This window comes from Dromiciops gliroides, chromosome 6, assembly GCF_019393635.1.
Source record: "Dromiciops gliroides isolate mDroGli1 chromosome 6, mDroGli1.pri, whole genome shotgun sequence".
NCBI classification, from domain to species: Eukaryota; Metazoa; Chordata; class Mammalia; order Microbiotheria; family Microbiotheriidae; genus Dromiciops; species Dromiciops gliroides.
Window position 1 is genome coordinate 118,456,103 of NC_057866.1, and position 72,089 is coordinate 118,528,191.

Consider the following 72,089-nt stretch of genomic DNA (forward strand, 5'->3'; position numbering starts at 1 on the left):
TTAAGGGAAGGGGTTCTCCAGGACAGGGAGATGACGGGAGCCTGTGCTCCGGTTATAGGTCAGAAGGGAGGAGAGCGAGGGTAACAGAGTGATCTTCAGGCAAGTTCCAAGCGGTGAGAAGACAACCTTCAGTCCGCTTTCGCCGCTCCCCCGGGCGAGTAAAGGGAACGGTAAGATTCGCAAGTCACGGGCCAATAGGCTTCTTCTGGACAGAAGACGGAGGCGGCGTGAGGACTCGGTGACGTCAGGACCCTCTCAGAGGACGGCGTGTGGCGCGATGACGTCAGGGCCCTCGCAGAGGGCGGCGTGATGATGTAGCGTGGGGTCACGTCCTCTCAAAAAGGCCGCGGGCACGGGTTCAGGATTGGGGAGATTGTACTTCGTGAATCCGGGACCTGCTGAAGTGCTGCCCAGGCCAGGAGAGTCAACGGTCCGGGCGAGGCGCTCTTCCGGTTGGAGAGCCCGACAGCGACCGCCGGAGCGGATGGACGCGGCTCCAGGACCCTGTTCCTCCTGAGAGCGGAGCACGAAGGCGGCCGGAGCGATGTTGGCTCTCGTAGGACCCGGACCGAGGTGTCGCTGGGCCTGGCTGGCGCAGGCCGCCCTGGGGGGCTCGCGAGGCCGGCTGTCGCTGGCTGGCAGAGGCTCCCCCGTCTCTCCGCGTCCGGAAAAAGACCCCGCCTTCTGGGTGACCCACTCCAGGCCCTATAGCACCGCGGACCGGACGGTGACTGCTGCGCAGACGCGAGGGCAGCTGGGCTGGGTTGGACGAGCGTGGGGCCGAGCGGGTTCAGCAGCTCTATGGGAGTCAGCCTTTCCTAGCAAAACGTTGTACTGACCGTGAAATTCAGAGCCGAAAGGGACTTTTTAGGAATCAGTTTGCCCAATCCCAACATTTTGTAGAGGAGGAAATTTAAGTCCATAGCAGTGCAGTGAATTTGTCCAGAGGCAAGATTTGAACTCAGCACTCAATTCACATTCCCTACACCGCGTAGTGATATGAGTGTAACGTGAAAAAGGATTTTCTTAAGGATTGCTGTGGTTTAGCTATAACTTGGACTCAGAATAAAATCCTCATGGAAAGTAAATCAAGGTTTTGTGGCCAAAAAAAAGGGCTACATATTAATCGTATGAGAGCAATTATTTAAAATTAAAAGTGCAATGGTAATGCATCTTTTGTATTTTTGCATCTCAATATTAAGAAGATCGACTTGGATGAAGATAAAAAGTTTATTATCTTTGATATAACTTGTATTTGTCAAAGCTTAGATTAAATGACAGCAAACATATTAAAATAAGTGGCAAGTTAAAGGTAAAAGTCATGAAAATGTGTCTTCCCCAGAACTTCCATTTCTCCTAGTAAGCAGAGGGAAATCCGGGAAAAGGAAACTTTTACCTCCATGTTTACCCTTAATTGTGACAATTGATAAATTCTGTTAGAAATCCTAGTAGCTTTATCTTTTTGTTAATGGGAAAGAAAAAAAGGATTCTATGAAAGTAAGAGTAGTTTGGATTGGTTTAATCTGGAAATACAGTAAATAAAATCATTTAAATGAAATATTAATGAATTTCCTATTTCTCTGCCTTTATAGGAAAGACTGGATATGTCTAAATTTCCTGTTGAAAATATCAGAAATTTTAGCATCATTGCTCACGTGGATCATGGGAAAAGCACTCTAGCTGACAGACTTCTGGAACTAACAGGTATGTAATCTCCTTTTACTGTTGAATGGACACGGGACAGTTAAATAATTTGGCATCAGGTAATTCATAGACTGATTTTTCATACTTGCTATTATTTTGCTTTTATTCCTTAGCCACAGTCATTACTGTGTATATTTTCAAAATGTTTAAAGGCTGAGTTTGCTATGTTTATTAACTATCTTTATAAAAGATTCACTTTGTATATTTTATTATCATGGAGAAATTGAACTTAAAATATTTGAATATGTCTTTGCATCTTCAAAGATAATTTGTAAAACTCAAGTGTTATCTTCTAATAAAAATTTTCACAAAATTATGTTCCTAGGTACAATTGCCAAAACTGATCACAATAAACAAGTACTTGATAAACTACAAGTGGAACGGGAAAGAGGAATCACTGTTAAAGCACAGACTGCATCTCTTTTTTATAATTATGAAGGAAAACTATACCTTTTAAATCTCATTGATACACCAGTACGTTAACACTATTCCTGGGTTGTTTGTTAGTAATATTGTCTAACTTAACCTTAAACTTACTGTCTGTAAATCCTGCTTTTTGTTTTACTACTGTTCTGTTTAATGTCACTATTTCATGAATAATTAACAAATAAATAAATCCAGGTTTAATTGAAATAATTAAGATCAAATCATAGTAAGAATGTAATGTTGTATCTTATGTTCAGTTTCTTTTTTTTTTATCTTAGGGTCATGTTGATTTTAATTATGAAGTGTCAAGATCACTCTCTGCTTGTCAAGGTGTCTTACTTGTAGTGGATGCAAATGAGGTATAAACTTTAGTTTAACTTTTTAATAATAAATAATGATTTTTCTATTATAAATTTCACTTGGAATATCTTTATAAACAGGCATTTCTTTTTTTGTGACTGAAGAGATTAGTTCTGTTTACATTAGACTTTATACTTTTTAGTTTTTTTTTCAGGACCATGAGGGTTAAGTGACTTGCCCAGGGTCACACAGCTAGTAAATGTCAAGTGTCTGAGGCCAGATTTGAACTCAGGTCCTCCTGAATCTAGGGCCGGTACTTTATCCACTGCACCACCTAACTGCCCCTAGACTTCATATTTTGATGTTTGTAGCTGCTATTTCAATAAGTTTTAAAAAGTAATGTGAAGGGGCAGCTAGGTGGCGCAGTGGATAGAGCACCAGCCCTGGATTCAGGAGTACCTGAGTTCAAATGTGACCTCAGACACTTAACAGTTACTAGCTGTGTGACCCTGGGCAAGTCACTTAAGCCCAATTGCCTCACTAAAAAAAAAAAAAAAAAAGAAGTTATCAAAAAAAAAAAAGTAATGTGAAGGAAGGGAATTTTTAACAGTGTAACATGCTTATTTTCAGTGATAATCTGGTTCAACCTCAGATGTGACTATAAGATCATAAGAGTTTCTAATTTGACATTTATTTCTGGCATAGTTTGGAAACAAACTTTGAGAACTTTAATGATGGACAAGGTAATTAAGAATCACAGAGTAGAAAAAAAATGTGGTAAATCATTATTTGGGAAAATATTATGTTTTGAAGAAATAACTAATTTCCCAGAAGGGTGATTGAGAAGTACTGCATGGGGGCATAGTGAAGAGATTGTTAGACTTGGAGTTAGGCAGTTTGGTTATAAATCTTTTTTCTGATATTGTGTGAGCATGGACAAGTAATCACCTTTCTGAGCTTCGTTTCCCCTTTGATAAAAAGGTAGATAATAATATGGGGAGTTTTTGGTGTTTGTGAGGCTCAAATAGTATATGTAGAACACTTGGCAAAATTTAAAGTGCTGTATAACTTTTTTTTTTAAGTTCTAGTCAACTAAATAGCATGGGCAACTAGATGGTACAGTGGCTAGAGAATCAGGGCTGGAGACAGGAAGATCTGAGTTCAAATTCAACCTCAAACACTAGCTGTGTGGCCCTGGGCAAGTCCTTTAACCCCTATTTGCCTTAGCTTATATATAAATGGAGGCACACTGGAGAAGCAAATGACAAATTACTTCAGTATCTTTGCCATGGGGACACATGGAGTCAGACAACTCAACAACACCAAAATGATTTTTTTTTAAGGACAGTTAGGTGGCATAGGGCTTAAAATCAGGAAAGATTTATCTTTTTGTAAGACACTGTGCTAAGCAAAGAGGAAGATACAAAGACACGGTCTCTGCGGGTAAGGAATATCAGATCTAGTAAATTGTCTGTGATGTTATTGTTTTTTAAATACTTGATTTTCCAGCAGATACCAGTATCATCTGGGCTTTTTAGAATTGTAAAATTTTAGAAGTGGAAGAAGACATTTAAGATGTCATCTGGTACAACTCTTAATTGGTAGAGTAGGAATCTCAGTCCCAGAGAGCTTAAAGGACAGTTCTCAAAATTAGGAAGGTTTTTGCTATATTGAAATATGATTGTTCAGATTCCCATGTTTCTACTTGAGCCATTATCTTTATGTCTAACTGGTTAACTGCCACTCATCTCCTGGGGTGGTGATTAGCACCACCTGTTAAACATTTCTTCCTTGCTGTCATCTCTGTCTTGGTTTGAGCCCCCTAAAAACAAAAATGCTTATAAGTGGGGATCGTGTTAATATTGTACAAAAACGTTAGGTTTTTATAAAGGAGCATAAATGATGTTGATTTGAGTTTTATTGTGAATAGTAAGCTTTATTTGTAAATTTGTCTGTTTTAATGTTTTCAGGGTATTCAAGCTCAAACTGTAGCCAATTTCTTTCTTGCCTTTGAAGCCCAACTCTCAGTAATTCCTATTATAAACAAGGTAATTTCAAGGAGTACTCTATAATTTTATTTGTTTTAAAAATAACTGTTTGACAGCTTTAGTAATGAATTATCCAGTATCACACCTTCTAAGTGTTTCTTTTCCTCCCTCTCCCCAAAGAGTATAGTTTAAATGAAAGTGGATTGCCTATGGTCAGTTAACAAGTTTTTATGCATTGGCTTCCAGGTGGACGTACTGTACTAGGCATTATATTGTACAAAAGAAGTGTCCTTGCTATTAAGCTTATTGTCTGATAGGAGAGGCAAGACCAAAATGCTTTCATTCAACCCCTCATATATGTAGAATACCTCGAACTAGGGGCAGCTAGGTGGCACAGTGGATAAGAGCACTGGCCCTGGAGTCAGGAGGACCTGAGTTCAAATCCGGCCTCAAACACTTGACACTGGCTGTGTGACCTTGTGCAAGTCACTTAACCCCAATTGCCTCACCAAAAAAACCAAAAACCACACAGAATTCCTTGAACTAGGCATTAGAAGAGATGTTATCCATACACATATATTAGAAAATAAAGTACTAAATAATGTAGACTTTTAAGCGCTTTGTTTTAATCTACAATCTCCTTACATTATAAATCTAAAATGTAAAATTGTTCTCATGTGAGAGAGAGAGAGAGAGAATGGGTGATTAGTTTAAAAAGGAGAATGGAGAATAGGTATAGTTCATATAATCCGGAAACACTATTTGCATTTTAGTGATGGAATATAATAGATGTTCAGATGTTTGTTTATTTATTTATTTATGATCTGGGGGGGCGAGGCAGGCTGGGCAATGAGGGTTAAGTGACTTGCCAATGGATACACAGCTAGTAAGTGTCAAGTGTCTGAGGCTGAATTTGAACTCAGGTCCTCCTGAATCTAGGGCTGGTGCTTTATCTACTGCGCCACCTAGCTGCCTTCAGATGTTTATTGAAATTTTTGCTACCCTTAAAAAAAATGTATATACCAGGAGGAGGGATAATATATGTAAAAAAAGACTACACAGTACACACAGACTAAAGCTAAGATTTAGTAAATATAGAGAAAAATGGGAAAAGAGTTTATAACAGGAAATATCAGGAAAGTTCCATTTGTGAATTAAGGAAGGTTTCCCGGAGAAGGTAGATTTTGAACAAGGCTTGAAGAAATTGTAGCTTGTTAAAATTTAGTACTTGGGGATGGAAGTGAGACAATTAGATTCTGTCTGATAATTAAAAAATAAATATAATTTAAAAAACATAGTACCTCATTTGTATTCCATTAATTTGGAATTTTGTAATTTAGACATTTTATTATCTGAAGGCTGTCCATGTCCACTAAATAATCTTTTTAGCAATAGCAACCTAAGAAGAAAGCATATAATTAGGCATAGAAGGATGCAGTCCACATTGTTGTTAAGTATGTATGTTGAATGTACATCTATAAGCATTCATTTTAGCATATTAAATAATGTTTTACAGATAGATCTAAAGAATGCTGACCCTGAGAGGGTTGAAAAACAAATTGAAAAGATGTTCGACATTCCTGGTGATGAATGTATTAAGGTAAAACATCTACTGTTGAGCCTGATTTTAACTTAATTATCATTGACTTCAGGAAAAAAATAAGCTGTATTTTCATAGATTCAGTGGCATATTCACATTTTTGAAGACAAGATTTGATCCATTGTTGATTTACCATATTATCTTGACCAAATTATTAAGCCATTATCTGATGATTTGGTACAGTAAAAAGAATACTTTGACCTGGTCAGAAAATTTGGATTCAAATCTTGACTAATAGTTAATGTTGTTTGACCTGGTAGCAATTGTATAACCTCTATTAGCATTTCTGCTTCTGTAAAAATGAGAATAATACTTTTCCTATAGATTTGTTGTGGAGAAAATGATTTGTTAGCCTTAAAGTATTAAATATGAATAGTTGTTAAAGTAGGTATTTGTCCAAATATAGGGAATCCACAATTTTATAACTCTTTGAAAAGAAAAAAAGTGTGACTATATGTATATGTATATGTATATGTAGGAAAAAATAAAAATGATGAGTTGTAGTCAAGATTTATTCAAACCAAAGTTATGTTGGAAAGTACATTTTGTGTTCATATCCATGCTATGTTTTCTAGTGATTTGGTCCGGATTATTTGGCTTGTATCTAAAAACCTTTTAAAGATTGAATTGAATACTTAATAAAAGAATCTGTGATTTTGATGTGCAGACTCATGCTTTTATTAGTGTACATCAGCAGTCCACACCTGATACTATGCAACTTTTATCTATGTCCTGTAAATTTTCTTCAGGGAATCCTGGCTTCAGGGCTTAATCTATATCATTTGGGTATTAATGCAGCCTTTGATCTATACCTCTTTTAACATTTGTTCTTGTTAGTTGACTGGCATTCTTCCTTTTCCAGTTATACATTTCTTATGTCTTTTACACCTTTTTATTTGCATAATTCATTAGTTGTAATATGGTACTTTGTCCTTTGCATTTTGAGTAACCTGCAATTTTGATTGGTCAGAGCTTCTGGAATTCATGATCTTTAGAATAATAGCATCACAAGAAAAATACTGGTATTAAAATACGGGCTTTTCTTTCTGAGAGAAACTTGTGGTCATTTAAAGTGCTAGCCAATTTCCTAAATGTAATTTGGCACAATCTTTTTTTTTTTTGGTGAGGCAATTGGGGTTAAGTGACTTGCCCAAGGTCACACAGCTAGTAAGTGTTAAGTGTCTGAGGCCGGATTTGAACTCAGGTACTCCTGACTCCAGGGCCGGTGCTCTATCCACTGCGCCACCTAGCTGCCCCCCACAATCTTACTCCTGTTCAATTCTAGGTCTACTTCAATGTCTTACTTGTTTAAAAAAAATTATATGTACAGGTGAACCAGCTCTATAAACTTCCTATCTAATTGCTTTTCACAGCATAGACCATTTGTATTCTTCATCCACTTTTTTTTTCCTGTAGATAGTTAAGTTGAACTCTGAAGTAATTTTAGATCGCAAGTGCCTAGACAATTGAGGTCTTTTGTATAGTATCATTTGTGAAAGTTGTCTACTTATATTTTGCTTCAAAACTGGCCTAAATATGTGGATAAATTATTCTTACAAAGATTTGGGTTGGTGATTGTTATCCTCTCCACAATGTATGATGTTTTTCCCCCATCTTTCCCTCTTTGAGGGATCTTTAGAACTGATTGACTTGAAGCCCTTACACTTTCATTCACTAGCATAGGCTTCTGCCATGCATATGCATACTTGGTCTGATCCAGCTTTTCTTCCAGTATTTCTTTAATACCATTTCTACCTCCATATATAGCACAATAGGGTCTTTGATGTTAGAATCCAAATATGGTAGTTGCTGCCATTGATGGGAAAATTTTGCATTGTACAAATCTTTATTACTTTGTACTTTTCTTTTGTCATACAAGTTTTATTATTGAATGTTGCTTAGGATGAACTAGATCCATTGCATTTCAGAACAAATTGTATTTAGCTTATTTTTCTCCACTGTTTCTCTCTATAAAGAGCTGATACTAATTGTAATCTTCCTTCATAAGATTTTGCAAATAAGCTGTATACTCTATCAGGTATTAAAAACTCAATCAATAACAGCCATACTGTCATAGATATTTTGTCTTATATTTAATATTCTTTTCTTTAGATTTCTGCTAAACTGGGAACAAATGTAGAAAGAGTTCTTCAAGCTGTCATTGAAAGAATAGCTCCGTGAGTATTTGTTTTATCCTCTCTAATAGTATGCTACAGATTAATTACTAACCTGTCTTGGTAGAGAGAGTTCCTTATACTGGTGAAATCTTACTTCCAATCCTTTTATCTTTTTATACATGTACATGTATGTATATACAAAGTGGAGTTTTGTTTTTATTTTTTATGTTTCACAGACCAAAAGCCAGTCGAAAAAATGCACTGAAGGCTTTAGTATTTGATTCCACCTTTGACCAATATAGAGGAGTGATAGCTAATGTAGCTCTGTTTGGTGGGGTTGTTTCAAAAGGAGATAAGATTGTATCTGCTCATACACAGAAGACTTATGAAGTTAATGAAGTTGGAATTCTGAGCCCAGATGAACAGCTAACTCAGAAACTGTAAGTAACCAGTGCTACAAATAGATTTGATAATTTATATATAAAAATAACTGGATTTTCAGTATAAAACCTTGTATTGTTTAGCCCTGTGTTGATTAATTTATTTTTGTGGTAGAGCATTTAAAATATATTTTTTTAATTAAGCTGGAATATTTGGAAAAATTCTTATTTTAAAGACAGCTTAATGGAGTACCATGGAGTTGCAATTAAGAGACTGAGGCTCTAGTAGGATTTTGTATTTTAAAAATTATTTAATCTTTTAAAAACTCCTTATTTTATGAAAAAATGTTGAGATGGGGGTGGAAGGGTGATCTCTTTCAATTCCTTTTCTTGGCTATTCTGATTCTATAGCAAATAATTTCCCCAAAATATTATTTTAACTATATATATAGAAATGCCATTCCTTATTCCAAAATTGTAAGTACACACATTTTCCATGATTGAGGATCCTTACAGTGTTCTTTCTTAAGTATAAGCCGAGGACCTATCTAGGAATTTGCCATTTTCCTTTCCTTTTTTGATCAAGTCATTGGCATTTCTGAGTTCAAATCCAGCCTCAGACACTTGACACTTACTAGCTGTGTGAAGTCGCTTAACCCTCATTGCCCTGCAGAAAAAAGTTCCTAATGCAGAGAAGCAGTATAGTATGATGGATAAAGTGCTCAAATGCTTGGGCTTAGAGTCAGGGACACCTGGGTTCAAATCATGAACTTAGAACTTGAACTTGTAAAAATTACTTAGTCCTGCTTGCCTCAGTCAGTGCCTTAGGATTTATTTAATAAGTCATAATGAGTTTTTTCTCTGCCTTGATGGGAGTTCCATTTTTATATTCTGGGGTGAGGGGGAGAGGTCAGTGTCACAAGTCATCTTTGCAATTATTCTCAATATAACTTATTCAAAGATAAGAAAGTTGGTCTTAGGGGATTTTTTTTAAATGTTAATGTTCTATTAGTGGAGGAAAATAGGATGTAAGAGAGCCTGGTTGGAGACCTCCTTCATATAAACCTTGCATACAGAACTACTTTGGACTTTGAGAATTGAGCCATTGATCATTTTTAAAAAACAAAGGTTTGGGTTTGAAATAAGATTTTTTTTTCTGTGATATATAAGCTAATGGTTATAAATGTAAAGAATTGTGCTGTAAGAGTTGGGGTATACTTGAAACATATACAGTCAATATTTTTTCCACATAATACTAATTTTATTCAGATATGCAGGACAGGTGGGCTATCTGATTGCTGGGATGAAAGATGTCACTGAAGCTCAAATAGGAGATACATTATATTTACATAAACAACCTGTGGAACCCTTGCCTGGGTTTAAGTCAGCGAAACCAATGGTTTTTGCAGGTGAGGAGTTCACAAGTTCAAAAAAGTAGAGCAGAATCTTGTTATTCCCTATATATTATGCAGCAAGAATAATTATAACCAATTCTATAAGTATAGTATCCAGTTATATGAACTATTCATTTTAAGTTAATACCATTATTTGAACAGATTTTTATTCTATCTAATGAAATAGTTTAAGATTTAAGTAGTTTTTAAAGGGATTAAATCCAGTTGTTTTTAAACTTTCATCATCAGTGTTACCTAAATTATCCCAATAAATAATATTCTCAAGTGCTAAAGCTGGTACTTATTTTAATTCAGCTCTTGTTCTAAGGAGATAAATCCCTTATAATAGTATTTTAATCTCACTCTTCCCTAGGTAATAAAAGTTTGATTTGGTCTAGAACTGTGATTTCATTGGTATAGGTAACTCTTAGTATGGAAGGCCTTCTACCAGTATAAGACTTTAACTACTCTGCATCATCAGAATATCGTGCTCTTGGGGCACTGATCAGTTAAATGATTTACCAGGTCACCCAAAAGATAGGTATCGGAGATCTTTGGTCTTAAAACCAAGTGTTCCTGGGGCAGCTAGGTGGCGCAGCGGATAGAGCACCGGCCCTGGAGTCAGGAGTACCTGAGTTCAAATCCGGCCTCAGACACTTAACACTTACTAGTTGTGTGACCCTGGGCAAGTCACTTAACCCCAATTGCCTCACTAAAAAAAAAAAAACAAAGTTAAAAAAAAAAAAAAAAAACCAAGTGTTCCTGACTTCAAGGCTACTTGGAGTCAAAATGCCTCCAAATAATTTTATTTAAATAATGCTTATAATAGAAACAAGCAGAGTATCTTGCTATCAGAATAATATGCGTTGGGGGGGAGGGGGCACCTAGGTGGTGCAATAAATAAAGCACTGGCCCTGGATTCAGGAGAACTTGAGTTCAAATCTGGCCTCAGATACTTGACACTTACTAGCTGTGTGAGCCTGGGCAAGTCACTTAACCCTCATTGCCCCGCAAAAAAAAAAAAAAAATTAAAATTAAAAAAATATATGTGCTTACTGCTTTTTTTGTTTTGTTTTGCTAATAAAGAAGCACAGGCATGATGTAGAATTTGTGTGTTTGTGCACATCTGTATTTTCAGGGAAAAAAAAACATTTTTACTTAAGACTTGAACATACGTGCTTTGTTTTGGTAATTCTCTTTAAATAAAAGATTTAATGGAAGTCACTTGTGAAGAACTTATTATTTCAAAGCTGGGCAAGTTGACATTTACTCTGTACTGTCCCCTTTTCTAAAAGTGACAAGCTGGAAAGAGGCTAATTAGTTAATCAGCAGGATGCTAGTGAGTAGAGTTAGGAAGACATTCTAGCATACCTTTATTTACAAACTTTCAGGTAATGATTGAAGAATATTTGTGTCCCATGAAATACTGGGGAAAAGGTTGTAATCATAAATTCATAGAATTAATGTATGCAGCATTTATGTCTTAGGCTAAGAGGTAGTAAAAGCCTATTAGTATGAACTGATATGGTAAATGAAATGTATTTTCAAATATTTACACAGGAATGTACCCCGTAGATCAGTCTGAATATAATAATTTGAAGAGTGCTATAGAAAAACTGACATTAAATGATTCCAGTGTGACAGTACATCGGGATAGTAGCCTTGCCTTGGGTGCTGGTTGGAGGTGAGATTCAGAATTTTTACTTTTTATGTTTATTAAGAATTTTAATCAATTCATCATTTATTAATCATTGACTATGGGCTTTGAGCTGTGCAAAAGAAGCACTAGGAATACAAAAAAACCAATACTGTGCCCTTAAGGAATTTATATTCCATAAGAGGAAACAATAGGTACACATATAATATACAAAATAATTTTGTGGGGAATTACTAATAGCTGGGGGAGGGGTTAGTATCAAAAATAGCCTTCCATAGGATGTGGCTTCTCATCTCACCTTTTGAAAAAAATTGGGATTCTTAAAGAGTGCATTTCTCTCTCACGCATGGTTGACAGACCTGTAAAGGCATGGAGTTAGGAAATGAACTCTCCTGTGTGAGAAATAACAAGAAGGCTGTTTGGCTGTGCCAAAGAATACATAAAGGAGGATGATTTGTAAAAAGCTGGAAAGTTGGGTTTGAGCCAGGTTATAAAATTGTTTTAATGAGTTTATATTTTATGCTAGGTCATAAGGAGCCATTAGAGTTTTTTGAGTCTGGGGAGTGATAGCTGATACATATTTGCTTTAGGAGTATCCCTGATAACTGTGTGGATGATGGATTAAAGAGGGAAGAGACTGGAAGTAAAGAGATTAATTAGAAGGCTATTGGAATAGTCTAGGGAGTGTGAAAAGAATCTGAAACTAAAGTGGTGTCCATGAGTGGAGATGAAGGAATAGACAAAAGAGATTTTGTAGAGAAAGAAATTGCAAGATATGGCAATTAATTGGATATGTGGGATAAGTTATATATGATTGCTTTTAAAAAATGTTTTAAAATAATATCACTCAAAACAAGCATTAAAGCATATATAATTGGAGTGACAATTTTCTTTTGATTTTTTTTCCCAGGTTGGGATTTCTTGGCCTTCTACATATGGAGGTTTTTAATCAAAGGTTGGAACAAGAATATAATACTTCTGTTATTTTGACTACACCTACTGTCCCTTATAAAGCTATTCTTTCATCAGCAAAGTTAATAAAGGTACTTAAAATTTATAATATTGAAAGTAATAGTACTTCTATGACAGGTAATTATATAGTCTTCATTGTAATAGTTGGAGATGTAAAGTCATTTTTGAATTGTAACTGATGAAGAACAAATTAGCTTTGTCGTCCTTTTCAGTAAAATAAAGAATAGGAACAATTACTTTACAGAACTCTATCACATTACTGTTAATTATGGAAGAGCAAAGTTCCAAGAATTCTTCCTTACAGTTTAATATAAGCCTTTTCCTGACTTTTAAAATAGTTCCATAAAAGTATTCTTCATTGAAATCTTTCACTGAGAAAAATTTAGATTTGCCTAGAAAAATGGTGTGTGTTCTAAGTGGAACCAGTAATTAGAAATACAAATTTAAGAATAATTTTTTTTGCCAAGATTTATTGCTTTTGTAAAAAGTGAAAAACATGGCAGGATGATAATTTAGAATCAACAATATAGGTAGTAAGTTCCTTCTGAATTGCAATCTTACGTTCTTTTGAGCAAATTTTACCTTGTAGTCCATAAATATGCTAGCAGTGGCTAGATGATTGGCCTTCAAGTAAGGAAGACCTGGATTCAGTGATATATACTAAATATATTACCATGGTTGACTCAACTAAGTTCTAAAGAGGCTAGGCCTCTTTCTCACAGATAAATTGTTTGTTTGCATTGGTGGAGAATGTTCAGTCATCATTAAGCATTTATTAAGTGTCTACTTACAGGCCAGTTATAACCCCAAACTTTAAGGAACTATATTCTAAAGAGGGGTACCTGCATATTCATGGAAAAGTAAATACAGGTAAAAATAAAAGATGCTTTTGGATATGAGATACTTAACTACGGAAATCAGGAGAGGATTCTTGCCCGTGGTATTATTCAACCTTATCACTGAAGAAAGCTAGGGTTCAAGAGATAAAATGTGGGGGAATCTTCCAGGGATAGGGACAACAAAGAAATAGAGATAAGAGATGTAATATTATGTCTGGGAGCTGCAAATAGCCCAATTTGGTGGGGAGGTAGAGTACATTATAAGGATAGTGTAATCAATCTGAAAAAAATAGACTCAAACCAGATTGTAAAAGGGCTTTGCATACCAAACAGTTAATATTTTATCTTAGAGGCAACTGAAATTTAGAGATTTTAATCTAAATAGACCACATTAATTAATGTATGTCTGGACTGAGAGGGGAAAAAAACACATTTGCCTTGCTTTTAAAGTTAAATTAGGTGGAGAATCATTTGCATGACTATTGTAAGGTGCAAATAAATTTTATATCATGATAAATATTTCGCTTTTCATTCTTTATACATAGAGGGCATGAGTAGCTTCTGGTACTTTAAAACTAACTGTCACCTGTGTTTGTATCTGGCCTCAGACACTTAACACTTACTAGCTGTGTGACCCTAGGCAAGTCACTTAACCCCAATTGCCTCACATACACAAACACAAAACATCCCAAAAAACCTAATTGTGTGTGTGTGTGTGTGTGTGTGTGTGTGTGTGTGTGTGTGTGTGTATATATATATATATATATACACACACATACACACATATATATGTGTGTGTGTGTGTGTTTGTATATATGTGTGCCTGTATGTTACATGTATATATACCTACAATACAAATTAAGTAATTATAAATTTAGGATTTGGTGTTGAGTAATAACCAAAGCAAAGCAGACAGCCAGTACTCCGGGAATCATAGGATCATGGCTTTATAAGTGGAAGAGACCTCACTGATCCTCTAGACCAACCTCTACCTTTGATAGGTGAGAAAACTGTGGCCTGCAAAAGATAAGTGAGTGATAGGCTCACGGTCACATAGGTAGTAAATAAATTGCAGATCAGGATTCAAGTCTAGCATTCATTCTGTTCCAAGTAATTTCTGATTCTAATAAAGAATGTGAAATTTTGAGAAATAAATCAAATTATGAGACTACTTTGGAAATATTTTTAACAGTCGATTTTTTTCCCCATTTTCAGGAATATAGAGAAAAGGAAATTACAATCATCAACCCTTCCCAGTTTCCTGATAAATTAAAAGTAACAGAATATTTGGAGCCTGTTGTTTTGGGTACCATTATAACACCGGATAAATACACTGGAAAAATAATGACACTTTGCCTGGTATACACATAATACAATTAAATGCTTAACTCTTTATTATGACTAATTTCTTGCTTCACTCCTGAATACTGTTTTATATTAAATATTAAGTATGCTCATATTTTAAAAAGAATGCTCATCCAAAACAAGTATGTTTTCATTTGCTGTACCAAAGAATATTTGCTCATAAATTAAATGATTGAAAACTTTGGCATCAAATGTGACATAAAATATCAGAAACTTTTTTCTAGTAGAATTACCATTCTTGTTCAGGTGGTATAATATAATGGAGAAAGCACTGGATTTGGAGTTTGGAAGACCTGGGTTTGAATTCTACCTCTTGACACTTAATAGCTGTGTGATCCTGGGCAAATCACTTAACTTTTTTGGGTGCAAGCTCCCTCATCTATAAAATGAGATCAGTAATACATGTGGTATCTAAGTCAGAGTTGTAGAGTTCAACTGATTTTATATATATAAAGTTCTTTGTAAACCTTAAAATGCTTTGTAAATGTCTGCAATTATTTGGTATGGCTGCATGTATATTTTTCTTGTATTTACTTTAGTGATAGGATTTTAGTAAAGTCACTCTTCTAGGGATGACAGTGAGTGAGAAACTGAAACCCTACAGTATTGAGCAGAACAGGTAACTTGACCATGATCATTTTGTAGGTACAAGTGATGTCTATTATCTCCATTTTGCAGATGATCTGAAGGCTGATGTTATCCCCTACACCTAAACCAGAAACTTAATGAAAGGTACATGGGTATATAAGAATTAGAAGAAAACAATGACAGTAAACTTCTGGCTTCTATAAGAAGCAGAAATGGGGAAAATAGATTTTAGAAATTACAGTGCAAGGTCTTATAGCCACATGGAATATGGTGAAACTAAACCGAGACATTAACTTTAGCATTGTGGTAAAGATGAGTTTCACTGAAGAGTAAAGACCAAACAGGGTTAAAGCAAGATTAAAATAAAAATTAAAGGGGCAGCTAGGTGGTGCAGTGGATCAGAGCACCAGTCCTGGATTCAGGAGTACCTGAGTTCAAATCCAGCCACAGATAATTGGCACTTACTAGCTGTTTGACCCTGGGCAAGTCACTTAACCCCAATTGCCTCAACCCAAAAACCATACACACACACACACACACACACACACACACACACACACACAAAATTAAAGTCCTTACCAAAGCCAAAAGAAGATTAGAAATTAATTTACAGAAAGCTGTTTATATTTCCCTACCCCCCTCTCCTCATTTGCCAAAGTTTCCTAATAAAGCTCCTCTTGAAAAATCCCAACTTTATTTTGGTTAGTGTGGTATACTGAGATAAGTGCTGAGATAGGTGACATAGTGGATAAAGCACTGGACTTGAGGTCATGAAAAATCTAAATTTGAATCCTACAAGAACCTTAAAACCTGCATAAACATGAGCAAGTAATTTAACTTCTTTGCCTCAGTTTCCTAATAATGTAAAGTGAGAGGATTGGACTCATTGGCTTATGGCCCCTTCTAGCTCTAAATATGTAATCTTAGGACCTTGGAATCAGGAACAACAAGATTTAAATCTTGCCCTCATACTTTTACTAGCTCTGTTACTAGGCAAATCACTTACCCTGTCAGCTATTTCTGAATCTAAATGAAGATAAGAATCCAGGAAGATAAAGTGACATTAAGTGTAAAACACTTTACATACTTTCCAAGCACTATGTAATTAACTATCATTATTCTTAAATATATTTTTTTGTTTGTTTTTTTGGCTGGGCAATGGGGGTTAAGTGACTGGCCCAGGGTCACACAGCTAGTATGTGTCAAGTGTCTGGGGCCGGATTTGAACTCAGGTACTCCTGAATCCAGGGCTGGTGCTTTATCCACGGCGGCACCTAGCTGCCCAATATATTTTTATTTCATTAAATATTTCCCAATTACATTTTTTTAAGTTTTTAACATTCATTTTAAAAATAATTGAGTTACAAATTCACTCCCTCCTCCACCCCTTGAGAAGGCAAGCAATATGATATCAATTATATATGTGAAGTTATGTAAAACATTTACATTCAAAAGAAAGTACACCAAAAAACCCCAAGAAAAATGAAGTGAAAAAATCTGTACTTGGAGTTTACTAGTTCTCTCTGGAGGTGGAAATGGCTTGGATCATTATATTGAACAGTAGTTAAGTCTTTCACAGTTGGATCATCATTACAAAATTGTTGTTACTGTGTACAACATTCTGGTTCTGCTCAATTTACTTTGTATCAGTTTATAAAATATTTCCCAGGTTTTTCTTAAACCAATTGTGCTTGTCATTTCTTATAGCACAGTAGTATTCCATTAGTCATGCACCACAACTTGTTTAGTCATTCCCAATCAGTGGGCATCCCTTCACTTTCCAATTCTTTGCCACCGTAAAAAGATCTGCTATAAAACTTTTTGTACAAACAGGTTTCATTTCTTTGATCTCTTTAAGATACAAACCTAGTAGTGGTATCACCGGGTAAATGGGTATGTACAATTCTATAGCTCTTTGGGTATATTTCTAACTTGTTCTCCTTTGGACCAATTCACAAGTCCACCAACAGTGCATTAGTGTCCCTATTTTTCCATGTCCCCTTTAGCATTTGTCCTTTTTCTTTTCTATCATCTTATTCAATCCATCATTCTTAACCGAATTATGAAGAAAAGGTGATTTATTCATACCTAGGCCCCTTTTAATCAGAACTATATGGCTATTTTTGAAGTTATTAAGATGCTAACAGAATTTTTCTCTTTGCACACCAGTTTTTTTTTTTAACTAGAATTTTAAAGGGAATTTAAACAAGGGATTTACCTATTTTTTCAGTAATTAATATTTAATGGCTTGTGACCATACTATATTTTATATTTTTTAGAATCGAAGGGCTGTTCAAAAAAATATGGTGTTCATTGACCAGAATCGAGTTATGCTTAAATACCTCTTCCCTTTGAATGAAATTGTGGTGGATTTTTATGATTCCTTGAAGTCCCTTTCTTCTGGATATGCTAGGTAAGTATTTTTTTTAAGTATTTTTAATTTAATTTTTTTTTATTGAGGCAATTGGGGTTTAAGTGACTTGCCCAGGGTCACACAGCTAGTAAGTGTTAAGTGTCTGAGGCCGGATTTGAACTCAGGTACTCCTGACTCCAGGGCTGGTGCTCTATCCACTGTACCACCTAGCTGCCGCAGTAAGTATTTTTTGAAAAACAAATTTAGACATTTTCTCTTAGGAGTGTAATAACATCTTATTTATCCAAGGTGTTTCTTGTTGGTCAGTCATAGATGTCTGAAATATAGATGAGAATCTAGATTTTGATTTATAAAAATTAGTGTCAGAGTTTGTGCACCAACATTTATGCACAATAATTACAGGAAGATATTAGGTCCTCAGTCAGAACCTTTGTACTCTTTCCTTCTCCACAATTCTACCAAATGGCTTAGTTTATCTGGCTTCTTAGTCAACAGCATAAAAGAAGCAGCAAAAGACAGGCACACAGATGACAAGAAGTTCTAGTATTGACAGCAGAGGAAACAGAAAAGCCAAAAGTAAGACTGCTGTCTTTTATTAAGGCAGCAGGCAGTCCCATACAGCTCATCAATTCTGTAGGTTATGGTAATAATGATCCCATATCAGAAAAAGGGTATGTTCATTGTACACTCTGAAGTGAGAGGAATGTATAATTCATTTTAGGAGAATTTCCATCTAAAAAGCAAAATTCCACTCACAAATTGATGGATAAATAGGGTTTAGTTTAGTGACAAATGAAGTTATACAGAATATCTCCTTCCCTACTAATTTCTAATAAATGATTGAGATTACTGTCTTGTAAATAATTATGGACCACTCCCTCCAATTTTTATAAAATCTCTGCTATTTCACCTTTTTTTCTTTGTTGGATTCTGTATTTACATTTCTTTATGGGTTCCTTTGTTGAGATATTCCTTGTAACAAAATACTTGAGATCTAAAACATCACATCAAATGAGTTGAATTTTGAGATTTATTAGAGATGCCTGTTACTGTTTTATACTAAAAAGAATAGCTTCAAAGACAATTGAAGGCTAGTCTGTATTAACAGAATGTGTAAATAGAACATTTAAGTTTTTTTCCTATCAATTTGTTTTTAGAAAGTTATTAAATATTTTCCAAGTAATTTTTTAAAAAGCTTGAGCTAGAAAATTTTAACTTGATTCCAGGCTTAATTAGAAAATGTATTTTTGTAGTATAGTTAGAAATAAAATAATTAAAATTGGAAAGTTAAAATTTATAAATATACTAGCAGGTTCTGACTTTAAAACATCTGAAAAGCCCCTGGAAGAATCAGCATGATATAATTTAAAAATATAGAATTTAGAAAGAATATGAGACCATCTCAGAAGAATTTAAAACCTGTGTTACCAATAGGTTTTACCTATGACCTAATGATGTAATGATTTAATGAGGAAGTGTGCAAAAAGACCATCTCTGAAGGCAGAAGTCTAGGGGTGGCTGATCTCATCTAGTCAAATCTGCATTTCTACTGATCCACCTTGTGGGCTCCTGGGCTGATCCTAAAAAGGGATTAGCTAAAATTTCTAAGAACTATGCTTTCCAAGGGGGTCCCTGGTTCCCTCCAAAAACCCATTATTATTTTCTCACACCATCTTCCTCTGTATTCACATTTGTTACAGCACAGTAATATTTCATTGCATTTGTGTAACAGTTTGTTTAGCCTCTATTGTGTTGCAGCTTGGTTACAGTAAAATGTGCCATTATAAATATTTTTATGTATATGAAGCTTTTCTCTCACTAAACAAGAGAATGTGCTACGCTTAGCAATGGAATTTTTGGATGAAGAGGTATAGACATTTTAGTCTGTTGTCATAGTTCCAAACTCTTTTCCAGAATGGTTGTGTTCTTCACATGACACTTCCAGAACTGACAGCTTTTGTCAGAAATTCCATTTTTAAGTTTATGTTGCATGTGATGTTTGTTTTGCCCTATGTATCAAACTACTTTTAGACATTTGGTTATTTAGCCCCCAATTCTTCCAACATGGAGCCTCTCCCTCTTCAATTCTGTGGACCAATGTCTGATATGGCCTTCACAGTAAGAGAACTAGAGTGAATGGAAGGAGATGACACTATTGGGGTAGCAAAGAAGGGCAAGCAGACAAAGCAAGGAAGTCAAAGGGCCTGAGTTAAATCCTACCTGTGCCCCTTACTACCTTGCCTTCAGTTCCCTCCTCTGTACAATGAAATGTTGCAGCTTATCCTGCAACAACTTTTGACTTAAGTTCAGTAGAAACACTGCAGTCTCATAAAAAAAAAAACTTATTGCCCCAGTACTTCTTAGGCACCCCTCTAGTCTGTAACTGTAGATTAAATATGTTAATATGAAACCAGATATTTGACTATTGAATTTTCCTGTTTGTTTCTTGTTTGGTGGGAAATAAAAATATTCATTAGCCATGTAATTGTTTTCAACATTAGTTTTGATTATGAAGACGCTGGATATCAGACCGCAGACCTTGTAAAAATGGATATTCTGTTAAATGGCAATCCTGTGGAAGAGTTGGTAACAATTGTACACAGGTAAGTTGCATAGGGTCCAATTATCTAATTAAAAGAAATCACTTTTTCTCTAAAGTTTTTAGTTTTACTCAAATCATAACTACAAAGGAAAATTATTTTTCAATTCTGTAGTTTAGATACATCATAGAAGTGTAATTGAAAAAAATCACAAAGGTCATCTATCTAGTTTAATGATAAATGGCAGTTTGTACAGTAGTTCCCTCTACAACACAGCTGATGATTAATCAATAGGAGGAACCTGAAACCTTCTCAATGCACCAAAATTTTCAAACTAAATTTTAAACTAAAATTTAAAACTAAATTTGCATTTTTCCAATTTCTGCCTTTTAGAACCAAGCATGACTAGTATAATTCCCCTTCTAGTTTCCTCATGTCTATTTTTTTCCTTGTATACTAAATATCTCCTGGTCCCTTCAACTAAGCTTCAATGTCATGATCTTGAGATCCTTTATCAATCACCTAATGTTCCCCTAAAATGTCTTCAGAATTGAGCATAGAATGCTCAAGGTACAAGGTGGGACAATCATTTTTACATTGCTAGACATCTTTCCTGATTGCCTGTCCCTTGTTTTCTGTCTTTTCCCAAACAACTTGGAGGAGAAACTAACGGTAGTTAAAGCAGTTTAGAAATGAATTAAAATGTGTATTTTCTTAAATTTTGAGTTCCAAATTTCCTCTCTTACCCCATCCCTGTTCATTGAGAAGGCAAGCAAAAAATTGTTCTATAATTTTGCACAAATAGATCCTTTTCCCTTTTCTTTGATCTGTCAGACATAAACCTAATAGTGATATTGCTAGGCCAAAGAATATGCAGTGTTACAGCCCTTTGGGCATCCAAATAGTTTTCCAGAATTGGACCAGTTCACAATACCAACGATGCATTAGCATCCCTATTGTTCACATCCCCTCTAGCATTTATCCTTTTCTTTTCCTGTAATGTTAGCTAATCTGATAGTAGATGGTACCTCAAAGTTGTTTTAATTTGCATTTCTTCAAATCAGTAATTTAGAGTAGGACTTGAACTTCTTTCATTCACAGCCATTTTTCATCCAAGAAATTTTTATGTGACCCCCAGGTATATAAGCATATAAAATCTGTACAAGGGGCAGCTAGGTGATACAGTGGATAGAGCACCGGCCCTACCTGAGTTCAAATCCGGCTTCAGACACTTAATACTAGCTGTGTGACCCTGGGCAAGTCATTTAACCCCAATTGCCTCACAAAAACAAAAACAAAATAAAATGTGTATATAACCTTTTACTGTTGCCAAATTTTTCACAGCCCCATATGGGGTTGCAACTCACAATTTAAGAAACTTTGATTTAGAGGATTTTTTTTCACATGACTTGATCACATAGGCTTGATTTCTTTATCTGAAAAGTATCTGTTCATTGCTAAGCCTCTATTCTGCCATCTTGGTTCCCTTTAGTTTTGTTTTACACTCATTCAGGTATAAAAAAATAAATCACAGTTGCTTTTTATATTGAGAATACTTGTGGATGTCCAGTTACTGTTCTTTTTGCCTAAAAAAAATATTTCAAAAACTTTTATTTGCGATCTGTAACTCTAAAAAAGTTATGATATGCCCTTACTTTTTCAGAGAAAAGGCACATCCTATTGGAAAAACTATATGTGAACGGCTGAAGGATACAATTCCTAGACAACTATTTGAAATAGCTATTCAGGCAGCTATTGGAAGTAAAATCGTTGCCAGAGAAACGTGAGTTGAAACTAATGGGCTTATTTGAACAAAAATAGGTTTTTATTGGTATGTGTACACACACACAATGAGAATATCGAATATAAGTTTTACATTACTTAGTTGCCTGGTTTTTTATTGTTAAGTAATCAAGGATGGGCAGCTAGGTGGCGCAGTGGATAGAGTACCCACCCTGGAGTCAGGAGTACCTGAGTTCAAATGCGGCCTCAGACATTTAACACTTACTAGCTGTGTGACCCTGGGCAAGTCACTTAACCCCAATTGCCTCACTAAAAAAAAAAAAAAAATCAAGGTGGCATGCAAATTTTTCAGGAAACATTTTTTTATGATATAGAATGTCATCATTATGTGTTGGTACTTTTTAAACATGGTTTATTCCAAAGTAGTTTGTTAAAATAAAAACTCAGGCTGCCTAAAATGGCTAATACTACTAATGTGCTTGTAGGAGGGGTGGGATTCATTCAATAAACATTGAATGAATACCTTTCAGCAAACCAAAAGGTTTTCCATTAGTTTTGATGGTTTGAGTTAAAGTGTGTCCTAATCCCTGGCTTTCACTTGAAGTTACAATCTGTGACTAATTATTTTCTGAGATTGAGAAATTGTGTCCAATAAGTCATGGTCTCATTAACATCATTATGTGATCAGGTGAACAAAAATGTTGCTTAGTTTCCATATTCTTAAGACTTTATTGCCAATTAAAATAAACAAAATGATTACATTGAATTAGAGGCAAATTTAAATAATGGAAAGAGCATTCAAACGTCAATTCAGGATTGGGTTCAAGTTTTCTATACCATCTACTTCAGTGGACTTAGCAATTATACCAGAAGTATTAAATGTTAATGTAAAATATTTCCTTTTACAGTGTGAAAGCTTACAGAAAAAATGTCTTGGCAAAATGCGTATGTATCATTTTTTGTGTTTTCTAAAAATCTCTGGAAGATGCTTAATAGCTTTAATTAAGAGTTTGAAAATAAAAAGGGATTTTCCTTTAGGGCAGACCAAATTTTTAAATGCATCCAGAATATAAGATTACAAACAAAACAAAATATTGAAATTGTTAAAACACCAGCAGATCTCTTAAGAACTCCTGCTCTTTGATAAAAGAGCAACCCCATCATTTAGCTTTTATAGCCCTATACAACCCATCTTTTCAGCCTCATTGGCTACTGCCCCTTCCCAAAATCCTCCAACAATAATAAATAATGACAAACTGGCCTCTGTTTCTCACTTACTACACTCCACTTTTAGTCTTTTTTGCCTTTGCACTGCCATTTGATATATGCCTGGCATGCATTCCTAAATTTTGCTTCAGTGTCAATTAGTAGGTGCTTAATAAATATTTTATTATGTGCAAGATGCTATGGTAAATGCTGGGGAAATGTATCACCAAAGAAACAGACTGTTCCCTACTTCAAGGATCTTAGGTTCTAGTGAGAGGAAACAAGACATAGGCACGGGTCGGGGGGGAGTGCGCGCGGGATGTAGGTAGGAAGATTGAAGGATGGGGATCAGATGAAATGAAGGTTGGGTCGTTCCCCAAAAAGGATCCTGGAAGAAACTCATGGATAGGGAAGGTGTGTAGCACAGCTACTGAGGCAAGTTGAGAAGGCAGGTAAGGTATAGTGGCAAAGCTGAGAGAAGGATGGTTGGCCTGGGCCCTTCCCCTAAAGAACTCACAAAAGAGAGGAGAGGGCTACAGGGATAGGTATTCCAAATCTCGAAAATTGCCTTTAAGATGCAAATCAAGCACCATCTTCTGCATGAAATCTTTCGATTACACCAACTGCATCTCAAATTATCTTGTGCTTGACTAATTCATATAGAGGTTTGTTGTCTCAATCATAGCAACGTAAGCTACTTCTACAAGGAGATTGTGTTTCCAGTACGTAGTCCAGTTTACAGATGCAGTACAGCTTACTGGATTCAGCTGACCTCATGTGGGGAAGACCTAGGTTCAGAGTCCCACCATAGACTTGGATGTATTACAGTGGGCTGATTATTTAAGTTGTCTTTTTGAAACTCCTGCAGAGGAAGTTTCTTCACCAACAACCAGGTCTACATACAGGTCTAGATAAGAACAACAGAATCCCTTTAATTTGCCTGAATTAGTATAGTTTTATTACATTCTACAGCACTCCTGTCACCAAAAGCTTGCCAAATTTCATTCTGTGAAAAGCACTGTTAAGTTCAGGAGATACAAATAGAAAATGACAGTTCCTGCTGTCAGGGAGCTCATATTGTAACAAAGGAGATTTTTCAGCTGCAAATGGAAAGGCCCAGTGGTTCTTAGGATAGAATATTAAAGGCATTTGGGTAATTTATCTTCAGCATCGTGATTAAAACCATTTCCATTGGTGGTCAAACTTTCTTTCCCTGATCTTCAGGATTGGTAGGGGCAGCAGCAGTTGCCAGGTACCATCTCCACAAAGTTTGCTTCCCTGGATGATAAACAGTGAATGTCAAGCACTGTTATTCCTAGGTATTTTCAGCACAAGTCTTAGATAGCAAAACTTTATTTTTTAGTAAAAGGCCAATTAATAATGCTCAGAAAGGTTGTGGATAACAATATAATGGGAATATAACAAATTGTTAGATTCCCAATTTGGTTAGATAATGTAACTTAGCTTTTGAATTTCCATTCACTGGAAAGGACTAAAGAGCAATTACTTATGATGTAGCTACTAAAACAGTGAATCTAACTACATCATCTGTATACTGTGAGAGTATAAGGAACAATTAATTAAGGCTACTGTGGCTAAGGGAGACCCAGTTTATGTTTTAAAATTTGTTAGGTTATAAACTGTTTGCCCTCCTAACTGGTGGTTTTGGTTTTACTCAGTATGGTGGAGATATCACTCGGAAGATGAAACTATTAAAACGACAAGCAGAAGGAAAGAAAAGAATGAGAAAAGTTGGCAATATTGAAGTTCCAAAGGATGCTTTTATAAGAGTTCTAAAAAGACAACCTGATAAGTGAATGTAAAGTATAATTATGTGCAGTTTATTTTGAAATGTATGATAGTAACTTTTAAAATAGGCTTTTAATAAAATTAATCTCACTTAAAGTTACTGGTTTTTCCTTCAGTGTTTTTTAACTTATTTCTAAACTGGGGTATTATTTTTTTTTGTTGGGGGGCAGGGAGGGTCTGCATTATACCATCTTCACAGCCAAAAGGGAAGAAAGAGGCCAAGTACAACCTTTTATAGATTTCTTTTTTTTTTTTTCTTTTTATGGGGCAATGAGGGTTAAGTGACTTACCCAAGGTCACACAGCTAGTAAGTGTCTGAGGCCGGATTTGAACTCAGGTCCTCCTGAATTCAGGGCCAGTGCTTTATCCACTGCACCACCTAGCTGCCCCCCTTTAATAGATTTCTAAGCCTGTCTGGGGTTTAAACAAAATACTTGGTTTTCGATTCCTATTGGTGTCTCTCCTGTGTATCAACATATATCCCTATATTTTACGATCCTAGTTATTTGTAAGTTGTAATGTATTTCTATCATATAGACAATTCATTCTAGCTGAAGCAATTTTACTTACCAGATGGGTTTCTAATAGGTTGAGTAAACAATTTAAAAATAAAAGACTGAAACAAATCATCTCAAATAGTCCTCAGTGTATTCATGTAAAAGACCTGAAAAATAAATGCAAATTCACCAGGACTATTAAGAATTATGATTTAATACTTGGAATGTATCCAGAGCATATTTATTTCTTTTCAATCATCTTCTGGAAGTAAAATTTATAAAGGGTTACACATTACAAGCTTTAAGTTCAAGTTAGAAAATGATCCTAATATTTGAGCTCACAGAGTAATAATAAATGATACAAGTTGCTATTGTAATGCAAAACAGATTCTATGTAATTCATTTTATACATGTCTGTCCTTTTAGCCATAATGATTTATTATGAATTAAACTAATCATTGATACAGTTTAACAATCTTTTTAAAAAAATGTTTCTTGGGTATAAAGATCCCAATTGCCAAAGGAAGTACTTAACTAAAAGCATGAACCTGAAGAAGTAGATGAAAGCACACTTTTTAAAGTGCTGTTGCAGAAGCTGCATAAAACACATGCATGTAAAGATGCTTTTCTAAAGGAAGGAAACTGTATAGGCACTGTCTTCTCATATCAAATTAGGTTCTTTTACCAGCAGAATGTAATGGGACTTGAAATGCCCAAATGCTACTGTAGTACAATGCTTTTAAGGCAACCATGTGCAAAAGCTTGTGTGAAATACATAGATGTAAACACAGCTTTCCCCAAATTAAGGATTGTGCAGCTACTTTTAACTGACAGGTCAGTAGAGTATTGAAAAAAAAAAATCAAATAAATTTCAATAGTCAAAGAATGAAGGATAAATGACTTACAAAATCCTTGTTTTCTTAAATTATATTCTAAATTAGGCAGACTTTAATTTTTGATTTGCAGTGTCTATGTTTTTAATGAATTGTTTTGAAAGCTCTCTTCAAAGCTTTAAATAGTGGGAAAATGGACTGAAGTTCTCTCACATGGAATGTTTAACAATGTATAGATACCAGACCTTTAAGTTACAATCCTCTAAATTCTGTGTTTTATTTTAGCACATTGCATAGCAAGAAATTTAGTTCACTACCTATAAAAATGTTGTTCAGTTCATTCAAGGAGAATTTCGCCTCAATCCTTCAGTTTTCTTCTTTCATACTGTACAGTGGGTCCACAAGTTTATTGTGCACATGCATTAAACCTTAAAGGAGAAAAAACAAACAAACCACAGTTCTAGTTGTATTTAGGTTATCAAATGAGATATTTGCAAAAGTGCTTACCGCAGTGCCTAGCTCATAGGAAGTATTATCCCTTCCTTTATCAGTAATTTTTACCTATATCTGACTTCAATTTTAATATAAAGAGGTACAGCAGGTACATCACAATGGCCAATTAATACAAACAAAACATTCAAGTGAGTGTGGTAAGGAAAAAAAATTAGCAAGATTAGTTTCTGCTTGAAATAAAAAATCCAATCCAGAGAGTTTTGTGGGGGTTTTTTTCCCTACACAGCATTTCAGGAAGCCTTATTTAGTGAATATTCAAACCTAGCACTGAGGTATGAAAGATAAAAGAAATGCAGAAGATGGGGCTTCCCTATCCTCAACATTCAGTTCATTTAGCAAAATTTATTAGATACTGCAGAGCACTAAGCTAGATGGTCATGGAAGATAAAAGTTTTGGTAAGAAATACCAAAATAGGGGCAGCTAGGTGGTGCAGTGGATAGAGCACCAGCCCTGGATTCAGGAGGACCTGAGTTCAAATCTGGCCTCAGACACTTGACACTTACTAGCTGTGTGACCTTGGGCAAGTCACTTAACCCCAATTGCCTCCCCCCCCCCAAAAAAAGTCGCTAAATGCAATAGTTTAAATAAGGCAATTCAAAGTGACTTGATTTATAGCAAATTTACATTTTAATATGACAAATTTTAGTACTTTTAAGGTAAGTGATTAATACAATAAGGCAACTGGTGATAACTGTGATTCTAGTGCATGTTACTGCCATTATAAAATACCATAAGTTCTCCCCCAAAATGTCTGACAATGTCTAGTAAGACAGACTGATAAATTACTATTTTTCTTATAACTAAATATTTGAAACTAGCAATATCTGCACATGCCTACAAAATTACATTAATTCACTAAAAAAAAATTAGGTCCTTGGAGACCTAATTCAGTAACTTTGAAGTTATAATTTAAAATAGACATTAACCTTTAATTTGCTATGAAAGGGGGCTTATGAAAATTAATGACATGGTTAGGAATAAAAGTAAATGTTTAAACTTAAGTGATATTAAATATTTTCAAATATGTTGGATGCACTTCTTTGTAATGGGAGTAGGAATAGGCACAGTGAATAGAGTGAGCCTCAGAACCACAAAGACCTGGGATTTGAATACATAATAACTTAGTGATGCTGGATATCACTTAACCTCAAAGTACTCCAGGCAACTCTCTTTAAGAGTATATATGGGGGCAGCTAGATGGCGCAGTGGATAGAGCACTGGCCCTGGAGTCAGGAGTACCTTAGTTCAAATCCAGCCTCAGACACCCCCCAAAACAAAGAAAAACAAGTTAGGACAACATTAAAAAAAAAAAAACTGGAGGTAGGTGTGGGAGACAAATAGCATTAACCCTTATTTCCTTTACACACCAAAGCAATTTTCTTAAGGCACTGATGGGTATATGATTATGTTGCTTTCTTGCTCAGGAACCTTCAACGTTTCTTCACTATCTACAGGATATAAAACTTTGGTATTAATAGCATTCACAGTGGAGGCAGCTTGGTGATGCAGTAAACAGACTGCTGGTGCAGGAAGACCTGAGTTCAAATGTAGAAATAGTCAATTTCTAGCATGTGACCCTAAGTAATGTACTTAACTTGTCTGCCTCAGTTATCTCATCTATAAAATACATATAAGAATAGCACCTACTTTACAGGTTGGGAGAATCAAATTAGATATTTGTAAAGTGCTTTGCAAACCTTAAAGCAATATAAGTACATGTATGTGTATACATATGTAGGCATCTTATCAGTGTAGATGATATCTTCAGCTGTATACTTCACAATTTAGCCATGCCTTCTCATCCTTAGCAAATTGTGTTCATGACTTCCCATAAATCATTCATAGAGGATTCAACCCAACATGCTGGGTGCATCAGTGAAGTACAAAGGAATGCCCAAATTTTATCCTTTGTTCTCATTTTATGATCAACCTATCTTTTCTACTTAAGACTTCCTTCATGGTATTGTCCCATGTGCAACTAATTCCTAGTTACTAATTTTTTGTAACCCTCTTGTGCATATCACACATTTGTAGGCCTGCTCTCTTCCTCCTGTTTAGTTCATTTTCCATTGGCACTGGCCAAAATATACTTGCTGACAGATGGCTTATCTAACTATACATCTAGACAATAGGCATTCTTCATATACTTAATCCCCTCCACCCCCACATTAATATCAAATGATTCTTGAGTGATTCTGTATCTCATATAGAAAAATTTTATAAACTGGGATAACATGAATTCTTTGATAATTCAGACAGGAGCTGAACACTGTCTCTGGGGAAAAAAGTATTTGTCAAAGTAAATTAGTCATTTATATCTGTATATGTAAGATATAGATGTGTCTACATGTACACATACATATATACACATATAAATAAACAGAAAAGAGGGAAATGCTTAAACTACTTGAATGAATTGGTTTGAAATGTTTTCAAATATATTTCTGGTTTCTGCCATGATTAGATTTCTTCTTTATTTCACTTTCTCTATTTAGAGGCTGACCCAAATGTTTGGATAGGTTTCCCTTCACACACACTTGGAAAATATTTCTCTTCTTCTCAGACTGAACTCTAAAGCTCTCACTTCCATCTTCCATGAAACTCTCCCACAGCTCAAAATGTTTAATGAACTGAACTGACTTTTCTCCTTTTGTGGAAATCTGGATCAAAGTTGGAAGATACATGCTGCAATATAGGTGCGTTCCCAGTATGCAACGGATATGGGACTCTACAAACCAATCACAAACAATTGCCTCTTTGTAAATACTTAGTTCTGAACACATATTTGCTATATCCCTGCATTTAAGCATAAAACATTTAGTTGTTCCTTGTAAACTGAGCACATTAAAAATATTTAATTTTTATTTTATTCCCCCCCCCCAAGGCAATAAAGGTTAAGTGACTTGCCCAGGGTCACACAGCTAGTAAGTGTCAAGTGTCTGAGGCTGGATTTGAACTCAGGTCCTCCTGAATCCAGGGCTGGTGCTTTATCCACTGCACCACCTAGCTGCCCCCAAACACATTTTAAGTAAAATTTTCATGAGAATATCTGAATTCATCAAGTATACTCTTACCTCATTTGTCAAATTAGGTCTGAAGTCTTAAAAATGTGTTAACAAAAACTTTAGTAACCTGTTAGTTTAGGTATTAATTATCTGAACATATGCTGAAATTTTCTCTGCTAAAAGCAGAGTGGCTAATAACCCACAGACCTATTTTCATAATTTCATGCTGTATAAGGTAGAAGAACCAATGAGGAAATCAATAAGAAGGCAGAATTACTGGGAGTAGAAATCATGGTAACCTTGAGAACTACTGACACAACTCCATCTGAGAATTTGTGTTAGGGGTAAGTGGAAAGCTTATCACAGTCTGCCATGTGCCCAAAGTGGGGAAGAAGCAAATTCCCAAAGGTTCAGTGCTTTTTCCACTGCGCCACCTAGCTGCCCCCAAACACATTTTAAATAAAATTTTCATGAGAATATCTGAATTCATCAAGTATACTCTTACCTCATTTGTCAAATTAAGTCTGAAGTCTTAGAAATGTGTTAACAAAAACTTTAGTAACCTATTAGTTTAGGTACTAATTATCTGAACATATGCTGAAATTCTCTCTGCTAAAAGCAGAGTTCAGCAAGAAGAGAGCTAGGAAGGGATACCATGGACTAAAATTCTACAGGTAAAATAAGCCCAAAGAATGATGGGAAGCTCTCAAGAATTAAATCCACAAAGAGGAACAATTGTGAGAAGCAACAGTTGTTTAATGAAACTACCGTCTACTGTCAAATTTTCAAATTTTTATCATATTGTATATAGTGACCCTCAGGTTATTCTCCTTCCCTTTGCAGCTAACCACTTTCTTTCCTTCCAAACTCCTGCCCTCATACTAGGGGACATCATCAACATTTAAATCTCAGTGTGTATACTCAGTTAGCCCTTCCTTAAATAAAACTGAGGGTGAGATCTTCATGCTGTAAGCATGTAGGTAACAACTAAAAGAAATAAGCCATATGACTTATTTATAGCTATTAGGGAAAGAAGCAATTAAATAGGTAAAAATCCCTCAGGAACATCACAATATTAAATTCTTTTTATCTGACGTTTGGGAACTATATGTGAAATAAGATCAAAACCAATTGCTTTTTCTTTAAAAGATGGGTTAAGAGGGGGCAGCTACGTGGCACAGTGGATAAAGCACCACCCCTGGACTCAGGAGGACCTGAATTCAAATCCAGTCTCAGACACTTGACATTTACTAGCTATGTGACCCTGGGCAAGTCACTTAACCCTTACTGGCCTGCCCTTCCCCCGCCCCCCCCCCCCAAAAGATGAATTAAATACCATCAAGTGGCAAAAAAAAAAAATTTTTGAAAATAACTACATCAGGGGGCAGCTAGGTGGCACAGTGGATAAAGCACCAGCCCTGGATTCAGAAGAACCTAAGTTCAAATCTGGGCTCAGACACTAGACATTAGTGACCCTGGGCAAGTCACTTAACTCTCATTGCCCCCCCCCAAAAAAACAAATCAAAATAAAATACCATTAACTTACATAAAATGAAAAATATATATAAGCTTTGAATTCTAGCATATTTGGAAGACATCATGGTGTTCCAGATAATCATTAATCTAGAAAATGTCTCATACATGAATCACAATTTTCCAAAAAATTAGAATGGAACAGAATCATTTAAGACTAAAACTATACTGAACATAATTTAAATTTTCTTAAATGACTTTAGAAGGCACTTATGGATGTTAGAGCATATCAAGGTTGCCATTAAGAATATCAATTAGTTATCATTTGTGTTGATAGAATGTTAATTCATGGAAATTTTTCGTTGACAACCAAATGTCCTTTACACAAATAGTGTGATATGGAAAACTATGACAATGTACATTTTCAATACTGCTTCTGGTTTGCACAGAAGAAAATAGAGCTTTAAGAACCTAAAACATCATTTGATTTGTCATGTCATTTGTGTACCTAGCTTATTTTGCTTAGCTAGATGTAAAATGAAAAAGTACTTCTTTAGAAGAACTCTAAAAAATTCCTAGAGCCAAGCTTATCAATACGAAGGCATTTAAAAGTAATTAGGTTTTTTGGTTTCTGGCTCTGATACAAGTGATTATAGTTTTAGCATTGTTCTTGACTCCTGTCCTTTTTATATCCTGTTCTTATTTCATGAAAAAAAATTCCCCTAGACAGTGTAGGAATTATAAATCTCTAAAGGAATGCTACTGAGATATTAGATATTTATGTTAGAACTAAAAAATTCTATGTATGAGGGTGGGGCTTTTTTTAGTGATGGAAAAGCTCTGGTATCTTTTCAAATTGAAACTCTGTAGTTTCTATAGGAATTATCACTGTATGTCCCAAAAGCCATTGTTCAAAATGGATTTAATCTTCATTTGTAGTCTTTGGTAGAAATGTCAATATTTTAATGACCTTTTTTAAAAATTAATTTATTATTTTTTTGGTGAGGCAATTGGGGTTAAGTGACTTGCCCAAGGTCACACAGCTAGTGTTAAATGTCTGAGGCCACATTTGTACTCAAGTCCTCCTGACTCCAGGGCTGGTGCTCTATTCACTGCGCCACCTAGCTGCCCTTAATGACCTAATGAAAATCCATACCCTACTGGGCCTTAGCCTAAAACTCAAACCTTAGCCTGGTTTTAATTGCTCAGGTGATGAACATTTCCAAATTTAGCTAGGTCATAACAGATTTTTAAAAGTAGTGATGATTCTACACTTTCTAGATCATTAGGATCTGTCAAACCTTGTCATCCAGGATCACTTTCATGCCACAATGAATAATCAGAAAGATTCTGGTGAAAGCTGTAGAAGATATCATCTATGTAAATACAACAAAACCCTCATTAACAAAACTAACACACATTATAATAACAATAGCTAACAAACCAGTATTCTATTTTTATTCCTTTGTTTTATTTCAAGGAAGAGATCTGTAACATTTCTATAGGTATAAAGGCAGCATAGTATAATGGAAAGTGTGCTAGGAATTTGGAAATCTGGATCCTATAGTTCCTTAAGCAAATCAACAAGCCTTTTTGGGCCTGATAAAAGAAAGGTCCCATAGACATTTCTGAATCAAAAGATCCAAAGCAGACTTGCCTTCCCCCCAAAACCCACCCCTTTTCCAACCTTCTCTTTCAAGGATACCACCATCTATCCAGGCTTCCAAGTTCAAAACCTTGAAGTTCTTGAAGCCTTTCCCTCTCTTCCCATATATCCATTCAGTTACCAAATCTTTTCATTTCTAGTCCCACATCTTTCACTTCCAATGCCTTTAGTCATAATGATGACGTTAGATCAGGTGTGTCACTAAGCAACAGCTCCCTTAAATGGCTTCATTTTCTCAAGTCTCTCCCCTCTCCACGCCATTCTAAATATAACTGGCCAAAGAGATTATCTCTAAGTGACACTGATTGTGGCACTTCTGCTCAAAATACCAGTGACCCCTTTTTGCCTCTAGAAACAAATATAAACTGCTTTAATTGACAAAGTGCTTGACAACCTGGCCATTGTTTTATTAGGTGTTAATCTCCTTTCTGCATTCTACATTCTAGTCACTATTCTTTTTAGAATTCCTCACATGACACTTCATCTCCTGTCTCCCTAACTTTTTTCCACTGTTGTTTCTCATGTCTAGAATCCACTCCCCTCTTCACTTCTGACTTTGAAATCCTTCCTTTCATTCTTCTTAAGCACCATGTTCTACATGAAGGCTTTCCTGATTCTCTGCCTCCTAGTGCCCTCCCTTTTGTGCCTTGTATTTATTTTGTATAGACATGTTACTTTGACTTACTGCATGGACTTAAATATATGTTGTCTCTACTGTTAAGAGAACTCCTGGAGTAGCAGTTTCATTTTGGAAAAGAATAAACAGAACAGAACCTGTCACATAATAGGTGCTTAATTAAGATTTATTTTTTGGGGGCAGCTAGTTGTCACAGTAGATAAAGCACCAGCCCTGGATTCAGGAGGACCTGAGTTCAAATCTGGCCTCAGACACTTGACACTTACTAGCTGTGTGACTCTGGGCAAGTCACTTAACCCCCATGGCCCCACCGAAAAAAAATAAGTATTTTCCCTCAAACATTCTGGCTCTAATGTTCTACAATATAAATTTAAAAAGCAATAAATAAAAAACCTGTACTTAACTTCCAAATAATAATGCCTATTAATAAATTAGAAGGTGCCTGTATTGACACTTTCTGTTTCTTACATATATTTGTATCCTTTACAGTGACAGGCATAGTAGCTAATACTAAAAAGGCTTCAATCACTACCTGAGGAATGATAGATAACTAAGGTACCATTAAGCTTATCACTAAAATATTTAACAATTGCAAATAAAAAATGATACTAACTTTATACAAAATAAACAAGTACTAAGGATTTAATAATAATGGCATGTTATCATAGTTAAATATTATCTATGTAAAATGAAAAAAATTCACCTTAATTAAGGACTCTCATACAATGTCCATTTGATATTCCAATTGGGTAGCGCATCTCTATGTTTTTGCTTTTTTTAAAAAAAAAATAATAAATTGAATTATGTTAGTCCCTTACATTAAACTGAATTATCTTAGTTCCTTATATCAACTACAAACAGTTAAAAGCAGTTTGATGCCAATGCAAAGTGACGACTTTGCCTTCTTGCTGCTACCTTAAGACCAGTACAATTTCAATTCTACTGAGGTGATTTGGGTAAGCTTGGGTACACTAAGAAATTCGAGGGCAACCTTCCTCTGTGCTCCTCATACTTTACTCTATAATGTCCTCTATAATGGTACTGTGAAAGAAACAAAGTATCCTCTACCTTAAAGTTATTTTTAATTACTTTTCTATAAAGATCTCCCTTCCCTCTAGGTGGTACAGTGAGTGGATAAAGTGATGAACCTGGAGTCATGAAGACCTGAGAGCTCAAATGCAGTCTCAGATACTTACTGGCTAGGTGGCACTGGGTGAGTCACTTCAACTTCTGTATGCCTGTTTCCTCAATGGGAAAATGGGGATAAAATACTTACCCAAGAGAGTTGTTGTGAGGATCAAATGAGGTAATAATTGTGAAGTATTTGGTACAAGATCTGCCATGTAGTGGATGCTTAAAAAAATGCTTGTTTCTTTCCCCCCTTCCCCTTTCCCCTTTAGGATGTAAAATCCTTGAGTCCAGGAACTGTTTTGCTTTTGTCTTTGTATGCCCAGGGCCCAGAACAATGCTTGGCACTTAGTGGGTACTAATAAATGCTTGCTAAAGTTGAAAATGTAAGTATTTTACGATCAATCAATGTAAAAAGCCACTGCCCAAGTTCCTATAAAAATGTGTCAAGAAAAAAATCTGTTGTAAAATTTTTTCCAAGTCATATGCTATTTAGGAAGAAATCTGAAGGAACAAATAGGAAAATGTCAGAAAAAAGTGTGACCAAAAACCATTTTATTTCAATACTGTAGTGTTCACTCAATCAACAAACACATTTTTTAATTACAATGATGTTTTTGATTTCTCAATGATGCATTTGTATCTTGCAAAAAGATTAATGAAATTTAACATATTCAATCTAAATGGATGTTTTCTCTTCTCTATCCTTAGGATCAAGTAAATTAGGGAATCAAAAGTAATGAAAGTTACCATAACTGTCATGTTTTATTATGAAATTTAGGAGAAATGAAGGAAGTTGTGTTTAAAATGAACTTTTCTTCTTATACTCAGAAATATCATAAGGAAATGCATTAAGAAATCCAGTATTTTTAACTGTTACAACAAATACAGTGGATAAAAAAGACTAAGTAAAATAGACATCCCATTTTTAAGCAGTTAAAAGTATAACAAAGGGGAAAAATAAAAACTTCTTACAAAAGTTTGCACTTAAAAGTTTACTCATATGACATTCAAAATTTTATTCCCCATGTTCATTGTTTGAAGATTCTTTACTTTAAAATTTTCCCTAGAAATTTTTTAATAACTGGTCCACAAAGTATTTTTTATTTTGCATGTCCTTCTTTACATGTAAAAATTTCTTGTACAAATCCAAATACTGTGTAATTTAATAATATAGATTTCTTTTTATTTTAAAGAATTCTGCTCAGACAAAAGCAAGAAAGTTCCCAGTTATATCTGAAATAGTAATTTAGCTCAATTCATTTATTTTCATCTAAGACTAGTAGAGAATGTTGAAAAAAAAACACCATTAAATTTAATTTTAGATGTATGAACTACAGCAATGGTTATGAAAGTTTCAAAGAAGGCATGACATTTGTATCATAACAGTCAATTCAAATTAAGGAAACGAGTTGACATGAGCTTTCAAAATGGATGAGAACCCTAAAATGTAAAAACAATGACAAATAGCAGAGAAAAAGGCCCGTATAGACATAAAATAACTGAAACGATATCATTTCACTTTGGGCTAAAATTGCCATACGTAAAACTGAGCCATGAACAAAAAAATCTTAATAAAAAGTACAGACTAAAAGGTCTTACTGCTGTCCTTTTTCAAAATTAGAGAACAGAAACAGTCATTCATTCAGCAGCCACTGTTATTTCAATTTGGACATTCTTACTTCTTGAAAACAGGTAATGTGCCAGCACAATACCAGTTTTCAGTAATATAGGGCAGGATTTAATTCCATAGCCATATTAGAATTTAAGTATATCATTAACAAATCATATGTAGTCAACTTAAATTCAGTGCTCACCTTTAAAGTATTTCACAGTTTTAACTCTTAATTCTAAAGTAGCATCTTCATCACATACAAAAATAGTTCGAGGATGCTGCTGGAAAGCTGAAACAGTCCACATATGATTGACTCCTTCTTCTATTGCCTTGTACAGTGCAAATGCTTTATGAGCACCTGTTATGAGAATCATTACCTGGAAAACACATAATGTGAATTAAATTCCAGAAGATCCTATACAGTTTTAAATAGGACAATGGTAATTGGCAATAGGTTACATCAGCCTCCTAAAAGTTTATACACATACACACACACACACACACACACACACACACACACACACACACACACACACAAAATTGTCTTGCAGGGAGAAGAAATTACAAGGAAGAAAACTATAGACCAAAATCTCTAATGAATACCAGTAAAATACTGAATATTAGCAAAGAGGCTATAGAAATATTTTCAAAAGTATTCACTATGACTAGGCTGAATTTATATCAGGAATAATAAGGTTGGTTCAACATCAGAAAAACTATAAACCTAAGAGAACCAATTAATAGCATAGTATCTGGCACACAGTAGGTATTTATGACTGAATATTATTGTGTTCTAACAAATGATGAATATGATGGATTCAGAGAAATTTGGGGAAACCTATGCGAACTGATACATAGTGAAATGTGCAGAACTAGTTCAACAATTTAAACCACAATAATTTAAAGCAAAATCGATTTAAAAGACTTTAAAACTCAGCAAGTGACAAATCATGACTTCAGAAGATGGATGAAGCAACCTTCCCCACCCTCCCAACTCTCAGAAAAAGTGATGATAAGCTGGGGTACAGCTGGAGTACAGAATGAGATATGCATTTCGATATAGGGCCAATGTGTTTATTCATTTTGTCTGGTTAAATTAATTTGCTATAATTTATTACCAGGAGGAGATATGTGGCACAGTCAATAAAGTGCTCAGCCTGGAGTCAGGAAGACCTGAGTTCAAATCCAGGCTCAGACAATTATTAGCTGTATGACCCTGGGCAACTCACTTAACCCCATCTGCTTCAGTTTCCTGACCTGTAAGAATTAACTAGAGAAGGAAATGAACGACATACTACTCAGTTATCTTTGCCAAGAAAACCCCAAATGGGTTTAAAGAATCAGACATGAAAGAAACAACTAAACACCACCAATTACTAGGGGAACTTTTATTTGGAGGTAAGGTGATGAATTCATAATGTTAATATTACAAGATTGAAAAAGAAATTTAATGCACAAAAGAAAACTAAAACGTTCAGAAGGGGACACAAATCGTAACTAGTTCATGGTTTCATACACAATCCTGTGTTCTTTTTATATAGAAATATTTGTTAATAAAATTCATAATATAAGATTTTTTTAAGTTTAAAGAGGAAAAATTACTTAGTGCCAGGTTTAATTAATAAGTCATTGTATTGATTCATTTTTTTTAAAAGATGATCAGGCTTAGGAATAAAGATAAACTATAGTTTGCACAAATGTGGCAAAATTTTACCTAAATTTGTTTGAGGCAGATGAATAAGCATAATATTGGAAAGCAGCAATAGGTTTAATAGGGCTAAAAAGAAGAGCACTGGAACACTGAGATATAAAACTCCTTTTTATCTTTTTATTTTGAAAACAGGAACAAAAAAGATACATAGGGGCAGCTAGGTGGCACAGTGGATAGAGCACCGGCCCTGGTGTCAGGAGGACCTGAGTTCAAATCCAGCCTCCAACACTTGACATTTACTAGCTGTGTGACCCTAAGCAAGTCACTTAACCCCAATTGCCTCATCAAAAAAAAAAAAAAAGATACATAAAAGGACATTTAGAAAGAATCTTTTAATCAGGTACACAAGGATCAAGAAATGCAAAATGTTCATAAGAAGAATGAATTGATAGAGACTCCTTGGAAGGCCTGTATTATCTAAAGATAAAAGAAAGAACTAAGGAACCTGCAGTTTAGGTGGGTACATCTGCCTTACTTTTAAACAGAAAATCTGGGACATTGGTCTCATTCACTCTTTGCCTGTGTGTTGACATGGAGAACTGTCAGAGTATCTTTTCCCTCATGTTTTAGAAAAAGAAAAATCTATTTTATTAATCACAATCTGTGAACTGAAGTCTTTTTATACAACATGAAAATCTAAACATCTGAATATATACAACACTGTCATCTCAATTTGAAAGAAATGGTGAACAAAGATATGTTTGAACTATTACCATGTGAAAAAATACAAATGAGGAAATTCTGATGCAGTACTCTATTGAAAAAAATGTATCTGTCAGAATTACTCAAACCTTGTTTAGGATAATGATGGGGTTTTGTGAAACAATGCATGGGGCTAAAAAAAAGTTCTAAAGGCAGACAATGCCATGTAAAAATAAACAAACACCCTACCCTCTCTCTAGTCTGTCAGTGATGTATAATGCCCACATTCAGATAGTGTAAAAAGTAATAGGGAATGATTAAAATAACTTATCACATAACAAACATTGGTCTCTGGTATACAATCTATGAGCACATCAATAACATATGATATATAATCAGTTCACTGCTAGTCTATCTTAATAGAAGGCATGTTAAAAATAATTGGTATCCATTTTATAATTCTTAGTTTTAAAAATATTTTTATCTGTATAGAAATCTAACATGTGGTAATTATAAAATCTGTACATGTAAAAAGATAACATAACAAAAAAAGTATAAATAAATAATCAATATTCTGTTAATGAGACTTCTGGGAACTTAATCTGAGAACCAAATCCTTGCCAAAAGAAAAAATATATAAGTGTGACTATAGCTACTTCCAGTATGGATTTCCTTTAAGATATTCTGAAGTATATACAAGAAGTTATGTTATACATTTTTGGTTATGACAAAACTAAGATTTATAAACAAAAACACACCAACATTAAGAAACAAATTTTCTAACTTTTAAGGTCAAAATGTTGTGAATTGAAAGAATGCCCAAAGAGCTCAATGTAAACAAATCTACTGCAAAAAGTTGTAGGACAACATAAATAAGTTATGTATTTTATAGCTAAAGATCCAGAATTAATGTCAAAAAGTGTATTGACAAATTCTTAATTCAGAGTCCTGTATATACTTCTATCATTAAGGACAATTATTTCTTGATTTTTAATTACATTCTCTAATCTTGATTAAAATTACTAGTGTCTATGAAGTAAATGAAAAATGTATAGGAAATCCCTCAAGTGAATTTTAAAATCACATTCATTGAGAGGTCAACAGGGCTTGTGAAATCTATAACATTTCCTGAACTAATAGTAGGAACAAAGCCTCAGTCAACACTTAATAAGCTGACAACTATAATCAAAGTATTAAAATCTCTTAAAACCAAGATTATTAATCTTCAAATATTCATCAACATTTCCTCACAGTAACCAATGTGAGGTAGTTGGCACAGTTTTATCTATGTTATAAACGGAAAACAAGATTCACAAAATTTAAATTAATGATCCACAGTTGCATAGGTAGTAAGGGGTCAGAGATGGGGGGTGTGAGCCTAAGTTTTTGGTTTATTTTTTGTTGCTATAGTTGTTTTAAATTATGTCAGGTTGAGTGTTCTTTTCCTTATACCATGCCACCTCAATAACAAAGGAAGAAACAAAAACTTGTTAAGAACCTGCAAAAGGGAAGGGATTAAAAGACCTATAATAAAACCCATATGCAAATAACTATGATTCAATTATGAAACACATAGGAATAATTGCTCAGAGAAGAATAAGACTGAAGAATACTTCTAGCTAATGGGAAAGAAAGGAAAGATTTCATCAAGAGAAGTAGGACATTAGTTAGGCATTAAAGGACAAGCATTTCAATAGGTAGTGTAGAAGGAGAATATTTTATGTTGTGGGGAATGATCCATGGCAAATGCACAAAAATGAGCACAGGATGATACTGAAGAATGTCTAGCAGTCTACTATGGCCAGAATGCACAATCAATCCACAAGTATTTATTAAGTGCCTACTATACCAAGATAAAAATTAAACAGCGTAACCTCAAGAAACATTCTATCAGGTGATATAACATGTATGTAAGTAGCATCTACAGACTATCTACAAAATAAATACAATTGCAGTTTATTCATTTGTAAAATGAGGCTTAAAATTGCATCTACCTTCTGGGGTTGTTGTAAGGATCAAAAAAGATTAAAATGCTTTGCAAATATTAAAGCAATATGTAAATGCTAGCTGCTATTACTATTGTTGCTATTTGTTATTAGATGATGGTGGAATGAAAAATACATCAAGAGAAGAGGAATAAGGTGAAATAATGGTAGAAAGGTGGGCTAAAGCTAGATTGTTAAAGCTCTTGCCCCAGTTCCAGAACATAGTACTTACTAGGCAACTTTATAAGACGTGAGAGGCAAGATGAGTCTAAAGTTTTAAGCCTAAGTAACAGAAAGGATAGTGGTGTCATGAAGAGAAACAAGGACTTTAGGAGGTGGGATAAATTTGGGAGTTTATGTGTTCACTTTTAATACATTAAATGAGTTGGTAACTATATCCTGATAAAGATATCCAACAGAAAGTTGGAAATGTGGGACTAGAGCTCAACAAGATGTCAAAGTTAAAGATAGATTCTGGGAGCTATAAGAGTGGACAAAACCACCAAAGGGAAAGAATATAAAGGGAAAAGAGATGAGGACATGGGGCAGAAACCACATTTAAGGTATAGGAAGAAGTACTAAGTAAAGTATTCTGAAAGGCAGGAGAGAAGAATGTTACTGGAAGTCAGTGGAGGGTGGCAAAAGGTTAAGGAGACAGCAGCCTAAAATGCTACAAAAGGCAAAGAAGAATGATCTCACATTTCTAAGGGTAACACATTTTTAATTGTGCATTTGTTCATAAAAGCCAGATTACAAGGGATTGAGGGTAGTGAGAAAATGGAGAAAGAGAATATATAGAATACCCTTTCAGCACATTTAGCAATGAAGGGAAGAGCAGAGCTATAATGAAAAAGGCAGGGTCAAGGAAGGTTCTAATAGTACAGGGGAAACCTGAGCATACAATAAGTAGGAGTCGAGAAGTAAAAGAATGAAGATGCAAGAGAAAATAGGGATAAATGAAGAGATATTATCCTAGAGGAGAAACAGGGCTAAGAGAAGAACCAATTTTGCAAGGTTGTTGTGAGGATCAAGTGAGATATTTGTACCTGGAACATAGCAGGCACTATATAAATGATTATTCTTTCCCTTCCCCTTAAGGAGTAAATAAGATAAATAAATGGAATGCTGAGGAACCATAAAGACTTACATGTATTTATAGTAAACCAAGTCAATATGGGACTATTTTCGCAACATCACTTGATCCTTCTGTTTGTTCTGTCAAAAGGAAGATTGTGAATATCAACAAGGCTTTGGTTAGATTTAGAAATAGGGGAAGTACAAGAGAACTATTCAAGGATGAAAGAAAGTGAATCATAGTAACGGTAATTAAGACTAAGATAGTGGGGGCAGGAGGTTGCGCAGTGGATAAAGCACCAGCCCTGGATTCAGGAGGACCTGAGGTCAAATCTGGCCTCAGACACTTGACACTTACTAGCTGTGTGACCTTGAGCAAGTCACTTAACCTCAACTGCCTCACCCAAAAATAAAACAAAACAAAATGCTATCTTACTGTAAATTTCAAAGATTCACTTCTGACTTATAGGAAATAAGAGACAGTTAAGGAAAGTGGAAATCCAAAGTTTAAAGAACTGGCCTCCTTTTCTGCTGATGATCATTCTATAACTATAAATGACCTTCAAAAAGAATGAACTAAAAGTATCTTATTATTCTAAGGAATCCAAATGCTAATTATCATCCCATTTCTGCCATCATTGGTCAGCATAACAGGCTCTAAAAACAAGACCATTTTACTGAAAACACATAACAACTTCAAAGTTAAGAGTTTAGTTCAAAATAGAAGCAGGAACAGTCAAACCTATTGACTCAAAAAACTTATTTTGGTTGAATTGAAAAGAATGGGTCTTGTGACTCTAAGAGATGTCAGTTATTAAAAGCTGAAAAACAATATACATATTACAAAGGGTTAAACAAAACTGTCACTCACTACCAGAACACCAAGGAGAGATAAAATACCAAAAAATATCTGAATGCTTACTTCTCTAGCATCCATCACCGTCCCCACACCAACTGTTAGAGCCATAGTTGGCACTTTTGATAAATCTCCATCAAAATATTTAGCATTTGCCAAAATGGTATCCATTGCTAGAGTCTTTAATCTTGTTCTTGATACTAAACTGGATCCTGGTTCATTGAAAGCGATGTGACCATCTGGACCAATGCCTTTCAAAAGAAACATACAATCACATATATACATTTCTACATAAAAATGAATAAGTTTTCCCCATTTTATTTTAAGACTAGGAAATAGTAAAAAAGCAAATTTATCATTGTTTCTTTTTTCTCAAAAGTTATGTTCCTGAAAACCTTGAAAACTGAAATTAAAGCATTAAAATATATTAAGGTAGGGGCAGCTAGGTGGCGCAGTGGATAAAGTACCAGCCCTAGATTCAGGAGGACCTGAGTTCAAATCTGACCACAGACACTTGACCCTTGCTAGCTGTGTGACCCTGGGCAAGTTATTTAACCCACATTGCCTCGCAAAAAAACAAAAAACAAAATCTATTAAGGTTCTGTGAAATGAATCATTTTAAATTCAACTACTATTCATTAAACCCTTAATTTGTGCCTTGTACTGTATTGCGAACTGTATCATAAGTAGTATATGGTGGAAAGGAATGAGCATTTCCAAGAGACCTAGGTTTTGCCAGCAGTTCTTCCACTAACTGTGTAACCTTGGACCACTGCATACTTCAGCTTCTTAATCCAGTAAATGAATACAACAGACAAGAATCATCCCTAAAATCCCTATCGGTGCTAAATGTGTATGATCCCATTGAAAGGTGTTCAATATCCGAAAGTACCTTTTGAATTTTTTTGTGTTCTTAATCTAAACCTGATTTTAGTGTAATATAATTCTTGTTATAGAAATTCTTTCCATATTTGTAAAATAAAAATAACATGAACAAGTCACATTTCTTTATTCCTAGAAGTATAAATTTTCAAATACAAATAACATTACAGTTATATGGAGGTAAGGTTTCTATTAACTTCAATTCTCCAAACAGAAGCAATAAAAAATGACCTTTATATAACCAAAATATGTATCACGAAACCTATGCTCCTTTTGGGGAGAAAAGGCCTTCAGAGAAGGTACTCAATGTCAATTAGTTTAATCAAATGATTCCTTAACCCAATGCAGACAGAAACAGGAAATAAAAGTGGAATAAGGAAGAATTACTCCCAGATAGGTATTAATAGCAGTGAAAAGTGAGGAGTAGAAAAAAAAAATCCCCACAATTAACACTGAAGAAGAAAAGACCTGCACTAAACATGACAGATGTCTTCAAGTGTTTGAAGATGTTCTACTGTAATTAGAAACACCGGGTAGATGTTGTTATGGGGCACAATTATATTTGATGTAAGGAAAAACCTCCTAACAATTGGAACTCTCCACACAGGGAATGCCCTTTCTAGGTTGTTAGTGGGTTCCCCCTCATTGAAGGTCTTTCAAGCAAAAGACAGATGACCACGTGCTAGGTACATTGTAGACTAATTCTTAGCTTATACATGGATTGGACTAGATGGCTTCTGGAGGTTTGTATACTTACAAAATATTAAAGTATACACTTTATATAGGTGGTGCTCGAGATGAACTGTGAAAGGAGTTGAAGACTACAAGGGGTGAGGAAGAAATATGTTCTAGGTATGGTAGATGTAATGTTGTAAATATACAAGGAATATCAAGGAAGCAAGTAGGCTAGAATGCAAAATGTATGATATAAACTAAACCTGGAAAGGTAGGTTGGAACCAGATGTGTGAAGGGCTTTAAAGGTTAAAGAGAGAAGTTTCTATTTCATCCTATAAATAACAGGGAGCATTGGAACTTTTTCAGCAGGGTAGTGCCATGGTCAGATATGTGCTTTAGGAATGTCATTTTGTCACCTGTGCATAGGATAGAATGAAAAAGGAAGAATCTTGTGGCAGGGAAACTATCGAAAGTCTCAGCAAGAAGTGATGATGGGCTGAACTAAGCTTCTAGCTATAAGCATTTAGAGGAGACGGATCAGAGATGTGCAAACTGATGGAAAATAGAGGCTGAGGAAGAATAAAACATCAAAAATAACTTCAAGGTGGCAAACCTGGGTTATGGGAATTACAGTGATCTTCTAAGTAGAAATAGGTCTTTTGGATGCCAAGTCCAGTGCTCTTGCAACTATATCATTCCACCTGCTCATCCAATATCTATTCTTGGATACCAGAATTTCTCTGATCATGTCAAGAAACAAATTGTTTTTCCTAATTAGGAGATTTCCTAAATTTGTACAGGTAAGTTTGGTACCCAATAAATCAGTGCTCCAAACCTTCTCCTACCATATTTCTGGATTTCTTTAACCAATCACTTTGGGATTAGTTCACTAGTTCATAGCACTGAGCAACTGGAAAATGAAAAATATAAAACTGGAGAGATTGCAATGCAATTCTCCATATCAAATTCCCTATGATAAAGACAAGCACTGAGAAAAAAGAATTTCACTTTTATATTATATTTATATATTACCTTTCAATAACTATTGTATTTCACCAAAGTTATTATTTTTATATATATATATGTATATATGTCTCAGCATGCTAATGGCTAAGGCAAAATATCCTCCTTAAGATACTTTTCATTGCGGGGGGGGGGGGGGGGGGGGAGATACTTTTCCAGGAACTACCTACCAAAAGTTTAATAGGAAGTCCTAAGACAGTAATAGATATGTAGCCTGTAGGTATCTTAGAAGAAAATTAGTCACCTCACATAGAAAGAATTTGCAAAACTAAAAACATTTCTTTAAAAAGGACTAAAAAGTGATAACTATCTTCAGATATAGCTTGTATTTCCAAGATAGCTGGCATCTTAAAACTTGAGTTGAAAATTTTTAGGTGTCTGTTTTAACTAGAAATTTCTCCCAAATAATTTTCTTAACTCACAGAAAATTTAACTATATGGTTTTCAATAAAATTGAATTATCTCTTGTAATGAAATGCAAAAGAAATTTAATAGTTTTTGTAACACTGCCTTGGTAGACTGAATATTAAATGTGGCTATGAGGTAGGCTGCTTTCTGATATGCAGACCAGGGAAGAGAATGAAGTGAGATTAAAGTCCTAGACTTCATTCTGCATATATAGAAATAGTGAGAGTAAATGGAAAAACCTAACAATATGTGGCGATTCTGTTCCTCCACTGATGTCTTCCTTCAAGAAAAGACAATAGACTCAACTGTCATCTGGGATTAGCACAAGGAAGCAAAAAAGAATGTGAAGAAAATATAAGCTATATTCATGCCCTCAGTTTACTCTGAAGATCTTAAAGGACAGGAAAGAACCAGGACATGAGGAAAAGATAAGTAATTAGCCCCTATTAGAGAGATCTCCTTAAGTCTGAGGTTCTTAAAACTTTAATATACTCCTTTGGAAAAAACTTATGAATTTTTTTGTCACTTAACCCCAATTGCTTCACAAAAAACCCCCAAAAAACCAAACGTACAAACAAACAAAAAAGGCAAGCGCATAAACCACCACAGGTTGAGAACTCCTCCCTTGGCATATGGGCTAGGAAATGGGTAGGTAGCTGTCTTCCTCTTCTCTTCTACCTTCCTCCTTTCTGTAATGTTATCACAAGACTATAGCTATGTATGATCTTTGGTGAGAGAACTGTGATACTATATAGTGGAAAGAACAGTGGATTTAGAGTTGAAGAACTTGGGTTCAAATTTCATCATGACCACAGGCTATTCATTTGGGTTTCAATTTGGAGCTGAATTAGATTCCTTCTGAGATCTTTCCACCTCTACATCTATGATACTATAAATAACAAACTGGAAAGTAGAAAGAAGGCATCTCCACCTCAAGGGTCCCAGAGACTTATGTAGAAAAGCCTCTCTTCCACTTTTCCTAAGTAGGAAATGTGAATGTTTCACCAAACTAAAGGAAGCTTGGAAAGGCATTTTCATCCCATTTCCTGTGTGAATGATGTCTCTATGTAAGGGAATTATTAGTTTTCTGTTCAAAGCATTTGTAGTAGGCCAGATTTTCCCTAAGCAAACCTTGTGAGTTTCATAAACACACGTCTATTTTCAAATAGAAACCTTGTTATAAGATACTGAATAGAATATGCCAAGATTCAGTGCTGCCAAAGTCAAAGGATTCTGAGTTCAAAATATGTATAAGCAAAAAATTGTCTACAGAAGGTGGTCTAGTAGAGAATGGGAGGGATCTGGTTAACAACAGAGTATAATCAGTGGTATGCTGGAACTAGCTCACTAAATGTTAAAATTTTCTGCGTGAGCATTTGCACCTCAAAAATCCACAAATGCTACAAATCAGAGCTTGATTTATTGTTTTGTTGATTTCCTGAACTTAAAGTGATTAAAAGAAAAAAGTTAATACTGCAGATTAAACTGAAAAGTGTGTCATGCTCTTCTCTTACAACATGACTAATGTGGAAATATAGTCAACATAATTGTACTATATAACCTATATAGGATTGCTTGTTGGCTTGGGGAGGAGGGGAAGGAGAAAAATTTGGAACCTCAGATCTTACAAAAATGAATGTTGAAAAGTATCTTTACATGTAATTGGAAAAGATAAACTATTTTTTTTAAATTGTGTCATGCGTATATATTTTCCCCACAGAACTGATTATTAAACATTTACTAGGACACCTCTGAATCTAATTTTCATTGTTATTTTGGTTATAGTAAATTTCTTGAATACATTTGTTGCACAAAGGTATGGGTGTTGACTGAACTACAGTTTTAAGTTTAAAAAAAAAATGTTCCAAGTTAGCACAACTAATGGTAAGGTGTTCTACATACCTCCAACAAAAAGATCAATTCCTCCAGCTTCTTCTATTTTCCTTTCAAATGCATCACATTCTGCCTGTAGGTCTGAAGCATTTCCATCAAGGATGTGAGCATTATTAGGATCTATGTCAATATGCTTAAAGAAGTTATTCCACATATATGAATGGTAGCTCTCAGGATGATTTCTGGGAAGTCCTAAAGTTAATAAAGTCAAATTGATTAGTCAATATAATTGGCTCAGGTATGTTTTGGTTTTAGAACAAGATCTTTCATATGCTAAGTAGTTTCTCTTCTTCCCACATAAATGTATCCTATGAACATCTTAAATCAGAAAACTTTTGATACCTTCTAACCATATGCTGAAATGTCTTTAATATTAAGCATATTAAGAAGTATATTGATTCTTATCAGTTCCCTGAACAAAGAGACAGTATTTATTCAGAACTTCCCCCTTATATTTAACTCTTTTTCATACAGCTTCTGATTCTTAGGAAGATTTTCTCTAACTATCCAACCCCAAACTAAAGCAAATCAAAAAATTCCAAAATTATACAGTTGGAAGGGACCTTAAAACTTGTATGAGGCAGTTAGGTGGTGAAATAGAATGCCATGGGTGAAGACCTGAGTTCAAATTCAGCCTAGCTGTAAGACCCTGGCAAATCACAACTTCTGTTTGCCTGCGTTTCCTCCTCTATAAAAGGGGGAATGATAATAGCATCTTCCTCCTAAGATTGTTGAGGATAAGATTAATAATTGTAAATTACTTAACAGTATCTAGCACATAGAAATGTGATATTTAAAAAGTTAGAGATAGTTTCTGAGTAATTTAGTATTTTTATTAATAAGGCCAGCAGGTTATTAATAAAAGGATGGTCATTCTACCTTTCAGACCAAAGACCATCATGGTGAGTGGACTCACAGTTTATATACCCTTCAGAACAGTAGGTGGTCCATCAAACAGCAATCAAATCTAATTGATTAACAAGATCAGAGGTGGACTAATATTAAACTGAAGTGCTGAGTATCCCTAGGATATTCAAAGAACACAATGGGCTTCCCCACCCTCATAAAATTCCTTGTAAGGTTGGGTGGGGTCTGACCAAGATGAGAGGTTAATGCAATCTCATTATCAGTGATTGAGATTCAAGAAAAACTGTAATAAGTCAGGTCTTTGGAAGAAGGGGAGAGCTCTGAATCTTCCCCCAAATTATTGGTTGTTAATAAGTATTTCTCACATTAAGCATTTACATAAATGCTAGTTTATTATTATTATTGTCAGGATACTATCAGGAGATACCTATTTTCCAGAGATAAGGGCCCATCAAGCAAGCTGTGCCCTGAGCCTGGCAATAACAACAATCATTTGCACTCACCCTCCAGATGAACACTGCTCCAACTAAATCACAGACTTGATTGTCCCTGAGCTTGGGCAAGCACCAACAGAGTCAGACATGAAGCCCTGCTATGAATGGATTTTTTGGTCACTAGACAACTTTCCTCACTTGCTGTTTTGCCTCACTCACTACATCATCTGACTTTTTGTCTAGCCACATGTATATAAATCAAGGTTCAGCCACACTAAAGTTGGTTCCTCCAGTAGCAGCAGAGGCCTGGGACACATATCCATCCCCCTTTCTTGCAAGCCATTTCCCTCACTTTGAAATTAAACTTCTGTTTAATTCCTGACTCTCCTGTCCCTAGCCTACACTGTTCTGCTCTGGCCACCCACAGTTCACTCCGGTTGACATTATCTAGTATAACTGTACCCCAAATCATGAGTCCACTTATAATACCCCTAACAACATCCTCAGCTTTTTTGGTGGTTTTTTTTTCAGTTTCCTAAGTTTTATTACAATACTGTCGGTGACCACAGGGAGAGAACCAGGTATCTCTCCCATCCTCAGCTTTTATTTGAAGACCTCCAGTACAGGATATGTTCACTATCCATTTAAGTAGCCCATTCTGACTTGGACTGCTCTAATTCTAAGTTTCTCTTATAAAGAACTGAAATATCTCTCTGTAATTTCTACCTCCATGGATCAAGAAGAACAAATCTAATCCTTACACATGACAACCTTTCAATTATTTAAAGACTGTGATGTCACCCAAGTTTCTCCAAGTTAATAATAATCCTTAGTTTCTTTAACCATCTACACCAGTTCCCTTCCTTTGTACATATTCTGGATTATCAATGGCTGTTTTAAAATGAGGCACTCAAAATTAAATACTTAAATGAGGTCTGATGGAGGCTAAAAAAAGCAGAACTATTACTTCTCTAAATTTGGACATTATGTTTCAATTAATGTAGTCCAAAATCACCTTGGTTTCTTTGGTTGCCACATTATACTGCTGACTCATACTTAATTCCATTAAAACCCTTAATCTTTAATATGAACTTTCTAGCCAAATATTTTCCATTCTGTGACTAAAGAATTGGATTTTTTAGCCTAAGCATAGGACTTTGCATTTATCTCTATAAAAGCTAGTTAGCTTCAATTCACTTTTCCAGTATGACATGATCACACTGGGTCACAATTCTGTTAGTCAATGTATTTTCCACCTCTATGTCATTCACACAATTTAAAAATACATTAGAAAAATTATTTCAGATATTTGTAATTCCTAATAGAAATCCCCAGAAGCCTAGAAGCTCATGGGTTTAAAATATATAATTGAAGGGGTAGGGCTATATATTTCTAACAAAATTCAGAAGGTTCAAGACCATAACATATAGAATATAAAATTACGTATTTTTACCTGAACTCCAAAGTGCAATCTGTTGATGACAGAAAACAAACTATTCACAAAATAGTATGTGTAATTCTAGGAATTTTTTTTGTATCACTGAAAAATGTAGCTTACCTACCTACATATTCATCCATGTTAAAGGTCTTTACATATTTGAAGGAAAGGTCTCCATTCTTGTGATATTCTATTAGTTTTTTATAGCATCCCAAAGGTGTGCTTCCTGAAGAAATAACAACAAAAAATTCTTTTTTGTTCGTTTGTTTTTTAAAGCAGAAGCATACAAAATATCAGCCCCATCCTAACCCCTGGACTTCAAGGATGAATAGAAAATCTGTCCTATCAGGGCAAACTGCTGAGGATACCCAAAGGGACAGAAGAAATTCAAAGTCATTTCAATTTGGGAAGACCTTAAGAGAGAAAAGCCAAATGACAACACAACTTGTAGTAAAGTGACCTGATTTCACATACATAACCCCCCCCTCCCCGCCCCATTTGTGCAATCTTGAGAAAATTATTTGGCTTCTTTCCATCTGTTTTCTCATCTATGAAATATGGATGTTTACACTACCTACCTCACTGCTTTGTTATGAGAAAAGCACTTTGTATACATTAAAGCACCATCTGGGAATGAGTTATTTTCATAATTAGTGAACCACCAATTTGATCCTACAAAAATATGGAACAAAGAAAAGCAGGAAGGCCAAGATAAAGAGAGGAGGGGCAGCTAGGTGGTGCAGTGGATAAAGCACGGGCCCTGGATTCAGGAGTACCTGAATTCAAATCAGGCCTCAGACATTTGACACTTACTAGTTGTGTGACCCTGGGCAAGTCACTTAACCCCCACTGCCCCGCAAAAAAAAAAAAGAAAAAAAGGGAAGGAAAATAGTAGGCTTTTTAAATATTAGATATTTTAGTGCTAAATTTTCAGCTTTAAATTACTTTTAAAAACACAATAAAATAAAATTTTAAAATGTTCAGTCATTTCAATCGTGTCAATTGTGTCACATTCTCCATGACCCCATTTGGGGTTTTCTTGGCAAAAGAGTGGTTGGCCATTTCCTTCTCCATCTAATTTTACAGATGAGGAAACTAAGGCAAACAAGGTTAAGTAACTTGCCCAGGGTCAAAACTAGTAAGTGTCTGAGGCCTGATTTAAATTTGGGAAGCTGAGTCATCCTAACTCCAGGCCCAGCATTCTACAATACAAATTGCCAAAATTGAGTCTGTCCCACCTCCTCCTTCCTCAACTGGGGCCCTTTGTAGAATCTGCTGCCTAACTTATGGATGCATTAAGTACAGAATCTGTCTTTTCCAACTCAAGGAATTCAAATGACAGTATCTTTTCATTGCCAAGTTTGAACTGTGGCTTTAAAAAATGAACTGTCAGACATATAATATTATGCAGCTTATTCCATTTCCCCTTATTCATTACAAAATAGAATCAATTTGCCTTTTTTTCCCTTTCCTTATCTTAAAATGAGTTTGCTAGGCTTAGTTAGGAAAACCTAAGTTCAAATTTTCAGTCTTATATTTACTACTTGTGTCAGCCTGGACAAATCACTTAACCTATATGTCCCTTAAATAACTCCTTGTACTTAAGTCCCAGGTGGATTTTTATTTATTATGGAGTTCCACAAGCTGAGAAATGTTTCCAGGATACTGTAGAAAGGTCATCTTTAGGAATTTTGCTGTTAATTGAAGATATAGATCTAGGGAAAGTGAAAAAAGGGAAGTGATTACAAAGGATGCAGGAAAACTCACTTTCTTGTTCACACTTCCTAATCTAGTGGCCTAACACAGAAAGATAATTAAAATGCTTTATGGTAAATTAAGAAAAAGGAAATTGAAATGCCTTTACCACTTTGCATTTTTCTACCCAAAAGTAATTTCATTGAGAATAGAGATTGATTGTATATCTATGCCTACTGGAGATCATACATAATGTGTCCAGTATTTTAGTAATAAGACTAGGCTGAAGTAGTTCTATCCTGAAAAAGTCCTTTGGTAATTGTCATCATCCTCTTGTAACACTTCAAGAAAAGGGGAAAAAAGACATATAGAAAAAGAAAATAACCAAAAGAAAACACAAGAAGTAATAACTCACTTATATAGCATTCTCAAGTTTGGGTTATCATTTTACATACATTAACATGATGATGTATCTAATGACAATTCTGTGAGGTAGGTACTATAGGTTTTATTGTGTCCAGTTTACAGAGCTATAGTTGAGAGGTTAAATATTAAAAGATAATAAAAAAGCACCTACTTCACAGGGTTGTTTGTTAATGAAGATAAAATGATATAATTTATGTAAAGTGATTTGCAAACCTCAAAGCACTATATAAATATCAGAGAAACAATGAGAGCTGAATTTGAACACAAAAGACCAGTCTCAGCTTTCCACTTAGTACTTGGGGTAAATAATCGGAGCCTCAGTTGCTTTGTCTGCAAAATGAGGAAATTGAACTAGATGACCTCTATGGCTCTTTCAAGTTCTAAATCTTACTTATTATTGTTGTTAAATGACTTTCCAGTAGTTACATAGCTTGAAAGTGTTAGAAGTAGGATTTGAAATCACTGTACTCCAAAGTCTCATACTCTATGCAGAATGAATGCTATGCTACCCTAATTCTTTCACTCTGCAGCTGTTCAGTTGTGTCCAACACTTCATGGCCACATTTGGGGTTTTCGTGGATACTGGAGTGGTTTGCCATTTCCTTCTCCAGGTCATTTTGCAGATGAGGAAACTGAGGCACAGGCTTAAGAGACTCATCCTGAGTCACATACAGCTCTTAAGTATCATAAATCTTCCTGTCTTTAGGCCGGGTACCCTATCCACTGAACCACCTAGCTGCTCAAATTCTTTCACCACTTCTTACTAAACACATCTTTTAATCTGCTGAAGCCCAAAGTGGAAAAAGTAGGAGAAATGATAGGAATAACAAACTTCCTCCTCCACCCCCCCCCAAATAAAAGAAAATACAAAAAATATTGCAAAGTAAATGAGTAGGGGGCAGCTGGGTGGCTCAGTGGATAAAGCACCAGCCCTGGATTCAGCAGGACCTGAGTTCAAATGTGACCTCAGATACTTGACACTTGCTAGCTGCGTCACCCTGGGCAAGTCACTTAACCCTCATTGGGGGGGGGGGCTCGCTCAGGCAGAAGTAAACGAGTACCCATGACAGAAATGACTAAGAGCATTTTAATGTTTTCAATGCAATCATTTCTTCATTTAGATTTTGTATCTCAGGAATGTTTTTTCATTCTATTTCAGTATAGGCAGTAATCACGCAATAAATATTAAAAAAAATAGAGCAAGGAGAACAAAATACTAATATTTTCACAAGTATTTACTTTTTAATATGGAAAATTAGCTTATTACCTGTTGGCAAGCCCAGGGTAAAATATCTGTCCTGTCCTGGTTTGAACTGGATAATTCGATTACAGATGTATTTGGCTGCCCATTCACTAGCCAAGTCATAATTATCAAGAATTACAAGTCTCATTCTGGTGATACACAGCTTCTAGGACAAGTACTTCAAACCTGGAAAAATTTCAAGATAGAGTACTTTAAAGTAGTTTACAAATACATGTTATGTTAATGATTCCAAAGAGAATGTTACTTTAAAACGTTATAGATATCATAGTTATAACACTAAATTAAAATATCTTAAATACAGAGGTTACAATAGACTTTCTCCAATTTTTAAGATTTGATCAAGGTAATAATTAAAAGGTAGTTGTTTAATTTTTTAAAAAGCTTTTCCAGATCACTCTTTATAAAAGGAATATGCAAAATTTTTCCTGATTTAGATTCAGTAATACATACTCTTCCCAGGCTTGTAATCTTGAATATAACAGATGATCTTTAAAGTGAATCACAAATGGTGGCTAAATATTTCAACTCAATCTGGTAAAAACAAGTAGAGGACATACTGCTAATACCCTTAAGTTCAACAGGAATGGGCTCTGGTGTTATAACTCAAACATTTCAGGTATACCAATGATGACACAATAAATTACAAGGTCAGTTACAAGGATCAGCATGGCCTCTCTCAAAATTCACCTCCACCTTGGTGGCAAAAGGCTGACAAGAAAATTAGAAACACTATGACTGTTGTGAACAGAAGAGTAATTTGCATCTATCAAACATCATATTAAAGGGATCCAATTGTAGTAACAGTAAAAAGGAAAATCGTATAGTATACCTGTGCAAGAAAGTCTCCTGAGCATACACTTTACTCTCTTCGTGGAATATTAAATTCAAATGCACAACTCATTTTCCCCCACCCCAATCATTATCTGCTTCCTACTTGGTTCATTTCTTCCTCCCCAACCCTGCACCCCCACCCCCATCCCCAGCTCATCCTCTTTGGCTAAGCCACAAAAGACTTTGGAGGGACTATTATCTAATTCATTTTTGTCATTTTGCAGATTAAAAAAAACAACAACAAAGAAAAAACAAAACAAAAAACTGAATCAAGCCCTCAGTGCTGACTTAAGCTAGCTCACATTTATTAGCAGCACAGCTCAGGACTACATGCCGAGAACCGTAGCTTTAGGGGCATTGTCCCTTTCCAGGTCTGGTCTTCAAAATTGTATAGAATCCCGCTAGGAGGGAAAGAATACCTGGGGAAAGTGTCCCTCCTCCTTGGGGAGCAGCAGCACTTTGGCCTGGACCAGGACAAGAGCTCGCGTGAACACAATCCTTTAACAAGGACAGAACACTTTGCTCCCTACGATCCCATTAGGTAGGTGGCCTAAGTATTTGCACAATGAAAGTCACCATTTAAAAGAATACACGCTCCCCCTTCCCTGACTCTTTCCCCACATCTCCAGGGCCTCACACTGTGCCCGACACCTAGGAGACGCTTATCGCTGATTGCCTGATTGAGTGCATCGCTGGAGGGGGGCTGGTGAGGGGGCTGCCCACAAGAGGCACGGTTAGAAGGGTCGGGGCTCGGGCTTCAACCCGGATCTCTTGACTCCGAGTCCGACGCTTGCTCGGCTTTCGCGATACAAGCCCCACGAGCCTGAGTGGGGAGAGAAGAGCGATGCTCGATGTCTTAGGCGGGGAAGGCTCGGGCTCCGGGATACATCTCCTCACCGAGAAACTGACGCCGGGTTCAGGAGGCCCCAAGTCACCCCCTCACGCCGCCCCTGGAACCCACCCCGCTTCAGACCCACAGTACTCACCGCCGCCCCTGGGGACCCGTGGCAGAGCTCGGCTGTCACTCGAGAACGCAAGAGATGGGATAGGCAAGCGATCCCTGCGAGAGCTGGGGCCGGAACCCCGGAGACCCGGATGGAAAGAGTAGCAGCAGGAAAGGACGGAGGAGCAGAGCGCCGCGGGATGTCCTGCGCATGCGCGCCGCCGCCTTAGCCTCGAGGGATGAAGATGGAAGCAGCCAATCAGATCCGGCTCCTGGCCGAGGTCTCTTTTGATTGGTTAGTTTCTATCCTCTAGCCCGTGAGTAGCTTGGAGTTTCTCCAAGACCTGGAAATCCAAAGACTGGGTCTCTAGACAACCGGGCTGTACTGTCTATATAACGTTGAGCGAGACATTTAATCTCTTTGGGTCTTTCCATGTATAATGATTGATATAACACTTTAAAGCTTTCAAAGCGCTTTACATGTTATCTCATTTGGCCCTCTCAAAAAATGCTGTCAGGTAGGTGCTATTAACCCATTTTACAGAGAAAATCTAGGCTACAAGAGGCTATTGTTGATCATAATAACTAGCATTTATAGAGCTAAGATTTGAAAACAATATAATAATAAATAATAATGATAACTAACATTTTATAAAGCACTTAACTGTGTACCAGGCACCACACTCAGCACTTTACAATTTTTATCTCATTTGATCTCACAAAAACCTGGGAGGTAGGTGCTATTGTCACCAACCCTATGTTACAGATGAGGAAACTGAGGCAAACGCGTCTAAGGCTGAATTTGAAGTCAGGTCTTCACTCCAGGCAGGGCTGTTCTATCCATTTATTATCCTTCCCAGGACATGACCTGCCTAGCATCACACAGATAGTAAGTGTGGGGGGAGGGGGTCAGGATTTGAACTAAAGTCTACCTAAAATTCATTCATTAGTGGCGCAAAATGAAGCAGACTTTTCCTAGGGAAAATGCCTTGGGGGTGGGAGGTGCAGGGAGAGGGGAGTTAGAGTTGTAGGGGTCAGTAAGACCGTAACAGGAGGTATGGATTTATCTGTATCTTGAAATAGAAGGTAGGTTGGGGGAAAAGAAGGAAGTCATAATTTAAGCTATTCCTTGTGATGGATGTAAATTGAGGCAAACCTATATTAAATGGAATTTAGATCTCTTGTCTCCAAAGGGGAAGACTAGAGAAGACAAAGGCCGGTTCTCCAGCGATTGCAAAAGACAGTTTTTAAGATTTAAATCTTAAAATCTCAGGCAACTGACTGAGAGATGACATTGGGAGGGTAGCCTGGGAATGGATTGATAATTGCTAGTCTGTAGAGAACTTTAGGATGAAGTTTGAATTGTTTCTGATCATAATGAAGAGTATTGAAAAAGTATATAGATTTTTGGAAAGACAAGCACACTAATGCATTGTTGGCTAAACTTTGAATTGGTACAGTCATTCTGGAAAACAATTGGGAATTTTGCAAATAAGGTAACTAAAATGTCCAAATGCTTTTACCCAGAGATATAACTGCTAGGTCTATACTCTAAAGAGGTCATTGACAAAAAGAAAGGCTCCAACATACAACAAATATTTATAGAGGCACTTTTTGAGGGAGTGAAACAAAGTAGATCCTTTATCTATATTACCTGAGGCTGAGGGGTGGTCTGGGAGCTAGTATGATAGGTCAGGTTCCCCTAGCTCCTTATTACAATATTTCCACCTCTCATTATAATATTCATTCTTCTCACTGATTGTTAACCGATCAGAGTTTATTGACATCATCAGGAACATCCACTCTAACAAAGTGTTGAATAGGTTCCATGAGGGATTAGCATTTGAGAGTGCCACTGACCCCTTTTATTAATTATCTGCTAGCATGATTAATAAAATGATTGATTACCCAGAAACATCTCTTGAACTTTCTCTATGTCACAAATACAAAACAAGATTTAGTATCCATGTGATTTTCCTTATCTCCTGTTCAGGACTGGGATTTCAAAGAAGAGAGTACAGAGTTGATCAAACTACATGGCTTGTTGATTAATATGCTGAAATGTGAGTTTTGGGAAATGATGCTGCTGGAAGTACTTATCTCAGGAAGTTGGCTCTATCCTGACAATACTCTGACCCCCAGATAGCCTGAGGCTGTTAGGGACCCTGTAAATATAAATTAGGTAGGTAGTTAGACTGATGCAGTCTGAGGTGGAGAAATTTTGTGCTTGACAGGTGCTAAAATTAAATTCAAGTCACTGAAAAGGCACCCTCGGGTTGGTTCACTCTATTTGGTCTTGGTCTCTACAGATCTAGCTGCTACACTTGACTGTCCATCTCTCCCGGCCACCTTTGTCTATTGTCTTGAATTACATTACTTTATTCTATTTCCTGTAGTAAACTATGTAGCCTGGTACCCATGAGGATTGAAAGTTTGTTTGGTTTAGAATAAAACAAAAACGGTTTACCTACTAAGCTTCTGTAGAAAAAAGAGTGGGCATTCAAAATCATATCTCCCATCCAATAGCAGTGGTTCAGATTTCACCCAAGGTGGGGAAACCCAGATGCAACTATTCCCTGCTGCTGGCTATTCATACAAAATATAATTCTAAAAATACCAATAATTTTCTCATTTAGTTTGGGAGCTCCCACTTGGTGGGAGGATAAGAACTCCTCCCACACTGACAATTAGCCAGAGAATGTCTGTCTTGTCTGTTATCTTTATTGTTCTCTGCCTTACATCTGACAAACAATGGAGCACACCACAGGAAAAGGTAGTTTCTATCCTTTATTGAAACCGGCTGTGGTACTAATTAAGATGGAAAATATAAACCAACTTTATAGAGTAGGACAACTTTGGAGGATAAACATGTCTGCCATCCTGGGCAGTCTGAAGGAGAGATGAAAGACAACCACTTTCCCATCTGGTACCTATTTTCTTTAATGGAAAGTTAAGCAATTAGCAGTAGGCCAAACAACATTTCTTCAGTACTTTTAGGCTGCTCAAGCAGCCCCTCCATTCCCTACCTCACTCCCAATCTCTGGCAGCAGCCCATTGTAGTTACACTGTTTTAACACCAGCCTCTAGTTTCCCTTGGTTCCTTGATTCACTATCACTCACTTCACTGATAGAACTCCTCTCAAACATGTCAGAGCTGGAGAGAGGGTCTCTCTGTTTATAATATCTCTTTACTCTAAGATCTGGTTTCTAGGTACAGTTTCTGTTTCCTGTCATCCAGGAATATTAATGGCTATTAATGGTTAATGGTCCCTGGTTACTGTTTAAACTTCTGTTGATAGTGTTGGTTGTTAGGGACTCAAACCCTCTGGTTACTGTATTTTGAATAAGATCTCAAACCTTAGTTTCTCTGTTAATCCTTTTACCTACTATTGATTAAGTTATCTGTTAACCCTTTTAGCCTCCTCCATCACTTGGGACTATGTTGTTTTGACATTCTACAAAATCAGAATTTTGATATGCAAGATGCCATAGAATTCTATTGTAAATCCTTCATTGTAGAGGAGATAGGCCCATTCTTTGTGGAGGCACATTGGCCTTTGAGTCAGAGGACCTAGCCTCAAATCCTGGTTCTGTTATTTCAACAAGTGTATTGGGAAGTGTCTTCATCTCTCCAGTTCTCCTTTTCCTCAACTACACAATGAGGGTATTGAACTAGACAACCTCTAAGACCCCTTCCCATCTAAATCAGTAATCTTGGAATGCTGAAAGAAACACTGTGGAAGGAAAATTCCCTTCAGTGTAGCAGAATGTGAAGACCTGAAGTACCCATTTAAAAAAATATATTTTATTAGGTACTACTAGTTTGGCTATCAAGATCTATTGCCTATTGCCCATACATTAGGCTTTATTCAATAATAAATAACATTTCTGCTGATGTTTAGTTATAACCTTTGGGCCTTAAAAGTACATTAAACATTGTGTATACAATCAAAGTCAATTCATACATTAGTTAGTTTTGCCAAACTGCTTTTGTTTCTCTTTCTTTTTTTTAATCTTTACCACAAGGGATGACTCTCTGTTAACGAGGTTGGAGAGAAGTATTTTGAAATGAAGTGATATCAAAAACTATCAGTAAGGGGCGACTAGGTGGCTCAGTGGATAAAGCACCGGCCGTGGATTCAGGAGTACCTGAGTTCAAATCCAACCTCAGACACTTAACACTTACTAGCTGTGTGACCCTGGGCAAGTCACTTAACCCCAATTGCCTCACTAAAAAACAAAACAAAACAAAGCAAAACAAACTATCAGTACATTTAAAAAATTTTTTAAAGGTGATAAACAGGTAACAAATTTAAAAGTAAGGTCAAGTGAAAACTCGGGGCATGCTTATGATTAGTTACTAATGTACAGAATGTGATATTGGGATAAGTAAACTGGCTCTTTTCCTCTGCTTTTTCTTCAGTTTTTGTGTGGGGGAATAGCATTTTGAAAAGTGAGACAACTTTCAAATCCATTGTTTGTAATTAACTTTCCCTTCCCTACTCCCCTCTAAGATTTCCTAAGTTGTACATGAATTTGACATTTCATAAATTAGCTTCTTTATATTTAGGTGGAATTATAAAAATTGTAAGATTCTCATTCTTTTCCTATTACATTCCATAATCTTAAATTTAATTTTAGAATCAAATGAAAATGACTTATTTTAGAATATCTTTTATTTTCTTAGTGTTTCTATAGTTAATAAAGAGGACACACTGTGTGAATAGTGAAATTCTTTTCTCAAAAATATGGATTTTGAAAGTCCATGTTTTGGGCAGCAGTCCTGAATAATTTGTACAACCCTTGGGCAAATTCACTACCTTAGATAAATTGAAGAATGAAATAGTTGGAAATAGAATGCGGGTGTGTGTGGGTGTTCTCTCAAAGACTTATTTTTCAGAGCAGTACTTATATGGGTCGACTTGTAAAGAAACAGCAAGAGAAGGGGAGAGACCTGTGGAGGAGAAGGATATGAGGAAAGAGAAGTAGGCATTTGGGTAAAAGAAAGAAGGACAAGGAAAACAAAATAAATCAGCAAGGCATAGGAAAGTAAGAAAGGGGAATGGAAATTTGGGTAAGGTTATCAAGATACTAAGAGTGTAAGAAGATGCTAAAAAGGTCAAGAAATTAACATGTTCAGAGAAGAAGATATCCCTGAGCTGTTGTAAACAATGTTCTCTAGGAGAACTAGTAACAAAAAGGCCAAAGACTGCGAGGTTTTATTTTTAGCAAGTATGAACACTAAGGAGAATTTTGCAGTGATATATATCAACTGTGATGTTTTAATTTCCACCAAAGCAGTGACTGCTGCTATTTTCTTTTTTTTTCTTTTCTTTTTTTTTTTTTTTTTTGGTGGGGCAATGAGGGTTAAGTGATTTGCCCAGGGTCACACAGCTAGTAAGTGTCAAGTGTCTGAGGTCATATTTGAATTCAGGTCCTCCTTAATCCAGGGCCAGTGCTTTATCCACTTCGCCCTAGCTGCCCCTGCTATCTATTTTCAAAGTGCAGGATAGTCTCCCTTTTAAAGTAGAAAGTAAAGGGGCTCAAAGAGGCTCTCCAGATTATTAGGTAGAATAAAGTATTCCTTAAAACCAAACAGTAGAAACAAAAAACAACAGAAGTACCCTAAATTAGAAAACCAGCACCACCTCCACGCCCCCCAAAAAAGAAAAGGATATGAAGAGTAAGAGTGGAATTTGGATCCATATTAGAATGTTGGAGGTTGGAAAAATTTGAACAGAAGAAAGGGTAGAAAAGGAACATCTGGGGCAGCTAGGTGGTGTAGTGGATGAAGCCCTGCCTGGAGGACCTGAGTTCAAATTTGGACTCAAGATACTTGACACTTACTAGCTGTGTGACCCTGGGCAAGTCACTTAACCCTGATTGCCCCACCATATTTTGGAAAAATATATACTAAAAATTATTTGTTAATCCACACAATCATTCCTTGAGGGACAAGCAGCTGCTTCCTCCTTTGAGAATCTGAGCATTCCTCCCCTTTGAGAATAGCTTTGTATCTATCTCCCAGTTTCAGCTGTTGCTTTTCTTGAAATTGTAGTCAAAAGGGCTTTAGACTAAAATGGAAGGGGGAAGGTAAAAATTGTCTATGTAGATACAACAAAATATAGGCAATCTCTCCCCCTTTGTGAATTACTACCAAAATGTCAATGGAATTGATATTGCTAAGACACAGATTTCACTATGTCAGCACCCTACTAAAAATCATCAATGATTTTTTTTCCTCAAAAATAAAATAAAACCTTCCAATCCAGCATTTAATTTTTCCAAAATATGGTTGTAGTTATCAACTCTTACCTCCATGATTTTGTACAATTGGTTCATATATGAAATATAATTCCTACTCATTTCTCCTTAAAAAAATCCTTAACTTCCTATAAATCATAGCTTCGGTGTCAACACCAACATGAAATCTTTACTGATCCCACCAGATATAAGTCTTCTCTTCTTCTTTAAATTATTTGTATAAGCTTATATTAACTTATTTGTGTGCATATTCTTTCTCCTCTGTAGAGATAGTAATATGCTCCTTGTGGGCAAGATTATCTTCTTTTATTTTTGTCTCTGGCCCCCAACACCTAGCATAATGCCTGTACATAGTAGATACTTAAATGTTTGTTGCATATAATTGGATTTGTGTTTTTTAAAATATTGTGGGGCTAGGTGTTTCTGTCTAAGTTATTGGGGAACTAGGCTGGGATTTTTAAAAATACTGCTACTTATAAATTAATGGCTATTGTACCAGTTTTGGCAATAAGCATTGTTGAAAATTAAAGTTTTATCTGCCTGTCTCCTAGAAAAATAATAAACAGATCAGAGAAATTAACATTATAATATCTAATACAAAAATTAATATTAATAATAATAAAGACATGTCTCCCACAGAACAGAACCAGATCAAATAACGTAATGTCTCCTACAGGATAAACCAGATTAGAGACAGAGAGGAAAAACATAATACCAATTTATTTTGTCCCAAGAAGAAAGAACCATGATCATCTCTCTTTCTGAGAGTATATAAGATTTTTTTGTCCACTGGTTACATGGCGTTGTCAGTTACTGATCAACACAAAAGCAAATACTGTAACATGAATGTATGTAACAAGTATGGAGGAAATACAGAAGCATCATAAGATTACTGGATTCCCAAAAAGGGTTTGGCAAGGATAAGGACACCCAGATGTCCCCATGAGATAGGGACTTCCTATCCTGAGGGAAAAGAAGTCACCAGTGTGGTGTTTAAAATCTAATGTGTGGAGGGGCAGCTAGGTGGTGCAGAGGATAAAGCACTGGCCTTGGATTCAGGAGGACCTGAGTTCAAATGGGATCTCAGACACTTGACACTTACTAAGCTGTGTGACTCTGGGCAAGTCATTTGACCCTCACTGCCCCACAAAAAAAAAAAAAAGAATATTAGGAAAAAAAATCTAATGTGTGGTCACCTTATCTGTCCCCGCCACGGGGCGGTTGTGTAGAAATGGCTAAGTTTACTGATAAATTCAGCAACAATTTAGGCTTTTAAGTATTTATTAAAGTATATTAGGGGTTAACCAAGAGAGAGAAAGAAAGCCACCTTCACCTAGCAATCTATGCTTCTAAAGAGAACATGTGAAGTTCAGAAAGTTAGGAGATCTGTCTACCTGCCTGCTTCAACTGCCACAAGCAGGTCCCCGAATGAAAAGGTGATCCTCTATGTGTTCCAGTGGAAGTTTCCTTCGGCCCAGAAGAGGGGCAGTCCCCACACACAGCTCCAAGTTAATTGGCTAGTCCATTGATTGACATGACTTACAGGTTGTCTATGAATAGATGTAACTTCTGGATACCAGGCAGCTTCTGGATGCTAGTCACATGCTTTATTTTCTGGATGGGGGGATGGAGGGGGGGTGTCCTGTTTCTCACAATGTCTTTCTCAGCAGGGGGTAGCACCCTGATTCTCACACTAGGTAGGGACTAATCTGATATCCATCTGGGTTCAGTCTGGAGTTCAGTTGAAAGACGTTTTGCTCCTGTTAACCCAAGGTTTCATAAAAAATACTTTTGGATGATAAGGCACCTCTATCAAATCCAGGTGATCCATATATTCATATTAAAAGCATTTATTATTAATTAAGATCACATATCAATAAAGTACTGACCACATAGCATTTCCTTAACTTCTTCACTAGTCACAGAATGAGAGGCCTACCAATTATATACCCAGCACATTTTACCAAGAGGGAGAGGAGAAGGCTCTGGCCCCAAGAGAGTCCCAGGAGCAAGAGAACAAGCCTCTGAAACAAATTTCTCCTTGCCAGGAAGGGAGGCCAAAGCCTTTATAGAGTCCAGATGGTGGCCAGACAGATGGGGTGACCACCTGACTATGGACAGTTCCCTTTGGGGGTGGGGAAGCTTGAGTGAGGGGTGGTGGTCCTGACTTCTGGAGTTATCTCTGTCCCCGGGCCTGGAATCAGGCAGCAGCCACGCCCTTACTTCTCAAGGTGTGTCCATCCTTTAGCTAGTTAGGCCAGTTTAAACTTAAATAGTCTCACATTCCTTGATAGGTCCTAACCCCATAACACTACAGTCAAACTGGGTTGAGCCTCTTTGAATTTAATTTGTTTGGCTGGTAATTAACAAATAGTAAACACTGGGAACATGATTGAAGCTTTTCTGGCTTGACTTTTCCAACTTTTTGTTTTTATTAGCACTCCAAAATGGAAAATAAAAAGTCATGATCATAAAAGAATAGAAAATAGCTCAAATCAAAACAACCAATGTATAGAACTGGGGTCTTTTAAAAAGCAATATGCAATATAATAAATAGAATTTGCCTAGGAACAGGAGACCTCATTTATAATTGGGTTTGGTAGAATGGTTATGTTCTTTGTTTAATGTAGTAACTGTTGTGGTTTTCTTGATCTATTATAGTCTTTCATAATTGTTAAGAATGCAGAACTTCATTCAATCAATCAAACAAGCAAGACAGCATTTATACATCTTTCATTTTCCAGATTGGTGGTAACCTGTAGATATTTTTCCCAGATATTTTTACCTCTTTGTGTCCTAAGGCTCAAGTCACTAACATTCACTTCAGTGACAATACCTTTGGTAATGACATGGGGCTTAGCATAAATCAGAAGTTTCTCCTGTGAGAAGCAAAACTAAAGATGACCAGTATGAGAAAATAATTATTCATAATGAGTTTTCTTGGGGGGATCCAGATCCGTTTTAGCCTTCTCTCCCCCTTACACCAGAAAGTCCAGTTAATAGGAACTTTAGCCGGTTTTGGGACCAGCCTAAGGGCACAATAGAAATGGAGATAGACTCTTTGGTCTAGCTGAATTGAACTGATGGGATTAAGCCACCCCTAGATAATGGACTTTGCCTTGAGTAATTTAGGGGGTAGTCTTTTGGATACTTCCTCCTTATATCATCTGTACAGATCATTTTAATAAGGACCACTCTCAGGTCACATCAGCCAACAGAATTGAATTGTGCTATCCAATTAGCTTTGATCAGTGTTTGGTGACCTGCCTCTGTCAAAAGAGGATAAAAACTGAGACCACACAAGGCTCAAGGTTGTCACCATCTTGGATCAGAGTCTTGGCTTGGGAAGGCTATTGGTTGGTGAGCACTCTCCTCTTAGGACAGAATAGGTAATGTAGGGCTTCTGAACCCAGTTTGTAGGCCATGTACTCTCTGGTGCTGGAGTTTTTCTGCCTGTGTTAAATGCTTCATAGTCAACACTTTACTAATATTTAATATTAATAAATGTTTGCTGCCAAAATGGGTACAATAGCCATTATTATATAAATAGCCATTAATATATAAGTAATAGTAATTTAGAAAGTACAGCCAAGCCCCCCCAAAACACACTAGATAACAGGACAGACATATTGAATCAAGGGACTATTAAAGTTTAGATTGACCAACTAGATATCAAGACAAACACACCTAAGAACCAAGGGGAGATAAAGTTCTATAGGAGAAAAGTCCATTAGGCATGGCTACTACCTGACTGGAGCTAGGAGACACATACCCTCAAGGTTATGGACCATCATTTCAAAAAGAATCCCCCTTGACTCTCAGGAATATGACAAGCATCCAGGCTTTCCCCACCCCACAAGGGACCTTTCCAGTTTTCAAGTGGACACCCCCATCTATCCTCTATAAGAGCTTTTGCCTCCCTTCTGTTCTGGGAGGAAGATGTTTCTAAGCCCTTCTCCCCTAGGGATGAAGTCTTTGATTTCTCACTTGGTCACTTTCCTAGCACCAACTAAAAGACCACTTTAATTCTAATTGGACTGTGTCCCAGAGTGTAATTCTCTTTATTGAAGAATGCCTAAGAACCACCTTTGCTTCTCACAGGAGAAACTTCTCTTTATTGAAGAATGCCTAAGAACCACCTTTTCCCCCCTCATCCCCCCCAACAGTAATAACACCCAAAGTTATATATAGTGGAAATGAGGGGTTCTTCACACCAAGTATGGGTAAGCAAACAGTGGCTTTAAGTTCAAGATAAGTTACATGAGCCTTCTTAAAACACAAAACTATTAGCCTAATGAATCTTTTGTATTTTTATGGTTTTCAAGTAAAGCCATCCCCAATAAAGCAGACTTTAGTAACTATTCTCTTCCAAGCCTCCTTTTTCTTCCTTGTACAAATAACTTTTAACACTTCTGTTTCTCTCTGGGCATAAACTTTTGGCAAGGACAATTCCCATTTACCAGCTTTCTCTTTTCCCATTTGTTTAATCATGTTGAAAGGACTTTGGCCTCTAGACAAATCATTTTCTTTACATTCTTTGAATGTTCATGAGGCTCTCAGCTTTTCTTCTCTTGGTAATCCAATTAGTTATCCTGTTTTCAGCATAACTCTATGTATTTGTACTGTGACAGCTGGGGGCCTATCTAAGAGCTGCCAAAAATGCTTCAAAACTTTGGACCCTCTACTGTTAGCAGCAAAAATTCTTTGTGTGTGTGTGTGTGTGTGTGTGTGTGTGTGTGTGTACAATTTTTTTCCCTTTTCTCTTTTTCATAATTACTATTGTTAACCATTCCCTCCATCCTATTCCCTTCCCCATTATATTTACTGTATTATCTATCTTCTTTCTCCTTATCCCTCCTCAAAAGGGATTTGCTTCTGACTGCCCCCTTCCCCAATCTGCCTTCCCTCCTTATCCCCTCCCCTCCTATTTTCCAGCAGGGTTAGATAGATTACTCCACCCAATTGAGTGTATATGTTATTCCCTCCTTGAGCCAACTCTGATGAGATTAAGGTCTTTGAGCCTATTTTGGTGAGTGTAAAGTTCATTTACTGCCCAGCTCCTCCCCCATCTCCCCCCACCCCCACCCCTCCACTCCATAAGCCCTTTCCTGTTTTCTTTCATGTGGCATTTTATCCCATTATACCTTTCCCCTTCCTCTTCCCCAGTGCATTCCTCTCATTCCTCAATTTTACCTTAAAAACATCATCATGGGGGCAGCTAGGTGACACAGTGGACAAAGCACCCACCCTAGACCCAGGAGGACTCCAGCCCCAATCATTTCTCTGTTTTTTTATGGTAACCCCCATAATTATCTGTTTTGGAAAGGCATTGAAAAGGCCTGGAATTCACCACATACTTAAGTTTCCTCATGAACACAGATCCTTTCAGAGAGGTACAGAAGGACAGAACCAGAAGATCATGTTAGTGCTTCATTTTTGTGGATTTTCTAATTTGGTTTATCTTTACTTGACAGTTGGCCTCAGACACAAGACAGCAGCAAAAATTCTTAACTAAGGATCTGCACACTTCTTCCTGTTTGAGAGGTTTTGGGGAAAGGGAAGACTGACAGGGACTAGTGGGCATGTTACAATTAAATAAACATTATTTATTAGTCCTTTGGGGAAAGGTAAAATATCAAAGAGGAGATGAATCATAACTGCCTATACTCTTTGATTCCTGAACCTCATTATTGACAGATTTTAATTTATCTACATGATGTGCTAAATATTGTATAATGAGTTACTCAGGTTGATATAGTTTCTAAATAAACAAATCTAAATAAATAATTCAATTGAACCCAAGAGCCAATAAATCAATGAATATTCTGCTCAATTGACTGGTTGTATCAGTGTCCATTTGCAGAGATATATACTTAATGCACAAATGGTCATATTGGCTCTGTCACTGGGAAAATAGGTGGTGGGGGTCCTTAGGTATTCCTCTGTAAAGAATTATACTCTAGCACATGTCCTGATTAAAGATAAAAGAACAGTTTTAATCAATACAAGGGGACCTGGCCTGGAGGAAAGTTTAGAGCTTTTACCTTCTCTAAGCAGACAAAGGACAACAATTTTATAGAGGGTGGGTGGGATGATCACCCGAAAATGGAAAGTTCCTTTTTGGGAGTGGGGTGGGAAAATCTTGAATGAGGGGTGGTCCTGACTTCTGGAGCTCTCTCTGTTCCGGGCACCACTCAAGTAGTAGCTGCTCCTAATGGACTTATTTCCCCTTACTTCTTAGGTGTGTCATTCCTTTAGTTTTTCCTCTCAAGGAGTTATCCCAGGCCTTAGGCCTGGGAATAATGAGAGGAGTCAACCCCTGCCCCATTTTCTCACAGAAACAATTGTTAAATTTTCATTGTGAACATTTAACTCTCAGAAGTTGGCAATTACTACAGACAAGGGCTTAATTTATTGTTTTGTTGATTTTTCTAAATTTGTATTAATAATTCAGATTGAAGTGTTAAACGAAATGATTATTTTTTCTACTGTTAATAACCAATCGTTAGTAGGTTAGTTATTAGTAGGGTTTTTCTCTATTTCCTTATTTTGAGATCAGTCCTTGAAGTCTCTGAAGGACTGGGTTGGCCATGAGATTGGCCTAACCCTCCGAGCCAGACCCCACCCAACTAGGAGAGCTTACTTTTGATTCAAGTGTAAATAGAATCTCTTCTAGGTGAATTCTATCCCTATTAGGCTCAAGACCTCAAAATTCCCTCATTATTCAATTTAAGTGGTTTGGGTGAGGCAGATGAGTTTCATCAAGCCATATTCTCAGCCTGAGTTGAAGGCGTTCAGCCCAACTCCTAATCCATTCCTTCATTGATTGTTTATCAGTCAGGGTTAATCTCTGCACCCAGTGGAAAAGTGGAAAAAAATATTCCAAAGTATTTCCAAGGTATTTAAACATTTGATGATCTCAGTGGTTATTAATCATCCAGAAACACTGTCTCTTAGTCTTTTCATTCATGTCAGTTTGTATAATCATTTTTTTTTCCTTCTGGACAGCACAGTTGTTAAACATGAACCAGCACAGTCGGTATTGCTCTATTAACATTCCTTGAGCTTAGCAGGAGTATGATAGAAGGCTCAGGGAATGAAGCAATCATCAAACTGGAGACCTGGTGACTGGAGGTGGCTGCTTGCTGCTGCTGCTGTCATTTATATAGAGTTTTTAGGATTGTAAAGCACTTTATATTTTCTTTGTTGTTTGAACCTTGACATGGGCTTAGGATACATCAGAAGTTTTTCATTTAAGAAACAAAACCAAAAGTGACCAGATAACAGGACAGACATAATGGCCAACTAGATATCAGAATGGACCTTAGAAATAAAGGGATGGTGGAGAGAAGCCAGGAAGTTGCCTGAGCTTTCCCATGTTTCCCTCAAAAACAACATTAAATCAAGCTTTTAAACAGACTCTGGAACTACAGAACCTACAAAAAGACAAAGAGACACAATCCTCCTAGTTGAGATAATTTAGAAGATTTCAGGAAAGGTCTTTCTCACCTGGGTAAAAGGGGAGGGCAGCTCATCTCAGCACAGCTTGGCTCAGTGGGCAGCTGGACACTGCTGCAACTCCACACAGCTGAGAGTGGGACACCTGAGAGAGGTAAGAAGCTACTAACAGTGACCCCTATGCCCCAGGAGCAGATTTCAACTTTATAAGTTTAAAAATAGGCTACAACATGAGTAAGAAACAAAAAAGGACCGTTACCATTGACAGTTTCTATGGTGAAAGGGAAGACGAAAACTCAAACTCAGATGAGTTTGTCAAAATGTCTACAAATGAAGACTCAAGTGGGAAGATGATCTTGTCTCAAGACCAAAACACCTTCTTTGAAGGGCTCAAAAAGGCTTTTGGAAACCAAATGAGAGAGGTATAAGAAAAACTGAAAAAAGAAATGAGAGAAATGAGTTATAATGGAAAAAGAAGCACAAAAATTGACTGAGGAAAACAATTCCTTAAAAAATACAATTGGGGAGCAGCTAGGTGGCTCAGTGGATAGAGCACTGGCTCTGGATTCAGGAGGACCTGAGTTCAAATCCAACCTCAGGCACTTAACACTTACTAGCTGTGTGACCCTGGGCAAGTTACTTAACCCCAAGTGCCTCACCAAAAACAAAACAAAACAAAACAAAACAAAAAAAAGAAAAAATACAATCGGCCAAATGAGAGGAAAAAAATGGCCAAATGGGAGAAAAAATTGTCCAAATGGAAAAAGAGGTACAAAAGCTTACTGAGGAAAATAATGACTTAAAAATTAAAATTGAACAGATGGAAGCTAATAACTCCATGAGACACCAAGAATCTGTCAAGCAGAATCAAAAGACTGAAAAAATAGAAGAATATGTGAAATACCTCATTGGGGAAAAAAAAAACTGACCTGGAAAGTAGATCCAGGAGAGATGATCTGAGAATTATTGGACTACCTGAAAGCCATGATCAAGAAAAGACTCTAGACACCTGTTTAGTTAAGGAAGTTTGATTTCATTTCACTCCTACAAAATGATACTCTATCAAATAGAGATTAAAATTATTTTTAATAGAATAGAATAATTAAAGGATAGGTAAAAGCAGATCAGTTTTACAAAGAAAATATCCAATACAGCCTAATATGATCACACATAAGCAAATCCTGCAAATAAGTAAATAAGTAAGTAAAGAAAACATCACCAAGTCAGGAGAATACCAACATCTGGATTTCTAGCTGGGGAATCCTGGTTCACAGCTTCCAGAGTGCTGACTGGGAAGGTCCCCACGGGTGAGATTCTAATTACACTGGGGAAGGGCTGAGCTTAAAAAGTCTGAGAACAAAGAAGGCTTACTGCCAAGGATATTGGAATAATGTCAATCCTTACATAAAGTCCCAGGAGGGGGCCAACCCTGCAAGGGCCCCAGAAGAATTAATGTTGATTCTCAGGAATGGCTAGTTCTGGGAATTCAAGGGCAGTTTAATTAAGTGCAGCCTTGAGGGCCTGGCCAGGGTCCATCAAGGTTGTTATCCTTTACATTCTCAGGCTCCTCCTAACATAAACATAAACTGTGGATGAAAGTCGAGTCACACTAGAGATAATTTGGAGATCATGAAATTCCAATCACATAAGGGTGAACTGGAGGTCATTTCAGCTAGGCCTATGCCTGGATAATCTTATCACTAATTCATATATGAATCTCTCAACATCATATTCAAGGAAATGATCAAGGAGAACTGCCCTGAAATTGTAGAATCATAGCATAAAATCATCATTGAAAGAATCCATTGATCACCTCTGAAAGAGACCCCAAAAGGAAAACTTCAAGGATAATGTAGCCAAACTCCAGAATTATCAGGTGATGGAGAAAAATACTCCAATCTGCCAGAAAGAAACAATTTAAATATCATGAAGCCACAGTCAGGATTGCACGGGACCTGGCAGCTTCAACATTAAAGGATCAAAGTGGGGCAGCTAGGTGGCACAGTGGATAGAGCACTGGCCCTGGAGTCAGGAGTACCTGAATTCAAATCTGGCCTCAGACACTTAACACTTACTAGCTGTGTGACCCTGGGCAAGTCACTTAATCCCAATTGCCTCACTTAAAAACAACAACAACAAAAAATATTAAAGGATCAAAGGTCTTAGAATATGATATTTCTGAAGGCAAAGGAGCTTGGATTACAACCAATAATCAACTAGCTGGAAAAAACTGAGCATTCACTTTCAGGGGAAAAGATGAATATATGAATGAAATAGGGGACTTCAAAGGTTCCTGAAAAAAAAAAAAGACCAGAACTGAACAGAAAATTTGATCTCCAAATACAAGACTCAAAAGAAGTATAAAGAGGTAAACAAGGGGAGCAGGCAGGGAAGGTTGTTCAATGAGGTTAAACTGCTCATATCCCTATGAGGGAGACTAGAGGAAGGGGGAAGTAGATTGGGGTTAATTACATCATATAAATAGGAATAAAAAGTATCCATTAAAATGGAGGGAAAGAAGGAGGGGTAAGTATTGTTTCAACCTTACTCTCATCAGATTTGTTTTAGGGAAGGATTACATATACTACCATTTGTATAAAGAAACTTAACTTACTCTTTAAGGAAGCAAAAGAGGAAGGGGAAAAGAGTGGTATTGATAGAAGGGAGGGCAGAACCAGGGGGAAAAGGGGGGCAAGAAAAGGAAGGATGGCAGATAAAAGGGAGGGCAGATTGAGGGAGGACAGTTGTAAGAAGCAAACATTGGTCAGGAGGAATAGGGTGAAAGAAGGAAAAAAAAGAGTACAAAGGGGAAAAGAGGATGAAGGGAAATAAACAGTTAATAATCTTAACTGTGAATGTGAATGGGATGAACTCTCCCATAAAATGGAAGCAAATAGCATAGTGGATTAAAAATCAGAATCCTATAATATGTTGTTTATAAGAAACACA

The 72,089-nt window shown here is 36.2% G+C and overlaps 3 protein-coding genes across 6 annotated transcripts; 1 reads left to right on the plus strand and 2 right to left on the minus strand.

The window, feature by feature from the left end:
- The first annotated feature begins 288 nt into the window (after window positions 1-288).
- Window positions 289-25,217, plus strand: GUF1 (GTP binding elongation factor GUF1). 3 transcript variants are annotated; one of them, XM_043971073.1, is made up of 17 exons: window positions 289-727; window positions 1,593-1,704; window positions 2,030-2,178; window positions 2,409-2,489; window positions 4,401-4,478; window positions 5,935-6,018; window positions 8,131-8,195; window positions 8,372-8,575; window positions 9,785-9,924; window positions 11,470-11,593; window positions 12,477-12,609; window positions 14,593-14,736; window positions 17,610-17,743; window positions 20,206-20,307; window positions 21,908-22,027; window positions 22,896-22,932; window positions 24,873-25,217. In XM_043971073.1, exons 1-17 carry the CDS (start codon window positions 545-547, stop codon window positions 25,008-25,010), a joined length of 2,028 nt encoding a protein of 675 aa, XP_043827008.1. In that variant the 5' UTR covers window positions 289-544; the 3' UTR covers window positions 25,011-25,217. The 3 variants fall into 3 exon arrangements, with proteins under 3 accessions (XP_043827008.1, XP_043827009.1, XP_043827010.1); XM_043971074.1 differs by lacking the exon at window positions 22,896-22,932 and having other exon boundaries at window positions 24,873-24,928; XM_043971075.1 differs by lacking the exons at window positions 289-727; window positions 2,030-2,178 and having other exon boundaries at window positions 1,592-1,704; window positions 24,873-25,203.
- Window positions 25,218-25,351: 134 nt separating this feature from the next.
- Window positions 25,352-55,627, minus strand: GNPDA2 (glucosamine-6-phosphate deaminase 2). Of its 2 annotated transcripts, XR_006353577.1 has the most exons (8): window positions 55,462-55,627; window positions 53,648-53,809; window positions 50,384-50,485; window positions 47,530-47,712; window positions 42,705-42,889; window positions 36,573-36,747; window positions 34,331-34,398; window positions 25,352-26,760 (listed from the first exon to the last, which is right to left on the minus strand). XR_006353577.1 is itself a non-coding variant. In XM_043971076.1 (7 exons), exons 2-7 carry the CDS (start codon window positions 53,769-53,771, stop codon window positions 26,699-26,701), a joined length of 831 nt encoding a protein of 276 aa, XP_043827011.1. In that variant the 5' UTR covers window positions 53,772-53,809; window positions 55,462-55,626; the 3' UTR covers window positions 25,361-26,698. The 2 variants fall into 2 exon arrangements, 1 of the variants encoding a protein (XP_043827011.1); XM_043971076.1 differs by lacking the exon at window positions 34,331-34,398 and having other exon boundaries at window positions 25,361-26,760; window positions 55,462-55,626.
- An 8,757-nt stretch (window positions 55,628-64,384) lies between these two features.
- Window positions 64,385-66,173, minus strand: LOC122732823 (ribosome biogenesis protein NSA2 homolog). The gene is given in 2 exon segments (XM_043973223.1): window positions 64,385-64,537; window positions 65,856-66,173. Coding segments are annotated over 2 exon segments (471 nt in total).
- Between the last annotated feature and the right edge of the window lie 5,916 nt (window positions 66,174-72,089).

Coding starts and splice junctions, on each gene's coding strand:
- GUF1 (XM_043971073.1), top strand. CDS start 545: ATGTTGGCTCTCGTAGGACCCGGACCGAGGTGTCGCTGGGCCTGGCTG. Junction 8,576..9,784: donor GAACAGCTAACTCAGAAACT/GTAAGTAACCAG, acceptor AATTTTATTCAG/ATATGCAGGACAGGTGGGCT. Junction 12,610..14,592: donor CATCAGCAAAGTTAATAAAG/GTACTTAAAATT, acceptor CCCCATTTTCAG/GAATATAGAGAAAAGGAAAT.
- GNPDA2 (XM_043971076.1), bottom strand. CDS start 53,771: ATGAGACTTGTAATTCTTGATAATTATGACTTGGCTAGTGAATGGGCA. Junction 47,713..50,383: donor TAACATGGATGAATATGTAG/GTAGGTAAGCTA, acceptor TATTAACTTTAG/GACTTCCCAGAAATCATCCT. Junction 36,748..42,704: donor CGGTGATGGATGCTAGAGAA/GTAAGCATTCAG, acceptor TGTGTTTTCCAG/GTAATGATTCTCATAACAGG.